Source organism: Oryza glaberrima, chromosome 7 (assembly GCF_000147395.1).
Source record: "Oryza glaberrima chromosome 7, OglaRS2, whole genome shotgun sequence".
NCBI classification, from domain to species: Eukaryota; Viridiplantae; Streptophyta; class Magnoliopsida; order Poales; family Poaceae; genus Oryza; species Oryza glaberrima.
The window spans coordinates 9817673-9889761 of record NC_068332.1 but is presented as its reverse complement, the minus strand read 5'-3'; the positions used below and the strand labels follow the sequence as shown (position 1 = coordinate 9889761).

The window sequence follows — 72089 nt, the reverse complement described above, 5'->3', positions numbered from 1 at the left end:
TGACAATAGAGAGATTAAGAAACCTTAGCCCCTAGCGTGATTGGAATCCATTAAGCAGACACGAATAGTATATTTTGTTGTGCATATTTGGTTGTTGTTTGAATATTGGTTTTTCTTGCGTATTATAGAATTTATGTATCGGTTAGTCGTGAGGCAACGTCAGCAACTTCCAGGAGGTGAAGGTTGATCAAGATTATATCGAGAATAAGGACTATCCTGAGCAGGCAAGTCATCACTATTCCTTGAACATGTTGATCCCAATTGTGAAATTATTTTGTTCATAAATAAAATTGCATGCAATGATGAGCATCCTACTTGTGATTATGCCATGCCTTGATTATTATTTATCCCTTATTCCTTCGTAACCATGTTTACATATGAGTTCCCAGTCAATTATGACAATTGCTTAGAAATGCTATTCTAGGATCATGCATACTCATATTTATCAAATGCTAAATGCTTGGGCAATTACCTTTGGGAAGGTAATTGAGTTGTGGCATGTGGAGACATGTGCGCCACATTGCCATGAAATTGATGACATGATTTGTGAAAGGAAAATAAAGTGGGAACAACTGTTTTCGACTGGGCCGGACGGAGGATTTGGGTGGTATCTGGAAAAGGCTAGTACCGTCCCCGGTCAATTAAGGACCGAGCCATGAAGTTAAGCATGAAACGACCCCCGTACAACCGCACTTCTCGTATGGGTTTAGACCTAGCGGACTAGATAGCCGAGCGGAGGCAGTATCCCTGCATAGATGGTTCACCCCTGAGTGAGGCAGGTGCACTACGGTGGGACAGCCGTTGAGGTAGGGCCGAGAGGCGAGCCCTACATCGGTGTCGCCATTGGTAGGACTGCCATGAGTGTGTGAGAGAGAGAACTTAACTTGAACCCTAATTTAATATGTGTGTGAGACTTCTCTTTCCCGGGAGCTCCAGAACTCCTCTCACTGCTAGAAACATGGACGCCTAGAGTGCATGAGGATTTAAGTTCATGGAGCGGGTACTGCCAATGCGAGGTTATCGAAAAGCTTTGCCGTGACGCGTCTCATGTGTCGGGACAAGGCTCATGTGTTGGGCAGTCGCGGAGTGCGGGTAAAGTGTACATCCACTGTAGTGTGAGTAAACCAAATCTATTCGAATAGCCGTGCTCGCGGTTATTGAGCACCGGGACGTGTATTACACTTGGCTAGACTCTAAATTCTTAACATGTGTGGGATGGGATATTGCATGATGAATTTTATGCTGATGGAGCCACTTCCTGAGAGGAGGGAAGGTGGACGTCCTCAGAAAACCATGATGACTCAATGGCGGGAAGCTATCCTTGGGATCACAATGGATGGTGGACAGAACCGTCGTTGTTTAATGTGAACACTGGTATTAAAACTTGATCAGTCTATGCTAGGTCTTAGGCTTGTGAAAAGATTTGCAAAACTTGCTTTGCGCAAAGGAACCTGAAGCCATTCCTTGAAATACCTCTATCATATGCATTGTTGTTGTGGTGGCTTGCTGAGTACGGTTGGTACTCACCCTCGCTATTTATATATCTTTTAGGAGAGTGTTGAAGAGAAGCTCTTGTCGGTACGCTTGCGTATCCAACAAGATGATCGAAGTGCGGTCTTGTTCTAGGTCTCGTTCCCCAGTCGACTGCCTGTGGCATGTTAACCGGGCCCTTATAATATTTTGTCTTCCGCTGTTGTTCTCTGATAGTTGTTGGCCTACCTGGCCCTAATGTAAGTATTTAACTCTTTTAGCCTGAACTCATTCGTGATATGTTGTGATCCAACTATGTATGTGTGTACCAACTACTGATCCAGGGATTGGTACGGATAAAAACAGAAGATTTCCGATTTCCAAAAATGGGGGTCTACAGCAGGTCAAGGGTCCAAGAGCCTTATTGTCACGTCCTGATAAATTCGTCCCGAAATAAAAATCAATTTCTAAAAGGAATAATAGAATTAATTAAAATTTGAAAAGAAATTGGCAAACACTAAAATACGTTCAAGAAAAATTCGAATGTGGCCCGGAGAATTTTTGTTAAATTCTCCTTGGTCTAAAAAGAGCCCTCAAATTTTACTTGAATTTTCAGAGCACCGGAAATATTTATTAAGCAACAACAACTATGATCAAAGTTTATTAAAAAGAAAAACCTAAAAATAATCCTCCTTCCTCCTTTGGGCCAAGTCTGGCCCAAAGTCCTCTCTCTCTCTCTCTCGGCCCGCGGCCAAAGTCCTCTCTTCCTCCCTCTCTTTCTCTCCCTCTCCTTCTCTCCCTCCTTCTCTTGGGCCTCCCCTTCCCCCTCGGCCCAGCTCCCTTTTCCTCCCCTCCCGCCTGGGCCGTGTCCCGGCCCAAGCCGCCCCACCCAAGCCGAGCGGCGCCCTCCCGCTCGTGCCGCGCACGTGCGTGCGCTGACGACGCCTCCCGCGTGGGTCTCGCCTGTCAGGCGCGTCCCCGACATCCAGCCGCCGGCCTCCTCCTCTCTCTCCCGTGAACCCTAGCGCCATTCCTCCCCAAAATCCACGCGATTCAAACAGGGAATTCCAAAATTGATTAGGGGGAATTAATCCCCTTTCCTTCCGCTTCAATTCCCCCTAATTTCCCCCTTGATTCGTGCCCCCAATCATCGGGAACGCCCGCGCCAACCCCGGCCACCTTCCATGGCCGCCGGTCGCCTTTTCCGCTGCCGTTCCACCCTCTCCCGTGGCCAGCTCCCAACCCGCGCCTATAAATTGGAACACCCTCCTTGCGTTCCCTCGTTTTTGCCTCCTCCCGAGTCTTCCCGAGGTCCCTAGCCACCTCCCCGTGCCGCCGGCCATCTTCAGCCGCCCCTGCCGCCGCGTCAGCACACCGGCCGGCCATGCCGTTGCCTCCTCCAGCGTCGCAGCCGCCTCCTCTTCACCGGCCTGCCCTCTGTTTCCCGCGGAGACCTCTGGAAGTGCATCCCTGCCGGCAACAGTGGCATTGCCGCCACTGTTCCGCCTCCGGCCGCCTCTGCCGCGTCTCCTGTGCACCGGCCGACGTCGCCACCACCTCTCCCGGCACCGGAACACCGTCCTCTTTCCCGGCCAGGCCACGGCGTTGCCCGAATTTTGCCGGAACGCCGTCGCTCGCGCCGGCCTCTCCTTCCTCCTCGTCGACGTCTCCTCCGGTAGCCCCTTCTGCCGTGCCCGTGCGTCAGCCGGCGCTGCCGTCCCCTCCCTCGGCATGGTGACGTAGCCCTCCACCTCGTCCACCCCTCGGTTTCGCCCGGAAGCCGCCGCACATCGCCACGAACCTCTCCATCTGCCTCGCCGGAGTTGTTCGGCCGCCCGTCCCTCCTCGCCCGTGCACCGGTCGGCCGCACCTCCACCACCTTTGGCATCGCAGCGGCGTGTTCCGCGCCGTCCTCGTCTCCGTGCAGCTGCTGCCAGCTGCCCTCATCGCCTCCTCGCCGGTTCCGGTCGTCGTCCTCTCGTCGTTCCCGGTCGTCGTGGCGTTCGTCCCTCCGTCAAGCCGTTCTCGTCCATCGCCCGCGTTCGTCAAGTGTGCCGCTACAGCCCCGTCGTCGTCTTCGTCCTCGGCTCCGCGTCGTGAAGCCTCGTGCCGGCCGCGTCTCGCCTTCGTGCAAGGATCGCCGCCGAAGTCGTTCCCTCGCTGTTCGCCTCCGTCGTCCCTAAGCCGTCTCCGTCGCGCTCGTTCGTCGTTGTCGTTCCCACGCCTCATCGCGTGGTGGTAAGGATCCGTCCTCTCGTTGCCCCGTCCTCGTCCTTTCGGTGTCGCCCCATGCCCATTGTGCGGTTGTTGACCCCGGTACCCGTGTACTGGTGTCGGTAGTCGTTCGCTTGTGCGTGTGGTGACCGTGTTAGTGTGCCCACTCAGTAGCCGCGTGGTTTTCATGTGTGCAGCCCGAGTGGTGTCTAGTGGAGTCCGTTTGTCGGCCACTCGCCTCGGTTGACACACGGGATCCACTTCCGTCGACCCGTGGACCGTCTCTGTGTACTCGGTCTACTGTGGTCCCTTAGGTTGACATGTGGGGTCCACATGTCAACGGCGCAGTCTTCCTGTCTTTTCCAGGCTAGTGCTTATACATGTTTTATAATTGCAAAACCTAATCACAATAATCCGTAAATCTCCATGTAACAGCATTAAACTTCGGATGATCATATCTTGGTCATACAAACCCCGAATCGACCCGTTCAAGTCTCTTAATGTTTGTTATAACCTAAAGAACCGTGTGCTTTCTTTTTATGTATTGTTATTGCTTCTTTATAGGCTTGTAGCTTTGCTTATGTGCTTCGCGTAGCTTCTGTCGTTCCGGAGGTTCTCGAAGCGTGGTTTGCGGTCGTCGCCGAAGGTTCGGAAGGCTGTTCTCTCTGAGCAAGGCAAGTCACATCACCCTTGAGCATATTGAATCCCAGTCTATAAAATTATTTTGATTTAAATTATTGCATTACCGCTTTATTTAAATTCCCGCGTTATCACTATTTTATTTAGCACTTCCTATTAATCCTTGTTATAGCCTTATCATTGCTATTGTTTATTATTACCTTGTTCACCCTAGGATAAACAAAACCCCAACTAGTGGGTACTCTATTAACGGTTCCACTAGTATGAATTTAGGTAGATGCTTTGCTGATTAATTAGGCAACATTAGGTGGTTTTATAACTTTAGACTTTGGGAATGCTCATATCATTTGGACACTGTGGAATGGCTGGCTTATGTTGGAATTGAACACACACCTTCCCCCTCTATTCAAAACTCCCAAAATGGTTTTAGGCTGGGCTCGAGGTGCAGGGTTTTGCAAGTAGCACCTCGGCCACTATAAGGACCGGTCTTCGGGCCTCTGTTGCAAAGCATTACCATACTAACCACATGTCTAATGGGTAAGGCTTAACTCGGTGCTCAGTCTAGTCCTGAACAAAAGGACACGGATAGAGATGGATGAAGTCGTTGCGACGATGGGTATCTCTGAGGCAAATGAAGGCTACACGAGCTGCGGCTCGGTAATCGAGATGTCTAGGCAAATGAAGACTACACGGGTCGGTGCCCGTTAGTCAAGATGCCATGGCACTGGACTAGTACGCGGGTGGTCTCACCCCTATGCGTGTGGCGCACCCGGTCTATATCCTGTTGCTAGGGGCTCAATCCTGGCCTGCCTGTCCCGGGATACCGGCCGTAGGCAGGGTTGGGTCGGTACTTTTGTTTACGGCTAGGATGGGTGAAGGGTTATGTCACATGTTTACGACGGGTTCAAAGGCCATGGAATGCGGAGTAAAGATGTGTCTTGTGGGTAAAGATGTACACCTCTGATCAGAGTAAATCTATTCGAATAGCCGTGCCCTCGGATATGGGCAAGCCTAGCAATGCACCCAAGTTAGTGGTTTAATTCTTAAAATTTGCTTAACAACTAAAATGTGGAAAGGTTGGCCTGGGTTGGCTTGGGACGAGCTGGGACCCAGGTCGGGTTGCTAGTTCGGTCTGAATCATCGTAGGCCTTGGGTTAAGGCAGGTTCGTGTGGGTCCACGGCCTTGATTAATAATACTGTGTAGCTCTAGGATCATCTTTATAAAATAGCTTTGGGCAACTAAGTGACTTTTAAATGCTGTTTACTGCAAAACTTAACCCCTATATTATTACCCCTTGTACTCCCTTGCATTAATCATGCATCTCCCGGTGTGACTTGCTGAGTACGGTGGTTGTACTCATTCTTGCTCTATCTCTCCCCCCTTCAGAAAGAGAAGCTTTGGAGAAGAAGTCCTAGGTAGAGTCCTGGCTTATACCCCAGTTGAGCACCTGTGAAGATGGAGCCGTAAGCCCGCTAGTCCGCTGCTGTTTATTTTTGTTTGTCAGGCCTGAAGTGCCTTTGTAATAATGTAAATATTATCGATATAATAAAGATGTGCCTTTTGTATCATGTTTGTGTGGTGTACCCCGGCTTTTCCTGGGACGGGGATTAATACACTAGCGTTCGGGAAAAGGGCAATTTTCTCGGTCGCGACAATTCACAACGCGTCAGAGATATTGGCTTATAACCAGTATTTAGTGCTAAGAACCATGACATTGAGATGTTGGGTCTCTAGCGTGAGAGAATCCACTCAGTACCACTGAGTTTTCTCCACTTCTATAATCTACCACTGACTTTGTCAATTTGAATAATATGCCATCGTGTTTTCTTGAACCTCTACTGCGTGCCATCGCCGTCCACAAGCCGTTAGTTGGCATCCGTTTGATGTATTGAATTTTTTCTTAATGACTAAAATATCCTTTCACTATAGCACTAGTTGGCTGAAAACCGTAGCCGTGCTCCTGCCCCAAATTGATCTGCCCAGTGTGAGGCGGTGCCGACTCCCATCGATGGAAGGCCGGCCGCCCAAGTCCCCGACGCGCCGCTGGCTACCCCAGTCCCCGACGCGCGGCCAAGCGCCCGGCTCCCCATCGACGCGCGGCCGGGCGCTGGGCTCCCTATCGACTTGCGGTGGCGGCAGGTCGCCGGGATCCCCATCGACGTGCGGCGCGGCCGGTTGCCGGCCTCCCCATCGATGCGCCGCCGGGCGCAGGGCTCCCCATCGAAGCGTGGCGGCGGCCGGTCGCCGGGATCCCATCGACGCGCCGCTGGCCGGCCGGCCGACTGTACTGCTGTTCTTGTGATTTTTTTTTTTTGACTCTGAACCTGGCTGTATGGGACTTATGCCGTTGCTCCTGCTTTGCTAGTGAATGGTAATCAACGTTTGTTAGTCATCTCTCATTTTGTAATCTGTATTAGTCATCTCACGAGGCGCGAGTAAAGTGGCATGGGAATGGATTTTTTTTTTCTGAGTGTTATACAAATATTCGTCCATGTACATTTTGATGCAGTAGAACGAAATGCTGCTGCGAAAAAAAAATGCAGGTAGTAATAATGCCGGAATTGTTAAGCGTATTATGGGGGGTCAAAATGTGGTGAATTTCAGGTTTTCAGCGCAGTAGCAAGTTTGAAATAAAATAGCAGTGGAATTTCAGCGCAGCAGTAAGTTCGAAAGAAAAAGGCAGTGGAATTTCAGCGCAGTTGTAAGTTTGAAAACAAAGGTAGCGAGCGCGGAGAAGTAAAAGGAAGTAGTATCTGACACACAATAAAACATGAGTTAGGGTAAATAGGCCTTTTTTCAGCTCTAACAGATGTTCAACTAACGGCTTGTAGATGACGATGGCATATAGTATAGGTTCAAGAAAACACGATAGCATATTATTCAATTTGATAAAATCAGTAGTAAATTGTAAAAGTGGGGAAAACTCAGTTGTACTGAGTGGATTCTCTCTAGCGTCAAGGCACATGATGCTAAAGTCAGGTTCATTCATTATGGTTATAGTTTCTATGGTGGCCGGTGTTAACGTACAAGATTCAGGTTCGTTTCAGATCTCTATTGTCGTCACCTCTGCTTGACTATTTATTTGGTTCATTAATTGTTGCTATTTGTGCTACTCATATGCCTCCCTATTTTCTACTATCATCATCACCATTGCAGGACACTTCATCATGGAATTTTAGTATGCGAGACTACCGTTGCAAGCTAGAAGCTCCCATTTTCATCCCTAATTATTGCAGCGGTACATCCTACTAGAGAAAGCACCATCGACAATTCGACATTCACCTCACAGAAACATCCTGGATGCCTGTACAAGTTTCGAACCTCATGTTTGGAAGTAAGTACTGTTGGACGGCGGCAATAGCTGTACATACACACTGGGTTTGGTTGTTGTACATATACAACTGGTGCCACCGTCCAACAGTACTATAAACATATTGCTTCTTACTGGTAGGAATCTTTCCATGCTTGCATGAACTGCGTCCTTTCGTGGCACGGCATATTGTGTCCATGTGCCACAAAAAATTGCAGCAGCCTCCACGTGTTTAAAAATTTTATCATGTAGCAAATCCACTGACCATCCTAGTAAAAAAAAAGGGGCCCGACCCGGCGGTTGGACCAAGAAAAACCGAAACCAGCTCCTCAACCGGTTCGGTTTGCTGCAAGGACTAGATATACAATTAAACCAATAAAAATCAGATAAACCAGGCGGTTTTCAAACCGGCGAACTGGACACCTCAAAACCGGCGGTTTTGGCAAGCACATGGGCCAGGCTAGAAAGGCCCACTAGGCTCCCAAGTCATGCAAGTGTAAGTTTTACTAGGCTCCCTACTTGCTTCATTACATGCTCAACAATTAAGCCAGCTAGACCACTTATACACGTTGTTTCATTCCCAAGTCATGCATGAATAATCTGGTTCTGTGGTCGAACTGGACGACCTAGTGGTCAGATCGGTTCGATGGCCGGTCCCATTTTTTGCACTAAGCTGATCATGTAATCAAGGTGTAGGCTAGGAAGCTTGAATCATCTCCTATTCCAAAAGAAATGTGTAGTATGCCTTGCTCAATCAAACTTAAATATAAATTGAGGTTTGTTATGGTCCATCAAGTAGTATTTCAAGATATTGGTATCACCATTTATAAACAAAATCCAACCGTTTAATTAGAAAGGACAAGATTGGAAAGCGGGAACAAATTGAAGTGGGGCGAAGAAGCATGTAACGTGTCACATGACACGAGTGCTTGCATATGGATGTCATAATCTTCTCATCGTCACGCGCCTTTGTCTCTGTAGGTTATTTTTAATGTCAAAAAAATAGAAATAAGCTCCCTGCAGGGGTGGATCCAGAATATAATTTGGAAGGGAATCATCTCCTTCTACTCTAGCTCCTCTCCCTCTTCCTTCCCCTTCTATCTCCTTCTATCAATGGTGATCCAACTGGGTAGAGAGGACTCGAATCCCCCTAGAATTCACGTTGGATCCACCCCGTAGATCCCTCGAACTAAAGTCAAAATAATTGGAAAAAGGGCATGTCTAAATATTAGAGTCATGTACACTACTAGAAAAACCATTTTTCTAGACAATGGCATTTTTTTTCTTGGCGGGTAGGCGTTTTGGAGCTAAATGGCCGCCTACGAAAATAACAACGCGAAGCGAGATCGTTGTCCGCCTGCCAAAAAAAAATAGAGGTATTTTTGCAGGCGGACCTCTTAAGTGGTCTATTTTTGCAAACGGTACCTTAAGAGGTCCGCCGCCAAAAAGGTCAAACACATTAAAAGTGGCATCTACCCACCAAAATGGCTAAGTCTCATTCACTTTCACACCTCATGCTCTCTCCATCCCCTCTCCTTTCCCCTCCGGGGCCTCATCTCTCCCTCCCCTCCTCTCCCAGCGCAACTACCGGAGGGCGGTGACGGCGGCGGCTACCGGCGATGGCGGCGAGTTCGCAAAGGGTGGAGGAGGCGGCTGTGGAGGGTGGAGAAGGAGGTGGCGGCGGCGTCGAAGGCTTCCCTCCCTGGGCAGGAGGGAAGGCAGCAGCATCTACAGACAGTGGCGGTGCGGAGGGTGGCTGATGCGGTGGCGGCGCGGATGGTCGAGGCGGTGGCACCGGTGGCTCCCTCCCTCCCAAATATGGCCGGAGGGCGGTGGCGGCTCCCCTCTCACATCTTCGGTGGAGGCAGCGGTGGAGGGAAGCGGTGGTGGCGCGGAGGGTCAAGGCGGTAGCAGGTCCTGGCAGTGGCGGCTTCCCTCTCCTCCCTCCCTCTCGGCGGTGGCAACGCAGCTCCAGGTGGTGCCGCCTCCCAGCGGCAGCCTCCCTCCCTCCCAGATCAGGCCGAAAGGGGGAGGGGCTGTAGCGGCGGCGATTTTTTTGGTAGCAATTTTTTTTGTTCGCGTAAACTATTTTCGCAGGCGGGCCGCGCGTGCAGGCGGACCTTCCCCTCGCCTAGGAAAATCTGGAAAGACAATTTTTCTAGTAGTGGTAGATAGTTCAAAAGAAAGATGTTGTCGAACGACAACTGCGTCATGTCGAAGGGTGTGGTTCTCTCAATAGTAGTTGGAAGTAGAAACAACTGTATTACCTGGTAAAAATTTTTCAGGGATCCCCCATTACATGGCCATAAGAGGCTATTATAACTCTATTGCAGGCTCCCTCTCTTAGGTTTTAGGCTTACAGGGGAATTTACATGGTTACCCTTATGATAGTGACATTATTAAGGGCACGCTATGTCTTTTACATATATGGGCTTTTAGTGGGCCAACAGACTCGGCCCAGTCATTGAAAGGGCTCCTTGAGGGCACGACGGCCCGCCGTGCCTTCCTCTGGCAACGCCCGGCTGGCACGAAGCTCGTACGCCTCGCCATACAGCCTTCGCCCATGTGGCCCTCTTTTGATAGGGTCCACCTCCGACGAAGCCCGTGTGCTTCGCGACGTAGCTTTCGCCCATGCGGCCTTCTTGGGTGTGGAGCGCAACTGCGTCCCCTTGGTCTTCGCCGCACCTCTTCGGCTTGAATCCTCGCTAGCGCTTCGGTTTCGGCAGGTCCGATCGAAGGACCTCGTGGTATACCTCCAATAAAAGATATAAAAATAATACTAGGGTTGACAGACAAAGAAACCCGATCAACGTGAAAACCGTGGAGCTGCCAGGACCCATCGCTTTGATTTGCTCCTCAACCTTGTTGTAATACAAAACCAAAAAAGCACAAAAAGATCCCTCGACTGTAATAACAATTTGTCAGCCATCGGAAATTTTAGTCAATTGTATTAGGAAAAATTTTGAGTTACCCATCCAACTGTCGCGATCAGTGGCGGAGGGTGAGAGAAATAAGAAGTATGGCCATGAAAATGCTAGAATGAACACAAAGGAGAAAAAAATATTGTTGTTCTGTCAATGTCATGATATTATGGAACTCGAATTAGATTAAAGGAGCAACAGGACATCAACGGAATATGTAAATTATTTAGCGGAAAAGCATAAAACAAAGAAGATTGGGCAATGCATTAAATACGCAAACTTGTAGAGCATAGACAATCTGTGAAATCGTTCAACAATCTGTGAAACGAAGAGCAAGATATGTAAAAACAAATGCTTGGGCTCGTAACACTGTTTGGCTGCAAATTAACACAGGATACAGCTATTGTGTGCGGACTGTGCGGATCTGCCTGTGCAGCAGAGCAGGAAGCCTGGCGTCGCACCGCCCTGCCCCGCCACTGCCGTGCCAGCCGCACGCTCTGCATGTTGTTGTTCTGGTCGACGGTCCCCACACGCCCGCACATCCCTTAGTCGTCGGCCGTAGCCCTAAGAACGAAGGAAATTGGGAATATGGGAGGTAGGGAAATAGGGACGTAGAGACCAAGTAGTCATTAACATTGGTCACACGGCAAAATCCCATTGGGCTTCGGTGCGGGACGGGATAGAGAGCATCACCAAGGGAATGACAGAAATCCATTTCCAAAATTAAGTTTTTGGTTTTCCTAAACATCAATATGGGAATTGAAAAAATTAATATCTCCAAGAGAGAGCCTAAATTTGATTTCCTATAACTAAAAATGGGCACTCCTTTAAAGTAACAACAAAAATCCGTTTTCCTCGTCCGCGATCACGCGCGATCTCCAACTTGCGCGCGACGCACGACTTCCTGGCGGGGCGCGCCAATCTCTTCCTATTCCTGCGAGCGTCGCTTTCTTCTGTTCCTGACGCCGATTACTCCTGCCGATCTCCCAACACCCTCACCGCCCAGCTCTTCCTTCCTCCTTCCCCTCTGTTGACGGTCATTAGCGATCAGTTTTGACCGTCAATATTACCAAAATAGAGGAGAACTAGTTATGCTTGCAATGCATATCCATGTTAGAATAATAATATTCCACTAACATTTGGATTACTAACCTTTTGCAGAAAATAACCATATATAAAAGGGAGAGGAATCGACATCAAACCAGATGATAAATCAATCGGACGATGTCGAGGATCAGTCTTATGTATGAATGGGCCAAGAACTCAGAAATGACACGACCAATTGGGCCAAAATTCACAAGTCTACAGAGAGAAGATGTCCAGGAGGCCGCCAGCCGAAAATGGGCTGGATTGGACCAGCCCATCTGCTCCATTGGATGTAGGGTTTGGCGTGGACGTCCAGGATTTCTCCCTAATGACGGTTAGAGGGAATTTCCGACCATTCCAATTGCCATAACCGTCATTGGGAGGCTATAAAAGGACTTCACTTTCTCACTCTCTTCACAACCTCAAGCAAGAGTTCTTTCATATCCTCTCAAGTTAGTTTAGTATTCTCAAGCTAGTGGAATAGGAATAGAGTAGAAATCGGAGTCCGGAAGCCTTCAGAAGAGTTCGGGTATGGCTCTAGTAGCTCTTCTCTTCTCTTTTGTAAGCTTTGTACTTTTATTAGAATACTCTTCTTTAAACATTTATGGTATTGGAATACTTTCCGAGTATATGAATGCTAACTTTACATTATATTCATGTTATACTGATTATACTGCTAGCTTATCTAAGAGATGCTTTGGTACGAGTATAGTGTTTGCTTATGCAATTACTCTTTGTCATGACGATGATATTAGAGTAGTATCTGGTAGTTTAGGCGTGGTGTCTAGACTATGCGATATCATTATTTGGGGTTATATGTTGCGGATGAGAGGTGGGTCACTGATGGTGACAGGTCAGTACGGGATGACTCTCATCTCTAACGGGCCTAAACTATAACCCATCACGGATGACTCTCATCTCAATCGGGCCTGAACTATAGCCCATCACGAATGACTCTCATCTCAATCGGGCCTAAATTATAGCCACGGATGAGTATAATCCAAAAATAAATAAATTTTGTTTTTTTGCTAGCCTCAGGCCTTTGCTAGCCATGCCCGTGAGCCGGTCGGTCGGTCACCCATCCCGAAATTGCTCTGCTGGGGAAGAATTTCCCAGTCGGGTTACCCATCCCGAGATTTTAACCCGAGATTGCTCCACCCTAAGCATGCTTAACCTCAGAGGTCTTTGGGATTCAGCTTCTGAAGAAGAAGTTGTACATTCATTCACATTCACAACTATCAATATATTTAACACAACCACATTCACATAACATCCATTTTATCACATATTTCACATATTTCACCAGCAAAACCAAGTTAATTGGATCAAATATATATTTAGCAAGTATTAACATGATGGGGAGTCAAATCAGACTTTTAGGCAAAAATAAATTTTGAATTGAATTTTATGATACGAAATGAACTCATATAAAAAACTGTCAAAAAGAAAGTTGTAGAACTCATTGAGATCTACCAATTTTATTTTGGTCATTTCTCCATTCGGGTTTGATTGTACTATATAAAATTTGAATTTTAAAATATAAGAAATTCAAATAAGTTTTCGGGTAGTAAATGATTTCAAATGGGAAAATTGTCAATAACAAAGTTGTATAACTCATCAAGACGTATAACTTTTATTTTGGTCATTTTTCTATATAACATTTTTTAAACTATTTGTATTTGAATTTGAAAATATGAAAGTTATAAAAGTTATAACTTTTATAACTTTCATATACTAAATGATTTCAAATAGAAAAGTCATCAACAACAAAGTTGTATAACTTATCAAGACTTACAACTTTTATTTTGGTAATTTCTCTATATAAAATTTGTTGAACAGTCTGAATTTGACTTTGAAAATATGATAACTTCAAACAACAATTTCAAATATTAAATGATTTCAATTGAAAAGGTCGTCACAACAAAGTTGTATAACTCATCAAGATCTATAACTTTTATTTTGGTCATTTCTTCATCCAACAAAGTGATAGTAACATTGTTTACAAAATTCACATATCTATCATTTGGTTTTATAAACTATAACACAGATATGTCAATTTTGTTAGCAATGTTAGTAACACTTCATCGGATGAAGAAATAACAAAAATAAAAGTTATAGATCTTGATGAGTTATACAACTTTGTCGTTGATGACTTTTCTTAGTTGAAAATCATTTATTATTTGAAAATGTTGTTTGAAGTTGTCATATTTTCAAATTCAAATTCAAACTCTTCAAAAAAAAGTTACATAGAAAAGTGATCAAAATAAAAGTTATAGATCTTGATGAGTTATACAACTTTGTTGTTGATGACTTTTTTAGTTGAAATCATTTAGTATTTGAAAATGTTGTTTTGAAGTTGTCATATTTTTAAATTCAAATTCAAACTATTCAAAAAATAGTTATATAGAAAAATGACCAAAATAAAAGTTATAGATCTTGATGAGTTATAAAACTTTGCTGTTGAGGACTTTTCCATTTGAAATCATTTAATATTTGAAAATATTGTTTGAAGTGGTCATATTTTCTAATTCAAATTCAAATTGTTCAAAAAAAGTTATATAGAAAAATGACCAAAATAAAAATTGTAAATTTTGATAAGTTATACAACTTTGTTGTTGACAATTTTTCATTTGAAATCATTTTATTTTTGACTAATAAAAGGAATTATTATACTGCAGTTAATTATTTTGCTACATGTCAACTCACAAATATAAACATTTCATATGAAAATGGAAAAATACTAAGTCATCTCAATCGGGCATTCGTATAGAGTCTGTCACGGATGAGTCATCTATGACAGGCCTAGTTATTGAGATATGGTCTCGAAGGCATGTTAGATGGGCATAAAACTCAGGCCCGTCACGGATGACACATATCAGTGACGGGTGCCAACTTGGGGCCCGATTGAGATATGTCATCCGTGACGGGCCGTCACTTATATGTGTCATCCGTGACGGGCCTAAGTTATCTCAATCGGGCGCTTTTTCGGCCCGATTGAGATGACTTCCTTGTGACGGCCGCTAATTTCAAGCATGTTAGAGGCCGTCACAGATGGAAGGTTCTGTACTAGTGCCAGTGGCTCGACCATGCTTGGCTGGGCACTGGCCGGGAGCTAGGTGGAAACCGCTGCGGACGATGCTCGCGCGGCTGACTTGGCCGTACGCGGAGGCGGCTCCCGCGCAGCCGACTTGGCTGTGCGGGGCGGTTGTAGTTCGGCGACGAGCTCGAGCTGGACTCGGGTGTGGTGATGACGATGACGGGATCGGCGGTGGTCGTCGGCGGATGTACGCGGGAAAGGAGGAAGAGGGAGGGGTGCTGGCTGGCTTTATAGCCACGGCGAGGAGGGAGATTGCTGAGTTGGTTCTTCCTTCCTTCAAGGAGAAGGCTGGAGGCACAGGAGAGGAGAGGACGGCGACGCAGCGCTGTGAGCTCGGCTCACGCTTTCGACGTGGACGAACAAGGGCGGCGGCTAGAGCGCGAGGGAGCGGGGTGGCCGGGGTGGTGAACCAAGTGTAGCGGCACAGAGCGGCATGGGCTTGGGGGAAAAAGGACAGGGCTGAGGCGATGTGGCGCGCACCCACAGGTTGGACGGCGGCGGCGCAGGACCTGGATGTCGACATCGCCACAGGAGGGGAAGGGCAAGGTAAGCATGGTTTTGTGAACTCGGGGTGTGGATTTCCCTCACTGTATTGCCCATGTCTCGGGGTGCATAGAAAATATACACATGTATATAAAGTTTGTGTGCATACATATAAACGCCCAAAAAATACGTGTTTACAAACTTTGTATACGTGCATACGTATACCAACCAAAAAAATACATGTATACAAAGTTTATATACACATATACAAAGTTTGTATTTATATGTATACATAGTTTGTGTACGTACGTATTAAAAACGAAAAAAACTAAAAAAAAGATACGGAAAGAAAAAAACATAAAAAAACACGAAAACTGAAGAACATATGGAAGAAAAAAGGAAAAAAAATCATACCTGGACCCCTCCCTCCCGCGCCGTTCCGCCGCCCCCTCTCCGCGCGCACCACGTGGCCTTGCTGCGTGAAGAGGGAGGCGTGCAACTGTTCACCAATTAGGCATTTTGGATGAATACAGCGGCTCGATGTGCTGGCCTGGAAGCGGGCTGAGAGGGAGAGAGAGCTCGGCATGCAGAGGGAGGGATAATGGACTTGTGTTGTGGAATGGGTAGGGCTGGAAGAGAGAAGGGTGGCCCAACTGTAATAGGGGACTTGGATAATTGCTAGGTAACTTTATAATTTGCTAGGGGGTTTGGAATTTGGAATTGTATTCGAAACTTGTAAAAGGACTCTATGATTGGACATTTGATTAGGCTTTCGAATATTATTTGGCTAATTTGGTTGTTCGAGGATTGGATTTAGAATTTCCTTTGCGATCACTAAAACGAATTGATGACAATAACAAAGAGGGGTTTAAGAGCGGCGTATGGCATACAAATCCATTCGATGTGGTTGGGTTTCAAGTTTAGAGATAGAACCGAGGATATTCGGGTCAATGCATGAGAAATAAATCCGTCGAATGATTTTAGGTTTTCAAGGGAAAGGCCGATTCAAATTAACGGAGTGGGTTTCGATTTAATCATAGAATTCCATGAGCTCGAGAGAGATATCACAACGCGATAGAAGGAAAGAGTTTCAGAACTTCGATTAGTTTTGCACCGAAGTGCTAAATAAAACAGACGAGAGGAGAGAGGACAAGGAAGGATGTCGATCAAAAGGCATCCTTTGGGGCTTAGTAAGATTGATTCAATCGATATCTTGGCACAAACACACAAATGCACTCAAATAAGAAATTCTATTATGCAGGCTCGTTTAGGCCTTTAAGGCGGTAATCTAGACTTTATCTGAGAAAGTCTTTTCTTTTAATATAACCTTTTTGGGATATACTTCGCAAATAGGATTTCCAGGAAATACTTTATTAATAATTGTTATTTGAAAAATAACTGCCAAATGACTTAATCCTTTTAAAGGAAAGGATTCTTAGGAAATAATCAATATTACATTTTATTGGTAAAATAATTCCTTAGGGAGTTAACCTTCAAGAAGGGTTTTCTCCAAATAGAAACTATTTGGCAAAACAAGGACAACCCATGGGTTTTAATCCATAGAAAAGGATTTGTGAGAACGCTGTTAGTATTTGCAAATATTTTCTTAATTAACATATTTCATAATCATGGTTCTTTCAACAAATAATATTTTGAAATCTAAAATACAAGCATATTCTCAGACATCCATCCTTTGTTCCAAGCACAGGAGGAAAACAACAAATTCCAGCATAAATGAATTTTGGAAAAGATTATTTTTATTATTCCGAATTTCGTTTTTGTATTTTAGAGTCAAAATTTTCGGGGTGTTACAACGCGACGGCCAGGCGGCGGTGCAGGGCGTTGGACCAATTCTTGCTATATCGTGGAAGCACCCCGAATCGAGATGGCGGTGGGGCTTGCGGTGGCAGCGATGGTCCTGCTCCACCAATTGGCATGGTCGGCATTGCCACACCATGCGTCGCCCCCTGGAGCAAAGCCAACACCGACGGCTGTGAGAAAGAGGACGGTGGCCACGGTCGAGGTGGGCGAGAAATGCTGCGCGGGAACATTTCGCCGGACGTGTGCGAGAGAGCGGCGAGGGAAGGGTTTGGGAATGAAACCGAATGGCTAGAAGTGGGGAACGAATAATCCGAATAAGGGAACTCGATCTATTGGGAGCGCTAGTAGGGAATCGATTGGATACGGTTTTTGACCAAAAATCCCAAAATTACAGCATATGGAATGAAATACAGAAGCTCTTACTGCTAGAGCATTGTTTCCTCCTTTCGCGCTTACATATCTCGGCATCGGCGATGCCGCCGTGGTGGTCGTGCTGCAGTGCTGGAGCAGGGCGAGGAGTGAATGGGGTTACTTGTGGTCAAAGCAAGGTATGGCTCAAGCAAAACCTTATCCTACTGAGTCCTCCGCCACTGAACGCAACATTACGAATTACTTTTCTAAACAACAAAACTGGATATTCTACAGCCCGAACATTTCAATCCTGACAAATAACCACCTAAGCACTGTTTTGAGCGGTTTTGATCCGAGCCGGCACATGTGGCAATCCAATCGAAAAAAAACTAACTAGGCCCACATGTCATCCACCATGCCACTTTCTTTGTTTTCTCCCATTCTTTGGTCCATGGCGGCAGCGAAGGACCTAGCCTATCCGAGCGACACAGGCAAGAGTGGCAACGCCGGCTACCCCATCATTGTGGCATCACACGCAGTGGATCTGGAGGAGTTGGTCTCAGAGAAGCTAGTTGGGGCCGGTGACCCAGCCGGTGACGAGTTGAGAATGAGCATCCAGTCTCCCCGGAGTTGAGGACTCCCCGGTCACGTGCTCTAGATCCATGGCTGCAGCTTGACATCAAAGAGCGGAGGAGAGCCGGTGGTGGAACTCGAGTTTGCTTGTGGAGGCCGCGTCGTTAGTGTTGCCTCGCCTCTGCAGTGTGGGCCTGCCCGAGAAAATTGACATTGTGCCACATTCAAGGCTGGGTTTCATTGTAATGCCACATCGCGAACTTATTTTGTTAAAATGCCATCGCCACCTTCGCGCAACATGCTACTTCGTCGTTTTTCCAATTTCACTCGATTAAGCCAGTAAATGAGTTGTGTTCTGACCAAATTGCCCTTGGCTCATTCTTTAGGTCAGTGAATGAAAAGGGATCGAGATGCAGTCGCTCCTCCCCTATCGTACTCCGTTATAGCTCGTGGCGGCGCCCCAGATTTAGCTGTCACCATCGCCATTCCCGCCGCCGCCTCTGCCTACTCACTGCTGCCACCCTCCCCCTTCCCCTCCTCGCCGCCGACGCCAAGGGCAGCCTCTCGAAGCCGTTGTTCCCATCTTAATTACTTCCCGACGGAATGCTGGTGCTAGGAATAAGGTGGAATTGATTGAGTGTACCAGGTATGAGCTAGTCATGGGGTAAGAATATGTTTTTCTCCTTAGTTTGTGAAGCTTGATTTGTCTTTTTTTTTTGCTTGTTAGAGAATACTCTCACAAGTGTTCCAAATTATTTTTCTTCAGGCTAGAAGAGACTAAGGTTATTTTAGCTGTGGTCGAACCCGAATCCGATCATGCCGTCGATTTCGTTTTCCTCATTGTGCCTGAATGAGTAGTCGAACAAGTTCCAGTCTACGGTGCTTTTGACCCAGCTAGTACCGATGTTATCGATTGGAATAGGCTAGAGATTCTTGCTCAAAATGATGATGAAGGGAGGCTAGATATTGTCAAAATGATTGGGATGAGCAATTCTACCAGCTATAGGGTTTGAGGGCTGAGGATGAGGCTGAGATGGCTAGACATGCTGCTGCTGAAGTTGGAGCTGCTGATGGTGTTGGAACTACTGGTGCTGGTGTTACTGTAGTAGCAGCTGCAGCTCCTACTACTAATGTTGAAGATATTAATGGGGCATCAATACCTGTTCATGATGAAGTACCAGGGGAGATGGTCATGGCTTATGACCCTAATAATCCTTGCATGAAGGTTGGCACTATGTACCCTAACATGAAGGAGTTTAGTCTAGCCATGAGACAATGTGCTATAAACAAGGAGTTTGAGTTGAAGTTGGTGAAAACTGACCCTGAAAATATAGGTGGTTGTAAATTTGATGGTTACCCTTGGCATATGGTTGGACATAAGCAACCTAATTAGAAGATAGTGATGGTATTGAATTTCAGTAATTTCGTTTTGATATTTTCATAATGGTTGGAAATTGATGGATTGTTGCATTTATTTTGAATGTGAAAGTGTTAATAGACTTCCATACATGCACTTCTAGCAGTAGGAGAATAATTACCACACATCAGTTGGGTAGCTGCAAAGGCAATTCCAATCCTTAGGAAGAATATAGGTATGGGCCCTAAAGCCTTGCGGAGCCAACTACAAGAAGATCAGAAGTGCACAATTAACTATGACACAATATTTAGGGGTAGACAAAAGGCTATGGTTGAGCTCTATTGGACCTGGGAAGAAAGTTTGCATATGCTTTATAGGTGGAGGGCTTAGGTACCGAGAACTTCACCAGGGAGTGTGATAGAGATAGATACCATGGAGGTTTGTGGGAAAGTATATTTTCATAGGTTTTTTTGTGCTCTGAGGCTCTGTATAGATGATTTCTTAGAGGAATGTAGGCCATACATTAGTATAAATTCAACTGCTTTGAATGTCAGATGGAATGGTCACTTTGCTACTGCCACTTCTGTAGATGGGCATCATTGGATGTATCCACTAAGCTTTTGGGTTCATAAATGCTGAAACTGAGGATAATTGAGAGTGGTTTATGAGACAACTTCATAAAGCTATAGGAGATGTTAACCCACTAGCTGTTTGTACCTATGCATGTAAGGATTAGAAAAGGTTGTACATACTGTGTTTGAGCATGCTGAGTAGACGGAATGCTTCTGCCATCTAATGAAGAACTTTGTGAAGAGGTTTGGTGGTGATGTGTGCACTTAGCAGCAAACGGCTTATAGGAAAGAGATTTGGAAAAAGCACATGAAAGAAGTTATTGAAGCTTGCAGTGATGTGCTTCCTTGGCTTGAAACCTATCATCCATTGAAGTGGATGAGGAGTGGTTTCAATCCAACAATAAAGTGTGATTACATTACTAACAATCTTGCAGAGAGTTTTAACAACTGGATTAAGGATTACAAGGCATTGCTAATTTGTGACCATGCGGAAATTTACAGAGCGTTGGTTATGGTTCTATGGAATAAGAGGAGAAGAATTGTAGAGAAGGTGAGTAGGAAGATCTTGCCTGCTGTAACACAGTAGCTGAAGGCAAGAACTACAGGTTTGGGTCACCTCTCAGTAGTGAAATCTGATAGCTTTTGTGTAGAAGTTGTTAACAATAATAACAGTAATGGTAAGCATGTGGTGAAAGCTTACAACCAGTACTGGCAGCACACTGGAAAACCCTGTTAGCATGCATTGGCTTTGATAACCTCCCAACAAAATATGGATGTGAACATTGAGGATTTTGTTCAAGAAGGCCTATAGTGGGATTATAAAGCCATTGGGTGACAACCCATACTGGCCATAGGTTGAATTGCCAAGGGTGTTAGGTGCACCTTTACCTAAGAAGACAAATGGAAGATACGGGTAGGACCAAAACTTGCCTTGCATGTGGTAGGAAGTCCAAATCCAAAACTACTTCAATTGACAATGATTCAGGGAAGAGGGTGCTGGTAAGAGGCAAGAGAAGGTGCAAGGGTTGTGGGAAATTTTGCCACATTCAAACAAGCTACAAGTGTTCCCTTAATGGAACCAAAAAAAGGCAAGTCTGCTTGACCTCCATAATACTGTTCTCAATAATACAGTTTCATGACCTTAATGCATTATTTTGTCTTGTATTTTGCAGGAAGAGGAAGCCAAGGAGGAACACTGCCAACTACTTCAGATATTCCTATTCCCAAAAGACTAGCTATGCAGACAATACTTGAATAAAGCCCAAGAAGAATCACAAGAAGGTGATCATCTAAAAAACCTTCACTATACTTTGGATATGGGGCATTTACTAATTTATTGAACAACCATTGCTTAGAGCCGGCTAGCAACATTGATGAAGGGAGGAGCTAACAACATTGTAGCTTCCAGTTCCCAGCCTGTTGAAATTGGAGCATCAACCTCTCATCCTGATCAAATTGAAACTTCAATTTCCTAGCCTGCTAGCATTGCTAAACCAAGCACAGGCTAGCCCGTTCTGTGGCAAGCCAAACAAGGATGCCAACTCACATCTGCAACAGTTCTTGGAGATCTGTAGCACGTACACGATGAAGGGCATCAGTCCTGACGGCGTCAGGATCTGATTGTTTCCATTTTCTCTCATTGGGAAAGCGAAGCAGTGGTTCTATGCCAACCGCGCTACGATCAACACCTGGGACAAATGCTGAACGACATTCCTATCAAAGTTCTTTCCGATGGGCAAAACCAACGCCCTACGCGGCAAAATTTCAAGTTTCCAGCAGACGAGAGACGAGTCTATTCCCGAGGCGTGGGAATGACTGCAGGAGTACGTGGCCGCCTGTCCTCATCATGGAATGGACGACTAGCTAATCCTGCAAAACTTCTATAATGGACTCACTCCCACGTCACATGATCACCTTGACACGGTAGCTGGAGGAGCCTTCATTTCTAAGACGGTCAGAGGAGCCGTCGATCTTTTAGAAAAGATGGTCTCCAACATGGGCTGGAGCGAGGAACGACTCCAGACCCATCAGCGAGGAATGCACACCGTCAAGGAGATGGAGTTGCTCGCTGCAAAACTGGACCTCCTCATGAATCGTTTGGACAACCACGAGAAAAGACCCCAAGGCACCGTCAAGGCCTTGGACTCCCACGTTACGTGCGAAGTCTACGGAGGCACGGGTCATTCTGGGAACGATTGCCCAGAAACCCGTGAAGAGGAGATGTACATGGGCAATAACAACAACAACGGGTTCCGTTCGCCAGGCTCAGGGGTGGAACCAGCCACGCCCATATTTCCAAGGAGGCAACAATAACGGCAACTTTTCTAACCAGCCTTCCTTGAAGGATCTTGTTTTTGCGCAAGCCAAAACTACAAATGCTCTTAGCAAAAAGCTAGCTGCTAATGACAAGACCCTGGAAAATATAAATGTTAAGCTAGATGGTTTTGCTTATGCATTCCAAAACTAGCTTAGTTTTAATAAAATGATCGAAACCTAGCAGGCACAATTAGCTGCTTTAGTACCTGCTAATGAATCTGGGAGGATTCTTGGACAACCAAACCCTCCGTTAAAAATGTTAAGGCAATCACGACGAGGGGAGGTAAGTCCACTTGCGATCCGACGTATCCTAACCTTGTAGGAGCTAGCAACAACAATAGGGAAGCACCATCTAGCGATGCGACTAAAGAAAAGGTTTAGCCAGAGAAGACCATGCCGCAGGAGTACTGCGACACAAGGCTGCTGCCATTCCCCTAGAGATACAACAAGCCATCGGTGGACGAGCAGTTCGCTTGTTTTGTTGAGGTGATCCAGAAAATCCATATTCACGTGCCACTGTTGGACGCCATGCAAGTGCCCACCTACGTGCATTACCTCAAGGACATACTCAATAACAAGAGACCACTTCCGACGACCGAAGTGGTTAAACTAACGGAGGAATGCAGCAATGCGATACTCGACAAACTCCCTGAAAAGAAGAAGGATCCGAGGTGTCCCACAATCACTTGCTCGATCGGGACACAAAGATTTGACCAGGACCTTTCCGACCTAGGAGCAAGCATAAGCGTCATGCCCAAAGACGTTTTCGACATGCTCAACTTCACGGTGTTGGCACCAACACCGATGCGCCTACAGCTAGCCGATTCTTCGGTCTATTTTCCAGCTGGGATAGCGGAAGACGTACCGGTTAAGATACGGGATTTCTTCATCCCGGTTGACTTCATGGTGTTGGATATGGATTCAGAGAAGGAGACGCCGCTTATCTTAGGGCATCCGTTCCTTAGCACCGCGAACGCCAACTTTGATGTGGGGGCGGGAAGTATCTGTCTCCTATCAACAGGAAGGAGGAGAAGTTTGAGTTTCAGCCGAGGACAGAGCAATGCTCCATGGTGAGGATAAAATACATGGCAAACCCGCAGAACATTCAAGTGGTCGAAGTGGAGCCACCCAAGATGGATAGCCTGGTAAAGTTTATGCAAAACTTCCTGGAAAAGGGATCATCTGTTCCCAGGACCCGTTATTGGAAGACATCGGTACAATCCAATACACCGGCCAAAAAACCATAGAAGACGGCTCCAAAGATGCCGCCAACCACACCTAAGAGGAAGAAGGTGTGGCAAGTTAAGCAGAAGACGCCCGCTCCATAACCTCCGGAGACGGGTAGGAAATCTATGAGCTAAACGAAAGGAGGTACGGTCTTGCTTGTCAGACTCAAAAAACAACATGGCCCTTGCCGACATGACTCAAAACATTCTAAAACTCTAAGATACAAACAAGACCATATATGGCAGCCTCTTGCCAAAACTGAACACACCAACTTAACTATCCTAATTAATAGATAAAATTGCCTACAAACGAGCTTTTATCTCTAATTGGCAATGACGGATATTCCGAGTTTGGCCCACACGAGCCCTGGTTGTGATGTATCGGCTTAATTTGACTCTGGCTTTTCTGACCTCGATTCTTCACCTTCAACCAATGTGATTCTAGCCGATGCACTTTTAGATTACGAATCCAACCAAGATGTGGCACCGAGTCTGTTTCGATCTCCTCGTTCCGCACCCGAGTCCGACAACATCTACCACCCTAAAAATCAGTCAAAGGTCACGTAAAAAAAATCAGTCAAAGGCTTGATTGTCTAGATATTATGTTTCTTTTCATACTTAGTGCTTCATCAGTTAAGTTTGATCTACTAAGCCGTCCTTAGAACCATAATCTCTAGCCTACTTGTTGATTGCCAATAGGGGTAGCATCGGGTTTCAACCAATCTTATCTAATATGCATGTCTCCTTACTCGTTTCATTTATAGACAAATCACCTAGTATAGATCACCTAATATAGGCTGATCCTTAAGAGGTCCGCATGCAAAAATCGATTTTTTGCATGTGGCTCTTTAAACTTCAAATCGAATTTTATGGTACTAAATCAACTCATATGAAAAAGTTGTCAAAAACAAAGTTGTAGAACTCATTGAGATCTACCATTTTTCTTTCGGTCGTTTCTCCATCGAGTTTGATTGAACTATATAAAATTTGAATTTTAAAATATAACTGTCATGGGTACGAATAAGGCATACCTCCTATCCAATGACTTACGGAATATACGGGTATGGTATACCTTTGCGCATACGATTTGTTTTCGTATGCGTTAAGGAAATTTACTGGATATTGTAGAAAATATTCTCACGGGTAAAGAGATTAGCAGAGTACTACTCAGAGAGGATGGGGTCTTTTCTATATAGTGTGGAGTCTGATGTCTCCGAGTTCTACTTGGAGAACAAGGTGATCCATGGTATAAAAGGGACACCCCCTGAGGGATTCAGATCATCGAATCTCACTGCCAACACACCCACCATAGTTTACGAAGCTAGAGCACGTGAAGTGTGACCGGGAAGAATTAAGCGTGCTTGGCCTAGAGCAATTTTGGGATAAGTGATCGACCGGGAAATTCTTCCCACGAGTGAGGACAAAGTGTGCAGAAAAGACTTGTGTGATTGTCGAATTCATCTGTTCCCATCTCTGTGGTTTTCCATATCAATATCATATAAGGGGACTGAACCAGTAAAATCTTTGTCTCCTTGTTTGCTTGATGTCATATCACGTAGATCCTCATACCAACGTACCCCAATATCCTATTCATCCGGTCTACGGGTATCACCCATCAACAATTTGAAATTCAAATAATTTTTTGGGTTGTAATTGATTTCAAATGGAAAAATTATCAACAACAAAGTTGTATAACGCATGATCTACAACTTTGTTTTGGTAATTTTTCTTTATGACTTTGTTTGAACAGTTTGAATTTGAATATCAAAATATGACAACTTCAAACAACATTTTCAAATAAGAAAAATTAATCAACAACAAAGTTGTATAACTCATCAAGATCTATAACTTTTATTTTGGTCATTTCTTCATCCAACAAATTGATAGTAACATTGTTTACGAATTTTACATCTCTCTCATATGGTTTTATAAACTATAAGAGAAATATGTAAATTTTGTTAACAATGTTACTATCACTTTGTCGGATGAAGAAATGACCAAATAAAAGTTGTACATCTTGATGAGTTCTACGACATTTATGTTTATTACTTTTTTAGATGAAATTATTTATTGCTTCAAAATATTATTTGAAGTTGCCATTTTTTGAAATTCAACTTTTTAATTGATAAAACAAAGTCAAAAGAAAAGATGGCCAAAATAATAGCAGTAAGAACACAATAACATGATAGAACATGATTTTAGCAACATTTAGGAAAAAGAATGTCACGCCCTGAAGATCGCCTAATTTAATAATTCAATTTTTAATGCATTTTTAGAAATTATTTTTAAAAGCCTACAAGTTAAACTCTAATAATCTAGGAAAAATTTCAACATAAAATTGAGCTAGATAAAATTCCATTAAATACTTTGCTTGTTTATCTATTTTCTAGATTTTTCTAGGAGTTATTTGAGCAAGGGAAGTATTTTTAATAAATGAAACATCATTTCATGAATTATTTTAATTGAAAAAGTCTTTAAAACCCTCCCCTAGGCCGTTGGGCCGTTTCTGGCTCAACTCTCCTCTTCGCGCGCGGCCGTGCGTCCCAAGCTGGCCCAAGCCGAGCCGCCGCCCCACCCTCTCCTCTCAAGCCGCCGACATCTGGGGCCCACATGTCGGGGTCATCTTCCACCTCCGACCGGCCGAGCCGAGCCTGAGGGCCGCCGCCTCCCCTTCGATTCCGCCCCAGCCGGCCATCTTCGAGTTCGATTGCTTGAGAGGAAATCATCTCCTCCTTATCCTCTCCCTTTCCCCTAAAGTTTCGGAGATCAATTTTGCCCGAATAAACCGAATCGAATTCGTTTTTAGTTTATCTCTCCAAACTAACCCTAGATTTTTCCGGCTCAAATCCTCTCGTTTGGAGTCCGATCTGTCTAATCCAAGCCTATATAAAGCATCCCCAAGTCGTCCTCTACGTTTCCCCTCAAGTCCCAAGCTCCACCGTTGCTCGTAGTGCCGCCGCCACGTTGCCTTAGCACCGCCGCCACCGACGCCGTTCCAGTCGTGCCGCGCCGCCGCTGTAGCCGTCGCCGCCGCCTTCCGTCGCCACCACCGGGTTCGTGAGGAAGACGAGCACCCCGTCCGCCCCTTCGCAGCCGCCGAAGACCGTCAAAGCGCCGTCGTCGACGTCGACCCGAGCCGAGCCGCTGTCGGACCTCGTCGCTGGCCGTCGTTCGTCGTCGTCCGTCGTAGTTTCTTGCGCCGGTGAGTTCACGTCGTCGTCCTCTTCGCGTGGATGTTCTCGGATAGCCCAACCGAGCCCTCTATCACCGGTGGTCGCGTCGTCCCATGCCATGGCCGACGATGATGTCATCGTGACATCATAAATCTTTTATTTAATTTGTAATAATTTTCTGTATTAGATGAAAATAGAGAAGCGCCGAGAAGTCCGTGGGAGTCGCTGGAAAGTCCATTGCCTCTGGTTTTGAGTGGGAGATTATGATCCAGGAACGATGCACTGTGGTGAGTTGTGTTGTGTGAGAGGTATTGTCAAAGTTCCTTTCCAAGGTACTGTGGTGGTATCGAGGCGCATGGTGACATGTTGTGGAGCTGTGTTTTGTGGGAACAATGGTACATCTCTCATCAGAGTAAAAATATTCGAATAGCCGTGCCCGCGGTTATGGGTGGGTCTAACAATGTTTTTCGTGATTAGTCTCACACTACTCATTATTAATGATAATACTGTGATAATTAAATTGACTCCTGGTTTGGAATGGTATATTCCTGGTATGGAGGTTTGATTTGTACAACCGGGGTTGGTTGTTCAGATGAGGTTGGGCCTATGCAACACGGGTGTGTTGTATAGTGTTTATTTAATATTGCTTAATTACTTAACTGTTTTACTATTCTCTCAAATGTTTATTAAATGCTGTTGATGCAATTGAGCTGTATTATGCCATCCTTTGTTATCCTGTCCACTTGCATATTTGCTGTGTGGCTTGTTGAGTATGTCATATGCTCAATCTTGCAATATTCATTCATCAGATGAGTACTTCAGTGAAGGTGATGATCTGGAGGATTAGGCTTTGTTCGGGTCAAGTTGCTTGTGGAGTGGAGTCGCCATAGCTGTTCCATCTTTTGTTTTTATTTCCGCTGCGTAGAATTTTATTCTTTTGAGAGGAACTATCCACCTCTGTAATAATTATTTATTTCGCGAGTATTAATTAGATGTTTGATAGTACTCTATTATCAATTTGTTATTGTGTGCCTCGGCTGATTCCTGGACGAGGATTTAACGCACGTGTAAGCATTTGGAATTTTGGATAGAAATTCCGGGCGTGACAAGTTGGTATCAGAGCTACCTTGACCTTACGATAAGCCAAATGGTAAACCTTAAGTAGCCTTCAAAATATTTTGAAAAATAGGACTGCTCTTCTCTATTCTCTTACAAATTAATTAAGTTGGCAGCACATGCAAGGTTATGTAATAAATTTACTAAATCCTACTTTACCAAAACAGAAACATGTTCTTTTATTTAAAAAAAAAACTTTACTGTTCAGGGTATTAAATAGTTTAATTTTCTGAATTTCATTGGTTAGTCGGCATTGTACATCTATTATGGTGTCGATTCAATCAAGATAGCACCAGCACTACTCATCCCTGTTAATGGTGACACTATACCATGCTTATGGTAGATCCTAAGTATTTTAGTTTTGTTTTATTCATTTGTCTAAAGCAATTTGTCGCTGTCCAAAGTTGATTTCATTTTCCAAACAAAAACTTTGTTTAGTTCCGTTTCCACGAGTACTGTACAGGAAGAAAATATATTTGCTTCTTTTTGTTTACTTCCGAAGTCTGTGCTCCTGTATAAATAAAAATTTTCGAAAAAAAATTCAGAAAAAAAAACAAATTGGTTTCTGAAAATTTATGTTTCGGTCAGAAAAGAAAAATTCGAAATTTAATTAGTTCTGTTTCCTCCTTTTCTTTTCTTTTTATTTTTGGGTAAAATTAATTAAGTCTAGTATGTGCAGCTAACTTAAATATATGCATTAATTCCTCCTTTCTATGTTCCTTTAGATGCCGCCCCATCCGCCGAAAAGCTTGATCGATGTGCTAGGGTTCGTCAGGGAGCTGAGATTGATGGCATTTGAAGTAGGCTATGAGGTTGCCCCCGAGTATCGCCAAATTCCCCATGACCCCAACAAGGAGAAGTGTCGTGTTCACGTGACGTTGGCTAGTGATCATGAAGACCTTCCGTCGATAAAGTTTGAAGCTGGGGGAAGAAAGTACAGCCATGCTTATCAGGAAGCAGCCTTGGTGGCCATTGGAGAGCTACGTCATCGCTTTGATGAGGAGTTAGAGTCATCAGCTTTCCAGTATCATCCACACAAGCCTCATGGTCAAGACTATGGAACTTACAACTGTCCTGAAGGCGAAGGTAGTGCCACTCTGACGCATGCTGTGTATATGCTTAGCGCCATGGATGCAGTAGGCGTGGAGCGGGAGAAAGCAGCTCATGATAGGGAAAACTGGAACTGTGGCAGGATTTGCAAGTTGGAGAGCAAGGTGTACCGTCTGCAGAAGGAACTAGCTGAGCTTAAGGGAGAAGCACCACCGCCAGCACCCAAGCTTCGCCTCACCGCAAGGAAGAGAACCCGTCCACCACCTCGTCTCCAGTTAGCTTCAAAGACTCGTGTGGTGGGAGATGCTGTGCCTGATCATGCTGAACCTGTCATCCATGTCTTAAGTGATGAGGAAGAAGAGGAAGACCTAGAAGAAAGAGAGCCAGCTACTCCAGAGGAGGAAGATCCATCTCTTCGTTCCGACGCAAGGCAAGATTAGTTGCCTAGTTAGACCGTTGCCATAGTTCGCTCTGTTAGTTTGCTTGCGTAAGTTTGCTTGTGTGTGTGTGGGTTTAGCGTGTTGCTTACATCATTGGTGGGATGTAACTACATGAGTTTAGTTCTTTTGCTTGTCAGAGAGTAAGTTAGCTGGTGAGATAGTGTTAATTCAATTTAAATGTAATCATACACAGTTAAGAGCAATATAGAATTGAAATTAATTAAAGTTCTCCGTTCTATGGGTATCTCTTTGTCGTTCTTTCCTTTTGCCCATGCTTTTCTTCAGATGGTGAACACCCGCACTGGAAGTGGAAGTGGAAGTGGTCACAATGAAGGAGATCCCACACTTGCCCAAGTCTTGGCTCAACAAACTTAGTTGATTAATCTATTAGTGCAGCAAGCGCAGAACCAGCAGGCAAATAACAACAATCAACCACCACCTCCACAAAATAAGTTGGCAGATTTTCTACGTGAGACCACCTACCTTCTCAAGCACCACTAACCCAGTAGAGGCAGGTGATTGGCTGCATGCTGTGGAAAAGAAGTTAGATTTGATTCAGTGCACCGAGTAGGAGAAGGTTTCCTTTGCTTCGCATCAGTTGCATGGTCCTGCTGCTGAGTGGTGGGATCACTTTCGTCTAAACAGAGCCGCGGGAGAGCCTATCACTTGGCGGGAGTTTACTGCTGCTTTCAAGAAGACACACATACCATCAGGTGTTGTGGCACTTAAGAAGAGAGAGTTCAGAGCATTCAATCGGGGATCCCGTTCTGTCACAGAGTACCTTCATGACTCTAATCGCTTAGCTCGTTATGCCCCAGAAGATGTTCGCACTGATGAAGAGCGTCAGGAGAAGTTTTTAGAGGGATTGAATGATGAGTTGTCTTATGCATTGATGGCTATGGAGTACCGGGATTTCCAGCAGTTGGTGGACAAGGCGAGTCGCCAAGAAGACAAGTACTAGGATGGAACAGAAGAAGCGTAGGGCTGCTCAATTCAAGGCTCAACAGGGTAGTAGCCAGAAGCCGCACATTGCTATGGGACCTCAAGTTGCACCATACCCACAGGGAGGATCCTCTTCAGTTGTTCGCCCTCAACGCCAGTTCTACAACAACAACACTGGTAATCGCAGCAACGACAATCGTAATGTGGTCACTCGTCCTGTAGCAGCTCCAACACAGAATCAGTCTGTCAGGAAGGAACAGGGAAGCAAGCCAGGGGTGTGCTTCAATTGTGGTGATCCAGGACATTATGCTGATAAGTGTCCAAAGCCTCGACGTGTGAAGAATGCTCCTGTCCAGAACGACTCCAATGCTCCAGCACTGAAGGCTCGTGTTAATCATGTTGTAGCTGCAGAAGTCCAGAATGCACCTGATGTGGTTTTGGGTACGTTTCCTGTTAACTCTGTACCCGCAACTTTGCTTTTTGATTCCGGTGCTACAGTTTTCTCCAAGATAGATCTTCGTTCCGGATATCACCAACTTCAAATCCGTGAGGAGGATATACCTAAGACCGCTTTCACCACACGGTATGGTTTGTTCGAGTGTACCGTTATGTCGTTCGGACTCACTAATGCCCCGTCCTTTTTCATGAACTTGATGAATAAAGTGTTTATGGAATATCTGGATAAGTTTGTCGTGGTGTTTATGGATGACATCCATATCTACTCCAAGACAAAAGAAAAGCATGAAGAGCATCTTCGTCTTGCTTTAGAGAAACTACGTGAGCATCAGCTCTATGCCAAGTTTAGTAAATGTGAATTTTGGTTGCCCGAAGTGAAGTTCCTTGGTCATGTCATCTCAGCTGGAGGAGTTGCTGTGGATCCAAGCAATGTCGAGTCAGTGCTAAATTGAAAGCAACCCAAGACGGTTTCAGAGATTCGTAGTTTCCTTGGTCTTGTGGGGTACTATCGCAGGTTTATTGAGAACTTCTCCAAGATCGCTAGACCAATGACTCGACTGCTTCAGAAGGATGTGAAGTATAAGTGGACGGAAGAGTGTGAGCAGAGTTTTCAAGAATTGAAGAAAAGGCTAGTGACTGCGCCAGTGTTAGTCTTGCCTGATCCAAGGAAAGGTTTTCAGGTGTATTGTGATGCGTCTAGACTTGGTTTAGGTTGTGTTTTGATGCAAGATGGGAAGGTGGTTGCCTATGCATCTAGGCAGTTGCGCCCTCATGAGAATAACTATCCAACACATGATCTAGAGTTGGCAGCTGTGGTTCATGCATTGAAGATTTGGCGCCATTACCTTTTTGGTAACCGTACGGAGATGTATACGGATCATAAAAGTTTAAAGTACATTTTCACTCAACCTGATCTGAGCATGCGTCAACGAAGATGGTTAGAGTTGATCAAGGATTATGATATGGAAATTCATTATCATCCAGGTAAAGCAAATGTTGTAGCAGATGCTCTCAGCAGGAAAAGCTACTGTAATATGTCAGAAGGTCGACATCTACCTTGGGAGTTATGCCAGGAATTGGAAAAGTTGAACTTGGGAATAGTCAACAAAGGTTTTGTTGCCGCTTTAGAAGCTCAACCTACTCTTTTTGATCAAGTTAGAGAGGCTCAAGTGAATGATCCCGATATCCAAGAAATCAAAAAGAACATGAGAAGAGGAAAAACCATCGGTTATATAGAAGATGAGCAAGGAACTGTGTGGCTAGGAGAAAGAATTTGCGTGCCCGACAATAAGGAGTTGGAGCATACTATCATGAAAGAAGCTCATGAAACTTTGTATTCCATCCATCCTGGGAGCACCAAGATGTATCAAGACCTGAAGCAACAATTCTGGTGGGCCAGCATGCGACGAGAGATAGCGGAATATATGGCTCTATGTGATGTGTGTCAGCGAGTCAAGGCAGAGCATCAGAAGCCAGCCGGTCTGCTACAACCGTTGAAGATACCAGAGTGGAAATGGGAGGAAATATGAATGGATTTTATCACCGGTCTACCCAGAACGTCGGCAGGGCATGATTCTATTTGGGTAGTGGTTTGACAGGCTAAAGTTGCTCATTTCATACCTATCAAAACAACCTACACGGGAAATAAGCTCGCAGAGCTATATATGGCAAGAGTTGTATGTTTACATGGCGTTCCCAAGAAAATAGTGTCAGACAGAGGTAGTCAGTTTACTTTGAAGTTTTGGCAGAAGTTACAACAAGAGATGGGTACTCATTTGAATTTCAGTACTGCCTATCACCCTCAAACTGATGGTCAGACAGAAAGAGTAAATCAAATTTTAGAAGACATGTTGAGAGCCTGTGTTCTAGATTTCGGTGGAAGTTGGGATAAGAATCTGCCGTACGCTGAATTCTCTTATAACAACAGTTATCAAGCTAGTCTTCAAATGGCTCCATACGAAGCATTGTATGGTCAGAAGTGTCGTACACCGCTCCTTTGGGATCAAACTAGTGAGCGTCAAGTTTTTGGGACAGATGTATTGCGAGAGGCAGAAGAAAAAGTGAAGATTATCCAAGAAAGGTCGCGTATTGCCCAGTCGCGTTAGAAGAGCTATGCAGACAATCGTCATAGGGATTTAACTTTCGAAGAAGGGGATTATGTATACCTACGGGTTACGCCACTGCGGGGAGTTCATCGTTTCCAGACCAAAGGGAAATTGGCACCACGTTTTGTGGGACCTTTTAAGATTGTGAGTCGGAGAGGTGAAGTAGCTTATCAACTAGAGTTGCCTCTGTCAATGGCGGGAATACATGACGTGTTCCATGTGTCGCAGTTGAAGAAATGTTTGCATGTTCCTACGGAGGAAGCAGATCCTGAGCGTATAGAGATTCAAGAAGATTTAACTTATGTTGAGAAGCCAGTCAGAATTTATGAGGTGAGTGAGAGAAACACCCGGAATCGAGTCATATGGTTCTGTAAGGTTCAGTGGAGCAATCATTCAGAAGAAGAAACCACTTGGGAGCGAGAGGATGAATTGAAGTCAGCTCATCCTCATCTTTTTGCCAGTTCTTCTGAATCTCGAGGACGAGATTCCATTTAAGGGGGGTAGGTTCGTCATGCCCTAAAAATCGCCTAATTTAATAATTCAATTTTTAATGCATTTTTAGAAATTATTTTTAAAAGCCTACAAGTTAAACTCTAATAATCTAAGAAAAATTTCAACATAAAATTGAGCTAGATAAAATTCCATTAAATACTTTGCTTGTTTATCTATTTTCTAGATTTTTCTGGTAATTATTTGAGCAAGGAAAGTATTTTTAATAAGGCATAAATGAAACATCATTTCACGAATTATTTTAATTGAAAAAGTCTTTAAAACCCTCCCTAGGCCGTTGGGCCGTTTCCGGCCCAACTCTCCTCTTCGCGCGCGGCCGTGCGGCCCAAGCCGAGCCACCGCCCCACCCTCTCCTCTCAAGCCGCCGACGTGTGGGGCCCACATGTCGGGGTCATCTTCCACCTCTGGCCGGCCGAGCCGAGCCCGAGCGCCGCCGCCTCCCCTTCGATTCCGCCCCAGCCGGCCATCTCCGAGTTCGATTGCTTGAGGGGAAATCATCTCATCCTTATCCTCTCCCTTCCCCTAATGTTTCGGAGATCAATTTTGCCCGGATAAACCGAATCGAATTCGTTTTGAGTTTATCTCTCCAAACTAACCCTAGATTTTTCCGGCTCAAATCCTCTCGTTTGGAGTCCGATCTCTCTAATCCAAGCCTATATAAAGCATCCCCAAGTCGTCCTCTATGTTTCTCCTCAAGTCCCAAGCTCCACCGTTGCTCGTAGCGCCGCCGCCACGTTGCCCTAGCGCCGCCGCCGCTGACGCCGTTCCAGCCGCGCCGCGCCGCCGCTGTAGCCGTCGCCGCCGCCTTCCGTCGCCACCACCGGGTTCGTGAGGAAGAGGAGCACCCCGTCCGCCCCTTCGCAGCCGCCGAAGGCCGTCAGAGCGCCATCGTCGACGTCGACCCGAGCCGAGCCGCCGTCGGACCTCGTCGCCGGCCGTCGTTCGTCGTCGTCCGTCGTAGTTTCTTGCGCCGGTGAGTTCACGTCATCGTCCTCTTCGCGTGGATGTTCTCGGATAGCCCAACCGAGCCCTCTATCGCTGGTGGTCGCGTCGTCCCGTGCCATGGCCGGCGATGATGTCATCGTGACATCATAAATCTTTTATTTAATTCGTAATAATTTTCTGTATTAGATGAAAATCGATTAAATTTTGGAAATTCATAACTAAATCATTGTAACTCGGATTCGAGTGGTTCAAGCTGCTAAATTCATCTAAAATCATAATCTACATGTTAAAAATATCCACATGTACTGTTTATGCTTGTTTTTGTACTGTTTTGTTAATTTTGTTTATTTGCTTTAGTTTCTGACGTTCCGGAGTAGAGCATTTACGTCGAGGAAGGTTCAAGAGTGGTTGAAGAAGCTCAAGGCAAGTTACACAGATCCCAAACAACCCTTTGAGCATGTTGAACCCGTTTAAAGCTAATGTTTTATTTCAACTTATGCATTATTTTCGAATGTCATCGGGTGGTGAGCCTTTTCCAATTAATTAATGGCCGAAGATGACTTTATTTTCCTATGGGTAATAAATTGTTTAGCTTGGACCTTATATATCGGTTTGGTTCAGCTAAGTGCTATATAGGTATAATTGCTTAGCCATGCTTAGAAACATTAGCTCATTAATGGGATGAATCATACTACATTATTAATTATGGTTATATTTAGTGCTAGCTCATGATGGTTAATCGTGTTATGATAATTAATTGATAATTAAAACCTGCTTAAAGGTGGGTTGCGAGCATATGGTTTTGATGGTCGTGCTCATGACAATTAAGGACCAGTTCATGAGCTACTGTTATGAAACGTTTACCGTGCCAACCACAAGCCAGCGTGGGCAACGGCTTTACCTTTTGTATAGCATGATTCATTATGGGGTGCCAGACTGAGAAGCAGCGAGAAGTCCGTGGGGGTCGCTGGGGAGTCCATTGCCTCTGGTTTTGAGGGGGAGAGTATGATCCAGGAACGGAGCACTGTGGTGAGTTGTGTTGTGTGAGAGGTATTGTCACAGTTCCTTTCCAAGGTACCGTGGTGGTATCGAGGCGCATGGTGACATGTTGTGGAGCTGTGTCTTGTGGGAACAGTGGTACATCTCTGATCAGAGTAAAACTATTCGAATAGCCGTGCCCGCGGTTATGGGTGGGTCTAACAATGTTTTTCATGATTAGTCTCACACTACTCATTATTAATGATAATACTGTGATAATTAAATTGACTCCTGGTTTGGAATGATATATTCCTGGTATGGAGGTTTGATTTGTACAACCAGGGTTGGTTGTCCAGATGAGGTTGGGGCTATGCAACACGGGGGTGTTGTATAGTGTTTATTTAATATTGCTTAATTACTTAACTGTTTTACTATTCTCTCAAATATTTATTAAATCTTGTTTATGCAATTGAGCTGTATTATGCCATCCTTTGTTATCCTGTGCACTTGCATATTTGCTGTGTGGCTTGTTGAGTATGTCATATACTCAATCTTGCAATATTCATTCATCAGAGGAGGAGTACTTCAGTGAAGGTGATGATATGGAGGATTAGGCTTTGTTCGGGTCAAGTTGCTTGTGGAGTGGAGTCGCCATAGCTGTTCCGTCTTTTGTTTTTATTTCCGCTGCGTAGAATTTTATTCTTTTGAGAGGAACTATCTATCTCCGTAATAATTATTTATTTCGCGAGTATTAATTAGATATTTGATAGTACTCTATTATCAATTTGTTATTGTGTGCCTCGGCTGATTCCTGGACGAGGATTTAACGCACGTGTAAGCGTTTGGAATTTTGGATAAAAATTCCGGGCGTGACAAAGAATCATCCAATTTGGAGTTCATATGATTGAGATAAACTAGTTTATTTTTGCAGACGGCTCCTTAAGATGCTCGTATGGAAAAATCGATTTTCCCATGCAGGCTCTTAAGTGAGCCGCATGCAAAAATGAGCTCATTTTTGCATGCGGACCTCTTAAGAGGCCCCTATGGAAATATTAATTTTCCCATACAGGTGTCTTAAAGAGTCGTATGTGAAAATAAAGATCAATTTTTGCGGACGCTGTCACTTACGGTCCGTCTGCAACCTAAAGGGGTCCTTGTACAGAAAATTCTTTTTTTTAGTAGTGAGATTATTCAAAATAACAACGAGGATAAACTGTGTTGGAAGCATACTTCTAATGGCACATGCAACACAAAAAGTGCATACAAGGAGATCATTAAAAAGGGGAGAAACTGTGTTGGAAGCATACTTCTAATGGCATATGCAACACAAAAAGTGCATACAAGGAGATCATTAAAAAGGGGAAGAATCAAAATCTGCAGCAGGTAAGTGCTCAAACTACTTACGTAATCAAGAAAATTTAGAAGGATGAACTCACCCTTCCAAAGGTCAAAGTCTTTGCTTGGAGACTTATCAGAGAGGCCCTTCCAACAGCTCAATGGCTAAATCTCTTAGAATTTCTGATATTTTGGCTGCTTGTTGTAGACGTGGTCAACCTGAAACTGATTTCCACCTTCTCTTTGGTTGTCCCTGTAGTAAATTAACCTGGAGAATTTCTGAAGCTAATCTATCTGTTGGCAACTTTTTGTGACAAGTCGAAGCACGATCGCAACACCAAAACGCCTTGTGGTGATATGGAGTCGCCAACCACCTCGATCTAGCCAAACGGCCAAATCAAGATGGGTTTTGTAGAAAAATAGCTAAACCGGCTAGCGGAGCCGATTTAGATATCAAAATCAGCCTCTAGGCCGATTTAGATCGATATGACGATAACTACCCGTCTCGTGGGCAAAACAGAAGGTTTTCAGGACAAACCTACAAATAGGTGTCGCACTCTCGCAGCGGCAGCGGACGATTTACGGCGCAAATCGACAAAAATGGACTAAAACTAGAGTAAAGTAGAAAACATAGCTGAAAAGTAAAGATAAAAGAAAACGTGATTCAAGTAGATTATGTGTTCGGGGTATTACAATTGAACCGGCCTTGTCCCTTAAATAGGGGTTGGTCTTGCCCTCTATAGGCCCTTCTCCACGTCCAACTCGGGATAGAAACCAAAGGAATCCCGAAACATGCTTTCCCGACCAAGGAAACCCGAGACCCGACGAAAACAGACTCAGACTCGGACCCTGACAGTCTGACCGGCCATATACCTACGGTCAGACCGGAGTTCAGGCCGCGGTCAGACCGCCTACATACTTGCGGTCTGACTAGCCCTGTGAAGGAAACCCGGCACTTTCTAAACTTTGGCAATTTTCCCCTATTTTGTTGATAGATGCCAAATTTGGGTGTAAACACTATCTACTGACATCTTTACTGATAATGTCCCTCTGGCTCATATTATTGCTTATATTGCCTCTAATAGCTCACATCAGTTGGGTTTAAATAGAACTCTCATCTTAATGTGGCAGATGTGGAAAGCCAGGAATGACTTGAAATTTCAGGGAAAGCTGAAAGAGCCAACTAAAGTTTGTTTTGTATCTGAAGCTATGGCAAATACATACACCATTTTCTCTGCTCATAAGTCTTTGCAGGATGATCATCAGGATATGGAGCAAGAAAGAAGAATAAAAAACATTCCCAATGGAAACAGATGCTATGTGGATGCTGCATGGGAAAATGGCTTCACCGGCACAGGAATCTTGTTTCACATGTTGTCTTCACATAATGCTCTTTTCATGCTTTGTGGCTCATTCATCTTTGCAAGCCGAACTGGTGGGTTTGCAACTGACAATGCACTACTACAATAGCTATTTTTCCGTGCGGTTGTTTTGATTTTGGCGTGCGGTTGTTTTGCCCGTCTGGAACATTGCGTCTGGGAAAATCGTGATTTTCTTGTGCAGGTGGCGTAACCGCACGTGAAAAATCCGATTTTCGCGTGCGGCTGCTTATGCCGCCCGCACGGGAAAATAAAAATCCAAAAAAAAATAAATTTTCAAAAAAACAAACCCTAACCCTAGATCTAGATCCGGCACCCCACCGCCGTGCCGGCCACCACCGCCGCCAGATCCGGGCGGGGGACTGCCGCCGCAGCTAGATCCGGGCGGGGGGCAGTCGCCGCCACCGGATCTGGGCGCGGGGAGGGCGGCGCTGCTCCCAGCCCTGCCGGCCACTGCCTCCTCCCGCTCCCGGCACACGTCGTCGGCCCGCTCCCGGCCGCCGCCTTGCCGCCGTTGTCGTCGCGCGCACGCCAATTCCGGCCACCACCTCGTCGTCGTCGTCGGCCACGTGCACGCTGCTCCGAGCCGCCGCCTCGCCGTCGTCGTCATCGTCGTTGGCCGCGCGCACGCTGCTCCCGGCCGCTGCCTCACCATCGTTGTCGTCGTCGGCCGTCGTCGGCCGCGCGCACGCTGCTCCCGGCCGCCTCCCCACGTCCGCCCGCCGCCGCCACACTCGCCCGCCGCTGCCGTGAGCCCGCCGCGAGCCCTCTGCGCCCGCTAGCCACCGTCGACCCCTCCGCCGAGAGCCGCCCGGAGGAGAGGAGGAGAAGGTGAGAGAGAGAGAGGAAAATGAGAGGAGAGGAAACTGAGAAGATAAGGGGGAGGGAGAGAGGAGAGAGGTGGGCGGGGGGAGAGAGAAGAAAAGTCCAATTTTTTTTAATAGGATGGGAGGGAAGTGCTATTTTCCTATGCGGTTAGATTAGGAGGCCCGCATGTGAAAATAGAGCTTTTTTTTGTGTGCGGCCCTGTTATGTGACCCACACACGAAAATCAATGCGGGCGACGCTCCCCCTATTTTTCCGTACGGTCCAACTTATGTACCGTATGGAAACAAAATAGGGTGGCGTCGAGAAAAATCAATCATGTAGTAGTGATGGAGGTGGCCAATTTTCTAAACTTTACAGGGATTACCTTTCTCACAAACGATGCAACAATTACTGACACTGCCAAGGATGATTTTGATACAGGTCATTGGAGTCTTAGGGGCTGTTTGGATGCTTGCTTCAGTTTACCAAAGTTCTATAGCTAAGGTGTGGCATGCCACAATTTATGTGGCTAAGAAATTCTTGGCCACAAGTTAGGCAAATGTTGGCAAAGGTATGTGCCTATGACAAGTGGGGTCACAAAATTAAAAAGTGTGGCATGACAAAGATGTGGCAATCAAGTAAACACTAGGCTAAATTGGTCAAAGTAGCTTGCCAAAGTTATGGCAAAGTATGGTCACCATCCAAACAACCCCTTAGACTTCTTTGAAGCCAAATTAAGAGTGTGATCCCAGAAAATCCTATGCATGTGGTTTGGATCTCAAGAAAAATCAACAGTGTAGCTGATAAAATGGCCTAATAAGCTACTTCCTCCGTTTCATATCATAAGACTTTCTAGCATTACCCATATTCATATATATGTTAATGAATCTAGATATATGTGTGTCTAAATTCATTAACATCTATATGAATGTAGGCAATACTAGAAAGTCTTATAATATGAATTGGAGGGAGTAGAACTCAGCATAACACTGATCCTTCTCAACTGTAACATCTCGCACATTGCTTATCCTAATAGAGATTGTCATGCTAGAAATCTTCAAAATGATTTCATTTCGGTGAACTATACTATTAACTATGTACTACCTCTGAAATTACTATTAACTATGTACTACCTCCATTTCAGGTTATAAGACTTTCTAGCATTGCCCATATTCATATATATGTTAATGAATCTAGAAATATATATATGTGCCTAGATTCATTAACATTTATATGAATGTGGGCAATACTAGAAAATCTTATAGTATGAAACGGAGGAAGTACTATGTTTCTTAAAAAAAAAGGGGAGAGACGTGAGAGGTGGTTGAACATAGCTTATAGCTATGTTCCCAACCCCTCTCCCGCATTTTCCGCGCGCACGCTTTTCAAACTGCTAAATGGTGCATTTTTTTGCAGCAAAAAAAAGTTTCTATACGAAATTTGCTTAAAAAAATCAAATTAATCTATTTTTGAAAAATAATTTAGCTAATATCGCTCCGTTTTCCGTGCGGGAGGGTAAGGTTCCCAACCATGCCCAGCAAACACAGGCATAGACCTCTAGAGCGCGGTGGACGACCCCATCCACGTGGTAGGTTCCATATATTGCCTTAACTCCCTCACAATGTTGGGATTCAAAAGATTAAAAAGAGGTGCCGCCACACATGATTTTTTATCTAACAAGGAGAACTTTTACCTCTAAGAACTTTTATCTAATACCGGCCTAATTACGGTGTAAAAGCACAAGAGAACTTTTGAAGACCGCATTTTCGCCATTGTAGATATATCACCTCTCTATTTTTACCACGTGTCATTTAACCATTGGGAGCCATTTAAACTGCCTGCAAACAACTTTTGCCTCTTGTATACAATGATATGGAACCATACTGCAAACAGCAACCGTCTACTATGTACATGCCACCCCTAACAACTTATCCCTAAACCGAACAGAATCCTATCATATAACTACAAGAATTTATTTAATCTATGGCGAAAAAATTCGTCATGGATCACTGAAAATTCATCACAGGAATTTTCCCATGACAATTATACTTATCATCATCTATTGAGCGTCAAAGATTAAATCTGCTGACGTTTTCTCCGAAATCGTCACGGATCAGCACAACCTATAACGTTTTTTAACCGTCATAAAATGCTTATGGGCTCGTGTAGTCCAGCCCAGGCCCAACCTTTGTGACGAAATTAAACGTCATGGATGGTTGCCACGTGGCGGCCAACATGGCAGTTGGCGTGGTCGTTTGGAGACGTGTGCGATGACATGTCACTGATGACGTGGCAGCTGACGTGGTTGTTTTGACACATGTGCGATGACGTGTCACTGATGACGTGGTAGCTGACATCAGCAATTTTTTTATACGGCCCGTTATTTTTTTGACGGCCCATTAATTTTTAAACAGCCCATTAATTTTTTTAACTGGCCTATTTTAAAATAGGCCCATTTCAGAACTAGCCTATTTTGTCAACCAACTATCAGATAAAAGCTCACTAAACAGACCCATTAAATTTGAGCCCACCAAATTCAATCCAATTTATCATACAATCTCATATTCAAACCAACACAACTCGACAAACATCCAATACAACACAAAATTTACAACACAGTTAACAGCCAAATCTAGTCACATTCCAAATACAATCACAGTAACCAAAATTTCACCGGATGTCGCATGACCAAGATCTTCCAAGTGAGCTTAGCAGCACTGCATATGCACAAGATAAAACATCAATAACTGCCATATCATCCTAGTTTCTTCTACTGTTCAAGCAGTTAATACATGAATAAAAAATATTCATGCAGTTACTGATGTCACGGACATGCTGCAATTTCAGGATCGGGAGGAGCTGTCTCCCTCTGTATGTTATCTCCACCTGCACATCGCACATTTCTGAAATTTTCAGTTCATCTCAGTTCAGCATTTTGTAACAAAGAAACTAAGCATGCTCAGAGATCAGGCAAAACAATATATATATATATTTACCCCTTTTCACTGTGGAAATAATGGTTTTCACGCATGAGGGAGAGGCACCCTCAAATTTCCTTACTAAAGTAACAGTTATAGGTGAAAAAAACAACCCTACTTCCTGTCCTGCTACCAAATAAATAGCCCAGTTCTTTCGTGAACTCTGAAAAGATACTGAAATGCTTTTGCACTTGTACAGTGGAAAAATTGGTAAACAAAAAGAACTGCCAGCCCTGGTTTCTTCCTATTATCCCTTAATTTAAAAGGAAAAGATTGACATCATGCTCACAAATTTCCAAAAATTGGGTATAAACTGAGACATCTTAAACTGCAATGCAACTGCTTAGCATAGTATAACATGAGAAAGCACAGCCACAAGTTTGCTAGATAGCCAAAAAAAACCACTTCACATGTTAGGAAGAAACATGCCCCTACAGTTTTCACATTCCTGAGCACCACATATGGAGGCAACCAATCCTTTTTACATGAATAAGATAAAAGGAATCATCAGATTTGACATTCATAATAGGATTTCACTTATTACTTTCTAAAAAAGGTGACCATGGGACTCATAGGAACTCACCAAAAGTGACCATGGGAAGGATGAAAGTGGAAGCAAACTCAGCAATTCGCACAGGAAAAACAGCCTCATTTCAATTTGGAGCACATCCAAAACCTCTACACAGCACACCAATACATCTCTAGTTGCATCTGTAGCCCATCTACCGCAGCAAGACCAGCAACAATCACGAGGGGGAAGGAAGATTAGGGAAGCGAGTAGGGTGGATATACCTTGATGTAGATGTTCTCTGTTTACTGATAGTTTGCTATTACTATTTGTTAAAAGGAAAAGGAAAGATGGCTAGTCCTGTTTTTGTAGAATATTTTTGCAGCATGCACATGTTTAATTGCTAATTACAAATTGCAGTACATAAAAAAGTGGTAATCTTTTATTTCAGGTGGATATGATCCAGATATATATGGACTATTGGAGATTAGTACTTTTGATTTCATCTTACTGTTAACATTTATATATTTCATATTTTCTGAAAGTACGTTGAAGTAGAGTTTACCATTCGATATATAGGAATTGTGAAAACTACTCAAGTGATGGATAAATAAAACACTACATAATGCAAGTCTCTTGTTCAAAAGATCATGTCTTACAGCTATATGATATTATATTGGTTTCTCATTCTGCTTGCAGGTCAGATGATAATTCATTGAGGTTGATTGCCATAGATTGATAATTCTACAGGTTAGGAGTAGTATTTATAACGTATAGATGCAATTCAGTTTCAACAGTCATGAAGTGTTGATGAATTATGAAGAGCTCAAGCAATACATCTCTAGTTGCATCTGTAGCCCATCTACCGCAGCAAGAACAGCAACAATCACGAGGGGGAAGGAAGATTAGGGAAGCGAGTAGGGTGGATTTACCTTGATGTAGATGTTCTCGGCAGCCTTCTCCTCCTCGCCGAGCACCTTGCCGCCGGAGGAGAGGAGCCGCCACGGTGCGAGCCACGCCGCCAGCCTCGCCTGAACCCCCTCGCATTGACTCCCTTGCCTGAACCCCCTCGCATTGACTCCCTCCCGCCGCCGTACCAGGTCGCCGCCACCTCCACCGACCCCATCCACGCCGGCCCGCCTCCGCGGCTCCGCCACCGCCTCACTGCCGGCCTGCCCGACGGGCCCTCCGTCTCTGGCGCGCCGCTGTCCTCCGCCTCTGCGACGGCACCGCCAGATCCGCCGGAGCAGGCTGTCACCGTGCCCGCCGCCCGCCGCCGAGAGCCGAGCTCCTTCCTAGGGCGGCAGATCCGGCCTTCCCTAGGACGGCGCCGCCGGATCCATCGCCGCAGGTCGTTGCCGCCGTGCCTCCTTGCTGCCGCCGCCGCTCACGCCGGAGTTGGGACGCCGGCGAGATTGCCGAAGAGGGGGGGGACGGAGGAGCGGCGAGAGGAGCGGAGGGGGAGGCGGAAGGGGCGGCGAGATCCGAGGGGGCTGTGGATGGTGGGCGAAGGGAGGAGGATGACGACGACGGCGTGGTGGGCGGCAGTGTGAGGGTGGGGAAAGAGAAGGTGAAGAATGGATGGCTAGGGTTTGGATATATGTATAAGAAGCTATGTTGATGCGATTTTACCAGAATAACCCTGGAATCTGGAAACCTATTATACAAGTTACTTGGACAAAATGGTCATTTAACCTGGAAATTTCAAAATTTTGAAACTTCAAATCGAATTTTATCATACTAAATGAACTTATGTGAAAAGGTTGTTTGAAACAAAGTTGTATAACTTATTAAGATCTACCAATTTTATTTTGGTTATTTCTCCATCTGAGTTTCATTGGCCTATATAAAATTTGACTTTCAAATTATGACAACTTCAAACAATATTTTCAAAAACTAAATGATCTCAAATGAAAAGATCATAAACAACAAAGTTGTATAACTCATCAATATCTATAACTTTTATTTTGGTCATTTTTCTATATGACTTTGTTTCAACGGTTTGAATTTGAATTTCAAATTATGACAACTTCAAACAAAATTTACAAATATTAAATGATTTCAACTCAAAAAGTCATCAATAACAAAGTTGTATAACTCATCAATATATATAACTTTTATTTTGATCATTTCTTCATCCGACGAAGTGATTTGTAACATTGTTCACAAAATCTACATATCTCTCTTATTTTTTATAAACGTATAAGAGATATGTACATTTTGTGAACAATGTTACAAATTACTTCGACGAATGAAGAAATGACCCAAATAAAAGTTATAGATCTTGATGAGTTATACAACATTGTTGTTGATGACTTTTTCAGTTGAAATCATCTAGTACTTGTAAATGATGTTTGAAGCTGTCATAATTTGAAATTCAAATTTAAACTATTTAAACTAAGTCGTATAGAAAAATAGCCAAAACAAAAGTTATAGATATTGATGAGTAATACAACTTTGTTGTTGATGACTTTTTCAGTTGAAATCATCTAGTACTTGTAAATATTGTTTGAAGCTGTCATAATTTGAAATTCAAATTCAAACTATTTAAACAAAGTCATATAGAAAAATGGCCAAAACAAAAGTTGTATATATTGGTGAGTTATACAACTTTATTGTTGATGACCTTTTTAGTTAAAATCATTTAGTATTTAAAAATGTTATTTGAAGTTGTTATAATTTAAAATTCAAATTTTATATAGGTCAATCAAACTCAGATGGAGAAATAACCAAAATAAAATAGGAAGATCTCAATAAGTTATACAACTTTGTTTTTGACAACTTTTTTACATAAGTTCATTTAGTATGATAAAATTCGATTCGAAGGTTTAATGTTTTGAAATTAATTGAAGGACGGAGACAAAATAGACTTATTGGCGAGGGAGGAGCACAAGGCCTGTTACGGGCCAGCCCTTTTGCTCATCCCTTGCCGAGAAGTCCATTTTACCTTCCTCCTTTCATTTAAATTCAAAATATTAAACCTTCGAAATTTTAGCATACTAAATGAACATATGTGAAAAACTTGTCAAAAACAAAGTTGTATAACTTATTGAGATCTACCAATTTTATTTCGGTTATTTCTCCATCTGAGTTTAATTGACCTATATAAAATTTGAATTTCAAATTATGACAAATTTCAAACAACATTTTCAAATACTAAATAATTTTAACTGAAAAAGTCATCAACAACAAAGTTGTATAAATAATAAATATATACAACTTTTGTTTTGGTCATTTTGCTATATGACTCTGTTTCAATAATTTGAATTGAACCTTGCTATACACACGAAGAAATCTGTACGAAATTCGTACGAAAACTACCTGCCTACGTGATTTCCATGGCTAGAACACTAGAAGCCCACACAAGATCACAGGCCTACAACACTCTAGATTATTCAATAAGAAAAGCCCATATCAAATTGACAGGTTCAATATCATGCTACTCATTCAGACTTCAGAGCTTCGTTTGAGTGGAGATGCAGAAAGCAAGGATAGAATAAATTCAATCAGTTCTAAAAAAAAATCAATTCAATCAAGCATATGAGCTAGGTGGCGGCTATATGCCTAGGCCTTACCGCCTCAGCTGCCGCCACAATCAGGGTTTACGATTCCGACAGGCCCTTCCATTTCGGGCACTGGCGGAATTCGGAATTTCGCGAAATCCGGTGGAAAACCGGTAAATTCCGAACAAATTTCATAAACCAAAATTTGAATGCAAATTCCCTGAGTTTGTTGACAAGTTCTCAAAAACCTGTCGGTTTTGGCGAAATTCTGATCGAAATTTCGATCTGTAACCTGTAATTTGGACCAACTACTAACTGGGCCTAGTACATGCAATTCGGCCCATGTAATTGTTTTCTTTTTTTAATTCTTTATTCTTTTCTTTCCTGATGTAAGTTTTAGTAAATACACACAATACATCATTTTTTTTAGAATATTTATATCCCAATATGTTCTATGAATATCATAGTATTTATAAGATTTTATTTGTTTTTTCTTTTTTATCAATTCAAATTTGAATTTGGATGAAACTCCTCGAAATCTCATACGGTTTCTACTTTCGAGCCTCGTCGGAATGTCGAAATTTCGCGAAATCAGACCGGATTTTGTTGGAATCGTAATCCCTGGCCACAATACGAGCAGTATTGGGTTGCTTCCTGCATAGTAGGTACGATCTACCATGCCCACACTAATAATAAAGGCAAATTTTGCTACAGGACACTGTAATTTCGTGGTTTTAGCCGTAGGACACTGCCCGAACTCACTTTTGGAGGAAAACACTCTATAAACGTGGTAATTTGGCAATAGACATCATGCTGATTAAAATAATAATTTTCGGTTGAAGAGGAGAGAGAAATGGCATGAAAGTTCTAAAATACCTTGGGCCCATATGTCATATCTTCCATCTCTTATCTCTATCCCCGCTGCGCCGCCGCCTCGATCGAGGACCTCAGCGCTGACGTCTTCCAGGAACAGCTTGGGCATCACCGCGCTGCCCACCCTGAACGACGACGACCCATCCTCCTTCCTGACGTCGGCAAAGCTCACCATGACCATGAGCTTGGTCGCCCGGCCATGGCCGAGCAGGAGCAGCACGGGGTAGAGGCTGTACAGCAGCAGTAGCAAAAGTCCGCAGAAGAGTCCCCCGGCCTCCAGCGCGACGAGTATGAAGTACGGGAAGGTTGACGGCAACATGAGCTGGCCGCCCTCCACCTTGCACACCGTCACGTCCGCCGCCGCCGCCGGCAGCTCGTCCGACGACGACGGCCGCCTGACGACGCGTGGCGGCGGAGACGGAAGATGAGCATGGAGGACCGCTGCTCGCCGACGACACGCGGCTACCGCTGCTCGCCGACTACGCGCTGCTGCAGGGCGCCGTCATCGACTATGCGGCAGCGCCGGCGACGACGGCCTCCTGACGACGTGTTGTGGCGGCGGAGGAGGATGCGTATGGAGGACCGCTGCTCGCCGACGACACTTGGCTGCCGCTACTCGCCAACTACACGCTGCTGCAGGGCGCCGTCATCAACGCCGCCGCGGCGCCGGCGACGACGACCGCCTGACGACGTGTGGTGGCGGGCTAGCGGCGGAGGAGGATGGGCTTGGAGGACCGCTGCTCGCCGACGACACACGGCTGCCGCTGCTCGTCGCGCTGCTGCAGGGCGCCGTCGTGGATGTTGCGGCAGCGCTAGTGTCCGCGGAGTGGAGCGCCGGGAGCAGATTCACCGGCATCTCCACTGACCCGGCCACCGCCACGGCATCGGCCATGGAAGTGTGGGAGGTGAGGATAGAGATATGGAAGATATGACATGTGGGCCCAAGGGTATTTTAGAACTTTCACGTGATTTCTCTCTCCTCTTTAACCGAAAAATATTATTTTAATCGGTGCGGTGTCCATTGGCAAATTACCATGTTTATGGAGTGTTTTTCCCCAAAAGTGAGTTCGGGCAGTGTCCTACAGCTAAAACCATGAAATTGCAGTGTCCTACAGTAAAATTTGCTAATAATAAATCATACATTGATGCACCGATGTATTTGTTTGATATGCTAGCTGATTACTTCGATGCTGCAAAGGACAATAAATATTAGTTGTGTGGTAGTCGATAGTGATATGAGCATGCAGTAGTAATTCCTCAATATGATTTGAACACGATTTACTTGTCTATAGTTTAATCATATGCAGCCTGTGTATAGATTTTCGTAGCACACGGTTTTACAGACAAGTAGAGATATAACTCTTGCTTTTTCGTTTGCACCATACGTGGGCCTGTATTTGTTACGGGCTTAGGTACTTGCAAGATGATTATAGAGCATACAAGCCGAAAAGACAGGCTGCATGTGCTCTTCGTACATGTTTCGTAACAAAAAGTTTCGTAAGTGTAGACTTTTCCATTTGAATTTGAATATCAAATTATGACAACTTCAAACAACATTTACAAGTACTAAATGATTTTAACTAAAAAGTTCATTAACATCAAAGTTGTATAACTCATCAAGATCTATAACTTTTATTTGGGTCATTTCTTCATCCAACAAAACGATTTATAACAATGTTCACAAAATATACATATCTCTTATATAGTTTATAAACTATAAGATAGATATGTTAATTTTGTGAACAATGTTACTATCCCTTTACCGAATGAAGAAATAACCAAAATAAAAGTTATAGATATTGATGAGTTATACAACTTTGATGTTGATGATTTTTTCAGTTGAAATCATTTAGTATTTGAAAATGTCGTTTGAAGTTGTCATAATTTGAAATTAAAATTCAAACTGTTTAAACAAAGTCATATAGAAAAATGGCCAAAACAAAAGTTGTAGATATTGATGTGTTATACAACTTTGTTGTTGATGACCGTTTCAGTTGAAATCATTTAGTATTTAAAAATATTATTTGAAGTTGTCATAATTTGAAATTCAAATTTTATATAGGTAAATCAAACTCATATGGAGAAATAACCAAAATAAAATAGGTTTATCTCAATAAGTTATACAACTTTGTTTTTGACAACTTTTCCATATAAGTTCATTTAGTATGATAAAATTCGATTCAAAGGTTTAATATTTTAAAATTAATGGAAAGGAGGGAGGCAAAATGGACTTCTCGGCTTGGGAGGAGCAAAATGGACTGGCCCATAACAGGCCTTGTTTCATTCCTTCTCTTTAACATTTTTTTTCTTTTTTTTATTATACCATTGTGAAGTAACACACAAAAGTCATACTAAATGAACTCGTATGAAAAAATTATAAAAAACAAAGTTGTAGAAATCATTTAGATCTACCATTTTTCGTTTGGTCATTTCTCCATCTAAGTTTGATTGAACTATATAAAATTTGAATTTCAAATTATGACAACTTCAAATAACATTTTTAAATACTAAATAATTTCAACTGAAAAATTCATCAACAACAAAGTTATATAAATCATCAATAACTACAACTTTTGTTTTGTTCATTTTGCTATATGACTCTGTTTCAATAATTTGAATTTGAATTTCAAATTATAACAATTTCAAATAACATTTACAAGTACTAAATGATTTCAACTGAAAAAGTCATCAACAACAAAGTTGTACAAATCATCAATATCTACAACTTTTGTTTTGGTCATTTTGGTATATGACTCTGTTTCAATAATTTGAATTTGAATTTCAAATTATGACAACTGCAAACAACATTTTCAAATACTAAATTATTTCACCTGAAAAAGTCATCAACATCAAAGTTGTATAACTCATCAATATCTATAACTTTTATTTCGGTCATTTCTTCATCCGATAAAGTGATAGTAACATTGTTCACAAAATTTGCATATCTCTTATATGGTTTTGAAGTATTTAAATCGCGACGAAATTGCTATAACGTTACAGGTTTTGGGCCGGTTTATGACGAAATCGATAAACTGTCACGGATTATGGGCCTTGTATCCATAGTTGCATATCTGTGACGATCTCTGAAAACATCACGAAAATTTCGTCAAATTTCGTCACAGATTAAATAGATTCTTGTAGTGATACCTCCAAAACTAAACCTAAGGACTTCTTGTCTTTTTGTCATTATGTTCACAAGAGTCCAGCAACAAGTAAACCAGGGGGACACACATGTGCTGATCAACGAAAATGTCATGCTCTTCTTGTCTTGATGCTCAGCCAAACATGTTGGGAAGAGGCCTTATTGCCATGAAAGCATCAACCATCTACACAAACAAGGAAATTTGTATGTGTCCCGTTCAGAATACTTGGTTATAATCTTTGCATACGGATGTATGTGTGTGTACAATAGAAACAAGAATTAGAACTTGCAACCAACCCAATTGTAAAGCATGACAAGATCAAACAAAACATTAATTATTTTCATTACCTCCTCAGTCACTTGAGCTCTAGCCCTCTGATGTCTAGCAACCAGCTCAGATAGAACTTCGATGAGTCGTTGCTTCACTTCGCCAGTTAACATCCTTCCTGCCTTGTACTCCTGGTATTGGGAAATAAATTTTATAATGGATAATGAGTTTCATATATAATGGTAGTGCAACTTAGTTTTCCACAATAAGAAATGCACCTTCTTTATGTGCTCAAGCTCATCATCGTCTTGTAGGAAGAAGTTTAGGTACTTGATTGAGACATCCACCTGAACAACACAAGAATTCACAGATCACTTTGGTGTTTCTTGAGAAATACAGGAATTAACTGGAATATTACAGGCAGATTATAGAAATGAAGATCACAATATTCAGCATATTAGCACTGAAATGTGGACATAGAAGGCTTCATCAAGAAACACAAAGGGCTTCTAACTACATGCATTAGAATTGGTAGCTTCTGCTGATCATTCAAATTCGAGTATCGTGTTGATTCTTAAATCTAACTTCTGTTTTCTAAGCAAAACTCAGAATACAGTGCATAATTCTAGCATAGTAGTTTGGTGTTCAGTAGTGGTCAATACTTGGGAAAGAGCTTACATCAAGATTAGCACCAAGTTCCCTATGGAGCTCCACGGTGTCCTGGCCACCTGAGAAAGCATATTTATTCACCTGGAAAATAATGGAAATAGCTTTTATAAGCCTATGAAATAATAGAACTACAAGATACCATAATTTAAATGGCCGAACTAAAGCGTGTGATTGAGTAAATATTCCAGATGAAACCTTTGCCTTTATTTGTTTAGAATTATCTGTCACATATATTGCAGAGTTTGGGTCACTGGCCGACATTTTAGTGCTCTCCCCCTGTTAAAAGGAAATCAAGCAATCGACATAAAGTAATGCACGTGAAATTATGATTATTCGAAGTAAAACCAAAAAAAATTCTGAGCAAGTTAATTACAAGTCGTCAAATTGCACCAGCTCTAATGTTCAGTCCTACATCCAAGCTCTCCCTAAAAGAAATACCTGAAGTGCAGGGAAAAATCTTGACTCAATCAGTGAAGGTTTCTGAAAACCAAGTTTGGGAGCAACATCACAAGTCATCCTAAAATAAGGATCCTGCATAAATATAAATTAAGATTAAATAGGCAACTCAAAATATGCCAAACTAAATACATATATGTACCAACACTCCAGTACCTTTAATGAGAAATATCGGATATGCTTTCATGATAGTAGATCACTAAATCAAGTATTGGAAAAATATTTACTTGACAAGCACTCAGTACAAATTTAGAGCTGCCAGATAAATCTCTCTACATATTTTAATGCCAATAAGAAGATATACAACCAATTATGTCAGATAAGGGCAGGCTGCCTAGAAATTCCCTTTCTCAGACACCACCTTGCGTGGAAGTTCTTTTTACTGGTTTATTACATGTGGTATAACGCTAGTTGGGTTATTTCCAACATTAATGATTGATATTTCCGAATGTTGACAGTCATATTCGATGCATGGATGATACGGCTATATACAAACATGTAGAACATTTTGGTATCTTTAAATGCAAATGTTTACAAGTCAAGGCTCTAAACTTGGCTTTTGCGTATGGGAGTGGGTCAAATTCAAATTTAGAGATGGAAAAGAACAAGAAGAAACAAACTAAGTCCAAATTTTGTGCTGAAAAATCTATATATTATCAGTATACTAGCAAGTAGATACAAAAGCAATTATGTTGTACTGTCGAGATAATCAGACCAGAGATATCATACCTGGTCTATAGCACATGGGATAAGGCACGGCAGATGGTCATCATTGTCATGAAAGAGATGTGGAAACGATGATGAGAATGATTGAGCAGCCTGCACAGGAGGAAAGCTGACCTTGCCAATTTGATCTTCCGGACTAATTCCAAATATCCCTTTAAGCTGTCATCCAAGAGTAAGAGTATTAGAAAACATGACGCTTAAAGATAAGTAATGAATCTCCATGGTGTTAACAAATATTTAAGCAAGAACACCAAGAGCAGAGAACAATCTTAATAGAATAGTTCTCACATTGTTATATGTCACACGGTTGGAAACTTCAAGCATATTTAGTAGGGGCAATTATGTTCTTGTCCTCACTTTGAGTTGCAATTGTGATTTTACCCTAACTTTTCAGGGTTTGTGATTTTGCCCTCACTTTTTTGAAACGAAGCTCTGTTCTGTCCCTGTTTTGCCCCTATTCTGTTAGCATCACTTAACAGCGTCAACTTAGCACTAGAAGGACTTGTATACCCTTTACACATTTGCCTCTCCTTTTTTGATATAATGTGCATATATTTCGAATTTGACCAAACTTTGACAAATTTTGGAAGAATTTAACATCATTTCTGCAGCATTTTCAAAGAACTTGCATCGGGTGCAAAAATTCACCAAAAAAATTCATCACATTTACCAGGAAGAAATCACCATTCACCAAACAAATCTCTCGCAGATACAAGACATGAAAATGGGAAAGAAAACAGGGGATTTGCAGCAGATTTCCACCATGCACAAGATTTACTCCATTATGTCTCCTAATCCTGTATTTGCAATAGCGTTAGGCCTCCGTCCCTGCGCCGGCAAGAGGTTAGGAGCGCCAGCCCGCCGGCGGCAAGTCGCGCCTCCCTGATTCCCCAGCCTGCGCTCCAGACCGAGGACGCCGCCGTGCCTGCCTACATCCTTTAACAGCGCCATCCCGCCGCCAAGCTACCTGCTCGCTGCTCGCTTGCTCGCTGGCCGACGGAGCCGCCGCTCCTCTCCGCCGCCGCGCTGGCCACGGGGCCGCCGGCCGCCGCGCCTCCCTGCGCGTGCACCCGCGGGGCCGCCGCGCCGCGCCTCCATGCGCTGCCGCAGCGCCTCCCTGCCCGCGCCCCGACTCCGCCGCGCGCTGTTCCGCGGCAGCTGGCCCCACCGCCACTCCTCCATGCCGCCCGCTGGCCGCGCGTCGCCGCCGCCGCTTGCAACCCAGCTAGGGTTTTGGAGTGAAAATCGGGACAGTAAGGGATTGGGGATTTGGCTCTTTTATTGAACCAAGGGTAGAATGGTCATTCATAAATGATAATAACATTTTCTATCTTTGTTTAATTCTGAAATTCCGGACCCACCAAACTTCTGTCAAAACTAGGGGCAGACGGCTGCTTCATTTAAAAAAAGAGGGGCAAAATCACAAACCCCTGAAAAGCAGGGGTAAAATCACAATTGAATTGTAAAGCAAGGGCAGAAACATAATTGCCCCTTTCATAAAATGCCCTGTAAGAAAAAGACAGAGGGTTACTACTTTATCATAGAATAAAAGCTAGCTGAGTGAAAAAAAAAAAAAGACCAGCCAGACATTTATATTTTAATTGATAGTTAGGAAGTACTTCCTCCGTTTCACAATACAAGTTATTCCAGCATTCCCCATATTCATATTGATGTTAACGATTCTATATATACATATATATATATATAGATTCATTAACATCAATATGAATGTGGAAAATGGTAGAATGACTTACATCGTGAAACGGAGGGACCCTCCAACATAACTGAAATCTGTAAAAATGAAAGTTTTTTCAATGTCAAATCCACAGGTGATAATGTCTTTGGCATTTTCATGGGCAAGCCTGTTACGTTCGGCAATAGTCAAGTTCTTCCACATAAACTTTTCATCGTCAGTTAGCTGTATCACCAGCGGCACCTTGAAAGCATCCTGGAAGTACTCCCTCACCAAGACCAAGAAAAAATTAAATCATCTTGGATGTTACAAGATCAAATAGTGAATAAATAGTGAATGTAAACATGCAACCAATGAGTATTTAGATGACTCCTTGGGTTCTAATAAAACATTTAATTTATCTCTTCATTTAAGTCTTGAATGCATAAAGACTATAAATAGAAACAACTTATTTGGAAAAAACTCAAATGTGAAATAGGTGTAACTTTTGTGGATGGAGGGAGCACCTGACAAGAGATATCTTGATTGTTAATAAATACTAGTTGACAAATGATTTCAGTTCACTTGTATCCGGGACTGGGAGCAATGCTTATTTTGTGAACATGAAGGGGATGAGGTGGCCGAGATGTAGCACCTCCGATGAGGGTCCCCTCTGTTGGGATACACGTAGACTACGATAGCATAAATTAAAATTTTCTATCACGTAAACCAGGAACCATGCAAGTATTAGATCATAGATCGTTACCACTCGACGCGCTGCGCAGTTGAAGAAGACGCTAAGAAGTCGAAGGAACTCTCACGAAGTAGCGCGCGTCGATGTAGAGGAAGTAGTCAATCGCACCAGCTCGACCTTCTCCTCCTCGTGCGTTCTCCTCGCCGTACTCCCAAGCCGATCAGCACCGCAAACCAGCGCCGCCTCTACCGGTATCCACACGTACAGGGACGGAACGCCACGCGCAGATGTACTAGCACCCGCGCACGGATAGGGTTTTGCTCGGGTAGAGAAGTGACTGTCGCGCCCGGAAAAATACCTTTTCCAGAACGCTAGTGTATTAGTCCCCGTCCCATGAAAAGCCGGGGTACACCAAATAAACAGGATACAAAAGGCACATCTTTATTATATCGATAATATTTACATTATTACAAAGGCACTTCAGGCCTGACAAACAAAAATAAACAGCAGCGGACTAGCGGGCCTATAGCTCCATCTTCACAGGCGCTCAACTAGGGTATAAGCCAGGACTCCACCCAGGACTTCTTCTCCAAAACTTCTCTTACTGAAGAGGGGAAAGATAGAGCAAGAATGAGTACAACCACAGTACTCAGCAAGCCACACCAGGAGATGCATGACTAATGCAAGGGGGTAGAAGGGGATAATAATAGGGGTTAGGTTTTGCAGTAAACAGCATTTAAAAGTCACTTAGTTGCCCAAAGCTATTTTGTAAACACGATCATAGAGCTACACAATATTATTAATCAAGGCCGTGAACCCACGCGAACATGCCTTAACCCAAGGCCTACGATGATTCAGACCGAACTGGCAACCAGACCCAGGTCCCAGCTCGTCCCAAGCCAACCCAGGCCAACCATTCCATATTTTAGTTGTTAAGCAAGTTTTAAGAATTAAACCACTAACGTGGGTACATTGCTAGGCTTGCCCATATCTGAGGGTGCGGCTATTCGAATAGATTATACTCTGATCAGAGGTGTACATCTTTACCCACAAGACACATCTTTACTCCGCATTCCACGGCCGTAGAAAACATCATATAGGATGTGGCATAACCCCTTTACCCATCCTAGCCGTGACAAAAGCACCGACCCAACCCCGCCTACGGCCGGAACCCCCGAGACAGGTAGGCAGGATCGAGCCCCGACTTCATTCATCTCCATCCGTGTACTCTTGCCAGGACTAGACTGAGCACCGAGTTAAGCCTTACCCATTAGACATGTGGTTAGTACGGTAGTGCTTTGCAATAGAGGCCCGAAGACCGGTCCTTATAGTGGCCGAGGTGCTACTAACATAACCATGCACCTCGAGCCCAGCCTAAAACCATTTTGGGAGTTTTGAATAGAGGGGGATGTCACAGCCTGATTTTTCGTTTTAGGATTTATAATTTATTTAATAAATTATTAATAGAATTTATATTAAATGTTCATTAATTTACAAGTGAAGTTAAATGTGGGAAATAAAATTTCCTAAATATAAAGCACGGATGGATTTAATTTTTATTAAATTCTCCATGGTTAGTTATACTCTCTGGAATTTTCTCGGATTTTTCGGAGCTCAATTTCTAATTTTAATAATACAAAGAACAATTCAGTAATTAGTTAATCAATTAATGATCTAATTATAATTATGTTAAGTGCTTTTCTTGTTTAAAAATCCTTAAATTATAAATTGTTGTTTAAAAGGAATTATTAGAAATGATCTTAAAAGCCTAAAAGAGAAGATCTAATTTTAATTTGTTAAATCTCAATATAAAAGTGGGCTAGATAAAATTTTGTTAAATACTTCTCTTGTTTCTATAGTTCCTAGATTTTTCTGGGATTTATTTGAGCCAAGGAAGTATTTTTAATCAATATCATTTCATGAATAATTTAAATTGAAAAAGGTTTTAAAAGTCCCCTTTTGGCTTTGGGCCGAAAGTTGGCCCAAGTTTCTCTCTCCCTCTCCTCGGCCTGCTTGCGTCCGGCCCAGCTGGCCCAATCCGCCGTGCCCTCCCTTCTCTCTCTCAGCCACGGACAGGTGGGGTCCACCTGTCAGTCGTCTTCAACCTCCGGCCGCTGTTGCAGCCGCGTCGCACCGCTGTTGTAGCCGCCGCCTTCGGTCGCCGTTGCTACCATCAGGATTGCCAGGAGGAGCAGCACCTCGTCCACCCCTCCGCTGCTGCCGTTTCTCGTCGGAGCGCCGCCGTCACCACCGACCCGAAGACCGCCGCCGCTTCAACTTCGCCACCGTCGTCATCCGTCGTCGTTTGCCGTCGTCCAAGCCGTTGGTGAGTTCGCCGAGTCGAGCTCTACCCGTTGGTGTCCTCCGTTTGCGCCGCCTCGCCGCCGTTCGCCGTCGAGCCTGTGGTCCCGAGCCGCCGCCGGCGATGACATCATCGCTGATGTCATTGCTGACGTCATCCATAGCCCGTGGTGGACCGGATCAATCTCGGCCGTCCGTTCGGCTTAGATTAGATCTCGGCCGTTGGTTTTGTAGACCGTCTCTTTGAACCCGGTTTACCGTGGACCGCCTTCGATGACGCAATAAATCCCTTTTTCCTTTCAAAAATAATTCTTTATTGCGTCATAATTCAATTAAAATCCATATAAATGCTTTAATCCAGTTTAATCTTTATAAATTCATAATCATTGTAACTCGGTTTAATGTGGTTCAAGTTGCAAAAGTTGTATAAAATAAACATCTACATATTAAAATTATCCATAAATTGAATTAATTTTATTTAATCCTTTTTAAATAGGCTTTAATTAGATTAAATCTTGTAAAATTCATAATTAATTCATATGAAGTCAGAATGAGGCCGTTCAAGTCTCATAAATCCTCTAAAATTATGACCTACATTGTTGCTTACTTTATATGTATTGTTTATTTGGTTTTTATTAGTTTTTTTTCCTTGTTTTGCGTGTTAGCTTGTCGTTTCCGTCGTTTCGAAGGTTTGCGAGTGCGCCGGAAGTGTTCAAGAAGATTAATTGAAGACCTGTTATTGCAAGACAAGTCACACAGATCCCAAACACAATTCCTTTGAGCATGTTGATCCTATAATTAAATTCTCTATTTATTTCAACTGTGCATTTATTTTCGAATGTCACCGTGTGGTGTGAATTATTCCTTTGTATGGCCAATTTGCATTAATTACTCTATTCCTTGATACCTTGGGTTATTATAATTTGACTAGTTGAGCTTTATATATTGGTTCAGCTAGATGTTAAACATTAGCACACAATTGGGATAACTAATGTTTCACTATTACTTAATGATGGATATTTAATGATAGCTCACGATGGTCAATCGTTGGTCAATCGTGATTGGTTAATTAATGTGCCAACTAAAACTTGATAATGGTGGGTTGTGAGCACATGGTTTTGATGGTCGTACTCATGACAATTAAGGACCGATTCACGAGTTTCGGTTGTGAAACATTAACCGTGCCAACCACAAGCCAGAATGGGCAACGGCTGGACACTTTGTATAACAAGGCTCATTGCGGAGGACCAGACTGAGAAGTGGCGGAGATAAGCCCACAAGGGTCACTTGGGAGTCCATGCCTCTGGTTTTTGAGGGGGTGACTACGATCCAGGAACGGTGCACTACTTTGGGTTGAGTTATGCGAGGGGTCTTGTCACAACTACACAAATGGTGACATGTTCAGCATGGGCACATGATGATATGGTGACATATTGTGGAGTTGTGTCTTGTGGGTACAGTGGTACACCTCTGGCTAGAGTAAAACTATTCGAATAGCCGTGCCCGCGGTTATGGGCGGGTCGAACAATGTCTTTCGTGATTAGTCCCACACTACTCATTAATAATAATGTGGTAATTGATGGTAATTAATTTAGTTCCTGCTTTGGAATGGTACATTCCTGGTTTGGAGATAGATCTGTGCAGCCGGGTATGGTTGTTCAGGATGGTTGGGCCTGAGCAGCATGGGTGTGCTGTTCAGTGTTGATTAATATTGATGATTAATTACTCTACTGTTTTACAATTCTCAAATGTTTGCTAAATGCTGCTTTTGCAAATGAGCCCTATATTATGCCATCCTTTTAGTATCCTTATGCACTTGCATATTTGTTGTGTGGCTTGCTGAGTATGTCATATGCTCACCTTGCAATAATCAATCAAACCTCAGTTGAAGACAAGTTGCAAAGGAGAAGATGTTTGGCTTATACCCCAGTTGAGCTGCCTGTGGGAGTGAAGCCGGAGCTTCGCTAGACCGTAATTCCGCTGCTGTTTTCTTTTCTTTTGTAAGTATGTAACGTTATTATTATGATGGATTTGTATATTAAATTGTCAGTTTGTGTACCTCGGCTGATTCCTGGACGAGGGTTTTATGCACAAATAAGTTCGGAAATTACTAGTGAATTTCCGGGCGTGACAGGGGAGGTGTGTGTTTCAGTTCCATCACAAGCCAACCATTCCATAATGTCCAAATGACATGAGAACTCCCAAAGTCTAAAGTTATAAAACCACCTAATGTTGCCTAATTAATCAGCGAAGCATCTACGTAAGTTCATACTAGTGGAACCATGAATAGAGTAACCACTAGTTGGGGTTTTGTTTTCCTAGGGTGAACGAGGTGATAATAGGAAGTGCTAAATAAAACAGTGATAACGCGGGAATTTAAATAAAACGGTAATGCAATAATTTAAATTAAAATAATTTTAAAAACTGGGATTCAATATGCTCAAGGATGATGAGACTTGCCTTGCTCAGAGAGAACGGCCTTCCGAACCTTCGGCGACGACCGCGAACCACGCTTCCGAAACCTCCGGAATGACAGAAGCTACACGAAGCACACAAGCAAAGCTACAACCCTATAAAGAAGTAATAAAAATACATAAGAAGAAAGCACACGGTTCTTTAGGTTATAACAAACATTAGGAGACTTGAACGGGTCGATTCGGGGTTCGTATGATAAAGATATGATCATCCGAAGTTTAATGCTGTTATATGGAGATTTATGGATTATTATGATTAGGTTTTGCAATTATAAAACATGTGCAAGTGCTAGCCTTGAAAAGACAGGAAGGCTGCGCTGTTGACATGCGGACCCCACATGTCAACCTAATGGACCACGGTAGACCAAGTACACAGAGACGATCCACGGGTCGACGGAAGCAGACCCCATGTGCCAACTGAGGCGAGTGGCCGACAAACGGACTCCACTAGACACCACGCGGGCTGCACACGTGGAAACCACGTGGCTACCGAGCGGACACACAAACACGGTCACCACACGCACCCACGAATGACTACCGACACCGGTACATGGGTACCGGGGTCGACAAACACACAATGGGCATGGTGCAACAACGAAAGGACGAGGACGGGCCAGTGAGAGGACGGATCCTTACTACCACGCGACGAGGTGTGGAACGACGACGACGAATGACGCGGCAGAGACGGACGGGAATGACGGAGACAAACGGACGACACTTCTCCAGCGATCCTTGGATGAAGGCAGGACGAGGCCGACTCAGGGCTTGACGACGCGGAGCCGAGGACGAAGACAACAACGAGGCTGCAGCAGACTTGACGAAACGTGGGCGACGAATGAACGCGGCTTGACAGAGGGACGAACGCCACGATGATCAAGAACGACGGGAGGACGACAACCAGAACCGGCGAGGAGGCGACGAGGGCAGCCGGCAGCAGCTACACGGATGCGAGGATGGCGCGGAACACACCGCTGCGATGACGACGATGGAGGCTGCACCGCGGGACGACAAGCCGGCGAGGATGAACAGTGAAGGCGATGACGGACACCGGCAGTGGGGTTCGGATGGAGGGGAGGCGATGCCGAGGACGACGTCGCCGGTTCGCCGCTGCGATGCCGGAGGTGGTGGTGGCGTGGCCGACAGCGCACGGGAGGAGGAAGGGCCGACCGGGGAAATTCCGGCGAGGCGGATGGAGAGGCCGGCGCGGCATGGCGGTATTCCGGCGAAATACGGGCGACGCTTGGATGGGGAAGATGACGGCGTTCTGGTGCCGGGAGAGGTGGTGGCGACGTCGGCCGGCGCACAGGAGACGCGGCAGAGGCGGCCGGAGGCGGAACAGTGGCGGCAACGCCACTGTTGCCGGCGGGGATGCACTTCCGGAGGTCTCCGTGGGAAACGGAGAGCAGGCCGGGGAAGGGGAGGCGACTACGATGCGGGGGAGGCAACGGCACAGCTGGCCGGCGTGCTGACGTGGCGGCAGGGGCAGCTGGATTTGGCCGGCAGTGTAGGAGAGAGAGGAGGTCGGCGACGGTGTGGCTAGGGAGCTCGGGAAGGGGGAAAACAGAAGGAGAGGTGGACTAGGGCTCCGTTTTATAGGCAATGGAGGGGAGTGCCGACCACTAGAGGGGACGGGAACGACGCCGGAGAACGTGGCCGGCGGCATCAATGGCGGTCAAAGAAGAGGGATTAAATCCCGGTGATTGGGGGCGGGATTAAAGGGGGAAAGTTGGGGAAATAATGAGGAAGGGATGGGGATTCCGTTTCTGCAATTTATTTGGCCGGAACTTGCGCAGTGGAGCGGGATCGAAGGATGGCAGCGCTAGGGTTCGGGAGGGAAAATAATTCTATGTGGTAGCGCCGCACCAAGCTTCTCGTGCGGCACTGCACGAATTGGCGACGCGTGTCCAGCTGCCTCCCGTGCGAGCCACGTCTAACGTGATTTTTGGTGGAGCCGAGCCGACGCCTATCACAACGAGTCCAAGCCGCAGGCCCACACCTTGAAGTCGAACCGTCGCTCTCATCTGCTATAGCGACGATGGCGGCAACTGCTGTTGTTTCTGAAACGGCGGTGGCACATTTGAGTCCCCCCTACAGCGGGCGACGGCGCGTCAGTGCAAGGCCGCGAGGCGTGAGCGGCATGGCCGCATGGCGGCAACCGACACTCCGACAGGCAGGCGGGCAGCCGAGCGTCAGAGCGGCCACGTGAACCGCGAGCAGCAGGCCGGCGGCAGCGTGGCGCCGCGGGAGCACGTGAGCAGGAGCAGCAATGCAGCAGGCTAGCGGCGGCGCGCGCGGGAGCGCGCTGCGCGAGAGCAGGAGCAGCCGAGCAGCAGCACCGCAGGAGCAAGCAGGTCTGCAGGGAGCAGCAGCAGAAAAGTCATGGCATCTTGATCAAGTCAAAACAAAAGACTTGTATAGTCTCCATGGATAGGAGGAGCAGCCATGTTCGAAAAATCTCTATGCATATTATCATCAACGTTTGCATCAAAAGAGACCTTATAAAAAAATGAAATTATTCAGGCCAAGTGCAGCTAAATGAATTATTGAAAGGAAAGCAAGGCCATGCCGCTCGCGCCTCGTGGCCTTGCGCTGATGCGCTGTCGCCCGCTGTAGGGGGACTCAAGCGTGCCGCCGCCATTTCAGAAGCAGCAGCAGCAGCCGCCACCGCCGTCGCCATAGCAGATGAGAGCGACGGCTCGGCTCGGCTCCACCATAGTGATAGGCGTCGGCTCGGCTCCACTAAAAATCGTGATAGACGTGCCTCACGCGGGAGGCAATTGGACACGCATCGCCAGTTCACGCAGTGCCGCACGAGAAGCTTGGTGCGACGCTGCCGCATAGAATTTTTTTCCATTTGGGAGAGGGATAGAGAGGAGCGGCCGGCTGGAAGTTGAAGACGACCGGGTGGGTGGACCCACCGGTCAGGCACGAGGCGCGCACATGCGCCGCGCGTGCAGAGGGGCGCGAGGGAGAGGAGGGAGGCGATTTTTTTTCATTTTTAAATTTTTTTCTTTTAATATTTACAGAAATAATCTATCGGCGCAAAAAATTACAAAAATAGACCCTGCCGCCCTAGTGGAGGGCGGCAAGCTGACGTGGCAAACGGCGGCTCGACGACGCCGTCTGCCGCCGTCTGCAAAAATTGCATTTAGCCCCTTGCCACCCTCTGGGGTTAAATGCATTTTTCGCAGCCCTAAAGAGCATTTGGCTCGTACTTTTTTGCATCTGAGCCGGCAAGGGACCCAGATGGAAAAAGTACCGGCCAAAAAGTACTAGGTCCGGGCTGGCTTTTTTGCATGGGGTCCCCTTGCCGCCCAAACAAAGGGCGGCAAGGGTTTTCGTGCAAAAAACCCTCCCTCTCCCATCTGCCGTCACCGCCCGTCCCTCCCCCGTTTGCCACGTCAGCTTGCCGCCCTAGTGGAGGGCGGCAGGGTCTATTTTTGTAATTTTTTTTGCGCCGATGGATTATTTCTGTAAATATTAAAAGAAAAAAATTAAAAATGAAAAAAAATCGGAGGAAGGCGGCCTGGGGCGGCTGGTCGGCTGGGCCGGGACAGGGCAGGGGTGGCCCAAGCGGAAGAGGAGGGAAGAGATGGGCCGGGAGGAGGAGGGGAGGCCTGGGAGAAAGAGGGGAGGAAAAAGAGAGGGCGGAAAGAGAGACTTCGGCCACGGGCCGAGGGAGAGAGGAAAGGAACTTTGGGCCGGACTTGGCCCAAAGGAAAAGGAGGATTATTTTTAGTTTCCTTTTTAATAAACTTTCTTAATTGTTGTTGTTGCTTAATAATTATTTTCGATGCTCTGAAAATTCAAGTAAAATTTGAGGGCTCATTTTAGACCAAGGGGAATTTAACAAAAATTCTCCGGGCCACAAAATAATTTTTCTTGTACGCATTTTAATGTTTGCCAATTTCTATTTGAATTTTGATTAATTCTATTATTCCTTTTAGAAAATGATTTTTATTTTGGGATGAATTTATCAGGACGTGACAGTGACGGCTAGGGTTTCTCACGTGATGCAATGCCTCCGCCGGTTACACCCCTCACGAATATATAGGATCCATCACTCGGGCCTCCAAGGCCCATAGGACTCCTATTCGGATCCCTATCCGAATTAAGCTCATATTGGATCTCCATCCAATCCCCTTATTCTGGCCCATTAAGCGTGCAACCCTGTAGGTTCATGTATATTCAGCTGTAACCCGAAAACTCCTTTTCGGTTCACGCGTCAACAGCGGCCCCTAGCAGAACGTATTGACCCACCAGGCATACATAAAGATCATATCGGCTGAACCTCTAGTGTATACTTGTATGAACCCTTTGCCTCACGATATCGATTAAGCTCAAGGCTAGATATGTGCCATCCTCTAATAGCTCAATCATTCACTCGACCTGTTGACAGATTATATAACTTGTGATTGACTCCTCAATCACCTTTGACATGGCCATGCACTTCCATAATCTACAACATCGAGGGGCCCAGAGATATCTCTCCATAGGAGGGGCAAATCCCATCTTGATTATTCATATCCCACTACATGTTTCATAGCATACCCGAAAACTACTTTTATAACTACCCAATTACGGCGTAGCGTTTAGCAGTCCCTAAGTAAGCTGCTACACATATTGGGAACCATGATAATCTCAGGTCTAAGGATTCAACACCAACACTAAATGAGATCACTAATGACACAACACATATGGCTCTTGCAGTGTCTCATGTTGGATCTATCCAACAACATGTTCACTAACATGTGTCCACATTATTAATTTGGTATCTCTATACCATGATCCTTGAGACATGATCATCAATTAATATATGTGCTGATCATCTAAACATATTTGTTCCACATATGATATTTGATCAGGGATCCTTTAGAAATAGCAACACACAACATAAAGAGTCTCATGAAAGAATCACATATTCATTAACCAATAATGAGTTTATCTATTTCAAGGAACAAAGTCGGATAAGTATGTAAACATAGTGTGTGATACAATTATCGTGATACAATTATCTCTATGATTGCCTCTAGGGCATATCACTAACACCCTCCCCGTGTAGAGGTAAAATTTCTCCCCCGCCTCATACAGGTCCAGTATCCTCCTCAAATCCCTATCCAACAAACAAAAACCATCCGCAATTCAGTCGCCAACTCCTCCAATTTAGCTGCAGAAGAACACCGGTGAGCGAAGAAGATCCCGCGGCGGAGGAAGCGATGCGGTGGGCGGGAGGTGAGGCGGGCGATGCGGTCGATGAGCGCGGCGTCGAGGCGGTTGTAGCCGAAGCGGTCCACCATTTTTTCGTAGTCGATGGTGCCGCCCTCCCCCCGGAGCGGACACCTCCCATGGCGTCACCACCTGCTCCACCTCCTTACATGGAGGATCAGCTGCCATGGCCGCCAGCAGATCTATCTCACGATACTACTCGGCGGCGTTTCGAATCAAACACACCGGCGCGCCCCGTGGAGATATCGAATCGAGCTTTCCCAAAAACAAGAACGACTTGAGCTGCGTGAGTGTCGAAACATGAATTCGGCAATAATAAAAGGGGGTAGCGCACGAGACCTAAAAGTGGATGGATGCAGAGACAAGGATTTAGACAGGTTCAGGCCCTCTCAATGAGAGGTAATACCCTACTCTTGTTTGGGGATTTGAATCCGGCGGGTGTAGTATAGATCTGACGATCATGTGTGCTCATATGCCCCCTAGAGGGCCTCCTGCCCACCTTATATAGGATGGGGGGCAAGATTACAAGATAGAAACCTTAACCAATACGGTATCGGTTTCCTAAATCTACTTTACAATATTATCAAACCAGGACTTTAGGCTGTTCCATAATATACAAGGAAACGTAATACTCAAGTCATAATCTGTTACATATTTCATAGATATAAGCTATCCCCTATAACTAGTCGGATAACCATGCCATGTGGGTATGGGGTACCCATAATCTCCACAGTAGCCCCTGAGACCTTCACAGTCGAAAAGATAATCTTCTCTCGAACTAGATTACTCCAAAGGCGAGTGCTTCAATCATCTTTGCCATGGTCTCCCGAGTACTTTTACCAAATCTGAAGACTGTGGAGGGCTGAAAAATAATTGAATGTAGACTTAGGTGCATCGACTAGATGCACCTAATAGGTATAGCCCCCGACTATGTGATTAGTCGAATAAACTAAACATATAGTCAAGGAGTAAATAATCCAACCAACCGAGCGGTTTTGATAATTGTAGTCAACCAAGTGACTTGATATCAATACATAGCATATGTGGTGTGAATCCCCGAATAATATGATCCGAGTGATATACCGACTGCTTTGTAGAATATGATGCTTGCAACCTAAAGTTGACTACATCATTCAAAATTCACATAGCAAAACAGCTAAAAAGAAGCTTGTATGTTGTGAATAAAGCAATTTCCAAAGTATTGGGCATACACCATGCGCACACTGATTTAACAAATGTGCTTGAGTCCCTAAAAGACACATGGTTTCACCACACCTGAAAATATATGGCATATGTGGTATAAAATCCGAGTAAATAAACTCATAAAGGATTTACCAACCGCCTGGAAAATGACCAAAATATATAATCAGCCTAAGCCATAATATTGGTCAATAAAAATGCACACTTACGTGGCAAAAAGCAACGATATTGTATCCAATCAATTGCTTGATAAACCCAAACAGCGCCTTGACTATATAAAAAAGTCAGCGGGACAGCTATGAAAAACTTCATTGTTGGGCACCCTTTAAAATGCATTGTACCAACTCCTAAAAAGTTGAGTAACTGCGGTATAAAATGATTTTAAGGTATTGGGCACTTGATCACGCGCACTTTGGCCTAATCAAAAAGTGTCTAAGTCCTTAAAAGAATGTGACAGGCCACACCTGAAAATATGGGCTGCAGACATATTAGGCCTAGGCCTTCGACATCCTTTAAAGGATGACGCATGTAACATGCTCCCGAGTAATAGATCTTCCAGGTGATATAGACCAAGTGTAGCTCATATGAATAGCTTCTTATCTGAGTGATTATCCCTTATGGGATACTCAAAAATAGATATAAAAATTGAATCCTGACTGGCGCAAGTATTCGGTTGATAGCCCTTACGGGGAATAATGATTGGTCCAGTCTTCGAGCATAGAAAATAATTTCAGGACTACGAGTGCATGTTGCCTGTATCTAGAACAAAATCCAACTTGAAGGTATGATCCTTGTGCTTGAGCTCATAAGCCCCTGAGCATATAGCTTATCCTTTCGGAGTAGTTGAAATGGTCCATCGATGATAGTTGATGCAATCGGCATGGAAGCAAAGAAATCATTTGGCAGCAGTCAGATCAACTAGCAGTGAAGATGAAGGCAAACAGCAATAGCGACAGAGTTTTGTAGCCATGGTGACGAAATAATCAGTCGGAGATAGACGAGACAGATCAACGACGATAGCGAAATCCTCCAATCATGAAAATGCATGAAATAGTCGACGACGACAAATGCAACCGATGGTAATGACGATTGGCAGCAATAGAGATGATCAAATATGATGACGAAGTTGCCCATCAATAGCAGTAGAGTGGGCTATGTTGAAGAGGTTTGACAGGATGTTGATGAAGATGATGATGTTGGTGATCCAGTCAATAGCGGTGTAGCAGCCGATGATAACGATGAGATCCTCTGTCGGCAGTTGTGTAGTAGGCCAATCGTGAAGACGAAATAACAAGTCAGCGATGAAAGTCAGTGATGACAAAAGCAACCGACGACGAGGACGTAGTCATCCCTTAGCAATGGCGGAGACATCAAGGCCGATGAAGTAGATGTGCAGGTGATGATGTCAGTAACAACAATCCATCAAACTGTTGAGAAGAAATCCATGCTCAAGTATTTTCTTAATGTTGGCATGTGTGCGACGAAGATTGATGCAACACCTCTTGATTTATGAAGATGGCAGTAGAACTTGGTGCTGTAGCTGTTGCAGATGGTTCACTTAGAGGAAAGTATATGCTGTTGTTCAACTCATTGAATCTAATCTGAGTTGATTGGTTGATGACTCCAAACTCCCAGACATGTAAATTTAATCTTGACCTACCGATGTAATAATTGGAGTCGCTGAAGTAAAATGCCGGCTCTGAAGCGCAGACGGAGATAATAACTCCCAAAGTTGACTCGTTGATTGATTGATTGCTCCATCTTGACAAAAAAAAACTTGTCGAATTTTGAGTCTTGTATTTGTGTAGCCCCCGACTTTTTGGTTAGTTGGAAAGCAACTGATCATAGAGTCGAGAACTGTAGCTTCTCATCGTCGAGTAGTCATCACTTGAGTGAATATATGTATTGAGGATGTCCAGGTATAAATCTTGAATATTGGAGCACCACTTGTTGTAGTAAAATAACACGGCATCATATTCTGAGATGTTGAAGCTCTTGTAGACGTCATGGCTGGTGAAGTAGCAAAACTTGCGAAGTAGCAGCAATAGAGTTTGTCGGTGCCGACGACAATGAAGATGAAGTAGCTCCACCATGGTGACAAAGTTGCATAGCCGTGATGAAGTGAACACGAGTCGGCGGCGACAGAAACGAACCGGTGGCGAAGACGTGTAGTCGTGAAGATAGATACTCCGGTCAGCTCCAGAAAAAACCAGTCGGTGTCAAAAAAGGCGGCCAGCAATGAAGATGATGACATCCATCAGTAGTGGTTGCAGTATAAAATAGCCCGTAGAGGTGAGGGCACTAGTCAGCACCAGACGAGACGACCGGCGATGAAGACGATAAGGCCAATCAACACTGGTAGAATCATGCGGCCATGGAAGTGAAGAAACCAGTCGGCAACAGATGTAGATAGCTTGAGTTGAAGATGATGACGCCTATTAGCGGTGACGGCGACGTGGCCAGCCATGAAGACTATAGCATCAGTTGGTGTCATACGAGGCGGCCGGTCGGTGAAGACGTAGACGTCCAACAACAGCGGTATAATAGGCCAGCCGTGCAGGCGGAGACACCAGTCGGCGACAGACGTGGCGGCCGATCGGTGAAGACATGGATGCCCAAAAACGGCGGCATAATAGGCCAGCCGTGTAGGCGGAGACACCAGTCGGCGGCGGTGAAGGCAAGCCGGTCGGTGAAGACGTGAATGCCCATGAACAGTGGTGTGACCAACCAACCGTATAGGCGAGGACACCAGTCGGCGGCGACGGAGGCAGGCCGGTGGTGAAGTCGTAGACGCCCATCAACGGCGGCATAATAGGCCAGCCGTGCAGGCGGAGATACCAGTCGGCGGTGGCGAAGGCAGCCGGCGGTGAAGACGTAGACACCCAACAACGGCGGCATAATAGGCCAGCCGTGCAGGCGGAGATACCAGTCGGCAGCGGCGAAGGCAGCCGGCGGTGAAGACGTAGACGCCCAACAACGGCGGCATAATAGGCCAATCGTGCAGGCAGAGACATCAGTCGGTGGCGGTGAAGGCAAGCCGGCGGTGAAAGCGTAGACGCCCAACAACGGTGGTGTGACCATCCATCCATATAGGCGAGAGCACCAGTTGGCGGCGGCGAAGGCAAGTCGGCTGTGAAGACATAGATGCCCAACAACGATGATGTGACCATCCAACCGTATAGGCGAAGACACCAGTCGGCGGCGACGACGGTGAGCTGGTGATGATGTTCTGACTGATCCATTCCTGAAGGAGATAAGCTTAAAGCCATGAAACCCTATTATGCATATCCGGATCTGAATCTTGCAGAACAAACATATATGATGAGTAGTATCTGATGTAAATATAATACTCGAGGAAAATTCAAGTATTTTAAAATGTTTATAAATATTTATTCTCCTCTTGTCAATTTTGATTTCCCCGAGCAGATGACTCCTTATGTTTAAACACTTTGCCCGACTAATCATAGCCCCCGCGCACCGGGAGTCAGCCTAGGCACTTCCCAAACATGCATACAAGTGACATGAGTTTGTCATTAATGGAACAAAGTTTCACGGATCGGAGTTTACTACTCTGGTACTTTTGCAATTATTAAGAGCATAAAATAAATTATCTTATCTCTATGCTTTTGATTTATCCGAATAATACTTAGCACCTTGTGTTATTCGGTCCATCCAACGAGCACCCGGGTGCTAGGAATCGGCCCAAAGGCAACTATCCATTGGCAAACCAAACGGAAAGCATAGGAAGATGGAACTCCATAACTCGATAGGCACTTTTGTACTCAGATTATGTCGCGAGCAATCAAGATAAATATTATGAAAATTGTTGAAAAAATATGATATAACATCTGTAGCCCCCCGACTCACTAGGCAACGGCGAACCAGTTGACGTAGTGAGGCAGAGGAAAAGGAAAATATCATATAAAAAAAGAAAATTAGTGATGACTTAGCTTTTTGATATTTCCCTCGGTGACGATAAAGGTGACCGATGTGGAAACAAAATCGTCCATCAATGGTGACGAAAACACCAGTCGGCAGCGATGACTACAGCCGGTAGTGAAGACATGGTCGCCAACAGCAACAGCGGCGGAGTACACCAACCATGGAGGCGAAGAAACCAGACGGCAGTGATGATGGCGGCCGGCGGTGAAAGTGTAGATGCCCAACTTCGATGGTGTGACCGACCAACCATGCAGGCAGAGACACTAGTCGGCAGCAACGGAGGCAGGCGGGCGGTAAAGTCGTAGACGTCCAACAACGGCAGTATAATAGGCCAGCCGTATAGGCGGAGACACCAGTCGGCGGCGGTGAAGGCAAGCCGGTTGGTGAAGACGTGAACGCCCGTGAACGGTGGTGTGACCAACCAACCATATAGGTGAGGACACCAGTCGGCAGCGACGGAGACAGGCCAGCGGTGAAGATGTAGATGCCCAACAACAGTGGTGTGACCATCAAACCGTGTAGGCGAGAACACTAGTCGGCGGCGGACGAGGCGGCCGATCGGTGAAGGCGTAGACGCCCAACAACGGCAACATAATAGGCCAGCCGTGCAGGCGGAGACACCAGTCGGCGGCAGCGAGGCGGCTGGTTGGTGAGACCCCCCGAGCATGCGGCGGGATGCCCCGGACTCATGCGCCACGGGTGTAGTTGGGCCGCGTCAGCCACGCAAAGGATGAACCCCCCGGGCATGCGGCGCCGTTCCCCGAGTATACGTGCAAACAAAAAAGGGGAAACAATTTCAGCAGCATCAATGAATTAAATACATATGTATATACGTAGATGCAAAGTCAAAGAATGCTTGGAGTGTTTGCTTGCTCCCAGATTATCACTGGTTGTCACACCCTAAAAATCCTAAATATGTAAATTGTTGTTTAATTGGATTTCTTAGAATTGATTTTAAAAGCCTACAAGAGAAGATCTAATTTTAAATAATAAATTCCAATATAAAATGAGGCTAGATAAAATTTCGTTAAATACTTTGCTTAATTCTATAATTCCTAGATTTTTCTGGGATTTATTTGAGCTAAGGAAGTATTTTTAATAAATGGAATTGCATTTCATGAATAATTTAAATTGAAAAAGGTTTTTAAAAGTCTCTTTTGGCTTTGGGCCGAAAGTCGGCACAAAACCCTCTCTCTCTCTCTCTCCGGCCCAAGCCGGCCCAGTCCGCAGCCGAGCCGCCGTTCGCGCACGCGTCCGCCCGCTGACAGGTGGGGCCCACCTGTTAGTCTTCGTCTTCCTCGCGCCGCCGCCGCCGCCCGAACCCTAGCGCCGTGCCGTCGCCGTCTCCTTCGAAATCCGGCCGCGCCTTTCCTTCTCCGGTGAAATCAAATGAGGGGAAAGGATCTCCGGGATCTCCTCTACCTTTTTCCTTTTGGAATCGATCGCCAAATCGGTTTGGAAATCCGTGGATTTGAGTTCGATTCGGATCGATATCTCTCCTCCGAACCCTAAACCTTCCATCGCGTCGCCGGTCGCCGTGGGCCTTCGCCGCCGCCTCCTTGCCCCTTTAAAAGGACCCCCGGTGTCTCCGCTACCCGCCACCACCCTCGCCTTCACCTCTCGTCGCCGGTAGAGCTCTAGCACCGTGTAGCTTAGCGCCGCCGTCGCCGCCGTCGCTCCAGCCGTGCGCCGCCGTCGCTTCAGTCGTCGCCGTCGCTCGGGGAGGTCACCATCGTGGTCGCCGTCGTGTCGCCGTCCTCGTCCGCCTCTCCGTCGTCGCTGTCGACCGCCGGAACACCGTCGCCGTCGTCAAGCCGAAGGTCGCCGCCGCTTCTTCCTCGCCGCTGTCGTCGTCCGTTGCTCCTCCACCGCTTCTTTGGTCACCGGTGAGTTCGCCGTACCGTCCGCTACCCGTAGGTGCCCTTCGTTCGCGTCGTCGCGCTGTCATTCGCCGGCGAGCTTGCGCGCCCGAGCCGCCGCCGGTGGTGACGTCACCGCTGACGTCATCGTCGTCGTTCCCCGTGGCCCGGTCATGGACCGATGGATCTCGACCGTTCGTTTTGGTTGGATAGATCTCGGCCTTCCGTTCCCGTGAACCGTCGCCGTGCACCCGGTCCACCGCAAACCCTAGCCGCTGACGCAATAATCCCCTTTTCCTTTTCAAAAATAATTCATTATTGCGTCATAATTCAATTAAAATACATATAAGTGTTTTAATCCGATTTAATCTTTAAAAATTCATAACTAATTCATCTTAGCTCGGATTTAGTTGGTTCAAGTCTCTAAATTTTTCTAAAATTGAGATATACATGTTAAAAATATCCACATGTACTGTTCATGCTTGTTTATGTGCTGTTTTGGTGTTTTTTCTCTTCTCTGTTTAGATTCCGACGTTCCCGGAGAGTCTGAGTTTGCGGGAGAAGATTTTGAAGAGTTCCAAGGCCAGCAAGGCAAGTCACACAGATCCCAAACAACCCTTTGAGCATGTTGATCCCATTTAAAGCTATTGTTTCTATTCAACTATTGCATTTATTTTCGAATGTCATTGGGTGGAATTAACCTATTGTTTGTTATAGCCCTTTTGTTCTTGATTACTTTATTCCTTGATACCTTGGGTTATTATAAATTGACTAGTTGAGCTTTATATAATGGTTCAGCTGGATATTAGATGTGATTGCTTAGCCATGCTTAGAAACTTTAGCACACTATTGGGATAAGTTTTGACTCACTATTATTTAATGATGGCTTAATGATAGCTCATGATGGTTATTTATGATTGGTTAA

General features: G+C 44.7%; 1 protein-coding gene, 1 non-coding gene and 1 pseudogene across 2 annotated transcripts; all 3 read right to left on the bottom strand.

The window, feature by feature from the left end:
- Window positions 1–21641: 21641 nt before the first annotated feature.
- LOC127780986 (small nucleolar RNA R71) lies at window positions 21642–21748 on the bottom strand. The gene has a single exon (XR_008018876.1). It is a non-coding gene; the product is annotated as a small nucleolar RNA R71 (small nucleolar RNA).
- Window positions 21749–41343: 19595 nt separating this feature from the next.
- On the bottom strand, window positions 41344–43285 carry LOC127778931 (uncharacterized). The gene is made up of 3 exons (XM_052305578.1): window positions 43092–43285; window positions 41506–41576; window positions 41344–41390 (listed from the first exon to the last, which is right to left on the bottom strand). Exons 1-3 carry the CDS (start codon window positions 43283–43285, stop codon window positions 41344–41346), a joined length of 312 nt encoding a protein of 103 aa, XP_052161538.1.
- Window positions 43286–49415: 6130 nt separating this feature from the next.
- On the bottom strand, window positions 49416–64331 carry LOC127780169 (tryptophan--tRNA ligase, cytoplasmic-like; annotated as a pseudogene).
- Between the last annotated feature and the right edge of the window lie 7758 nt (window positions 64332–72089).

Coding starts and splice junctions, on each gene's coding strand:
- LOC127778931 (XM_052305578.1), bottom strand. CDS start 43,285: ATGGGGTCGGTGGAGGTGGCGGCGACCTGGTACGGCGGCGGGAGGGAG. Junction 41,577..43,091: donor CCGAGAACATCTACATCAAG/GTAAATCCACCC, acceptor TGAAAATTTCAG/AAATGTGCGATGTGCAGGTG. Junction 41,391..41,505: donor CGATCCTGAAATTGCAGCAT/GTCCGTGACATC, acceptor GTGCATATGCAG/TGCTGCTAAGCTCACTTGGA.